Here is a 72,089-nt window from a genome sequence, read left to right as displayed (position 1 = left end):
TCCTTAATCCTATTGGTAGTGAGTAGACCGGTATACAGGGGTTAACCGGCTAAGCAATGACTAGACCGCTATACAGCGGTTAACTAGCTAAGCAGTGAGTAGATCGGTATATAGGAGGTAAATGGCTAAGAAGTGAGTAGACAGGTATATAGGAGGTAACCAGTTAGGTAGAATTGGATCGGTACATAGGCGACAACCAATAGATTTAGAAACATCCAGATAACATCTAGTTGAACCAGCAATCTTCCCTTTTCAATCGGCGAGCTTATCGGCATTAACGGTTGTCTTGACCAATATTCTCGGAATGATTTTTGGAGAGTAATTTGAGGCACAATAATAGATTTTTGAATCTAATTTTTGGAGGGAAAGTTGGTGCCAGAACTAAAGGCTAATATATTCGCATCCTTCATTCTGATTGTGAGCGTTGTCAATGAGAAAAATATATGTGTGAATGTTAACAGGGGAGAAAAATAGAGTGCAACAGATAGAGGTATGATTCAGTGGAGCCGACATCGATCAGAAGAACAGAGCTTGCAAAGTGGATCTATGAGATAGAGGTAGTTTCATCAGACAGGTAAATCATCTTTATTGCCTTCTAACAATTGCAGCATTATAAATCCTTTAATAGGGTGAACCTTAACTGATTCTTTATGTAAAATATATTAACAGAGTCACTTCTAATATGAAGTTGTGGAATCCTCTAGCAAGGTGAACTTTAATAGGTTCTAAGGTATTCTTAATCAGATACCAGTCACTCCTAACAGGGTGATGTTCTCAGAAAGAATTGGTTGTAAGCTCTTAACAGGGCACTCTTTTTCACTATAGTAAAAGATATTGTGGGTTATCCCCATCATGGTTTTCTCCCTCTAATCGAGGGTTTCCACATATAATTGCTAGTGTTATGTGATGCTTATTTGTGCATGCAAATTTCTTTTCTTTGATGTTCTCTAATTTCATGATTAATGCAATGCTTAAGTTAATTTGGAAGGCTAGCTGCAGACCGGTTAGTTTGAAAGTTTAAATTGTGTATAAATAGTTTTGACTGATTCACCCCCCCCCTCCTCTCAGTCACAGGTTAATACTAACAATTGGTATCAAAGCCTAGGTCCTCTGAAGAAAATTTTGATAGCTTGAGGAAAAAAATCATGGAGGAATACCGGTATCAAAAGCAGATTGATGAAGCTAATGAAATGATTGCTTAGCTAAAGGAGAGATTGAGAAAATCACTTGCTTAAAGAAAGGAAATAGCTCATTAACTAAATGAGAGTTGGGATATCATAGATCAACTCTTTGAATAGAGTGGATCTGAAGAAGTAGAAGACGCAATCTTAGAACTGATTGAAAAGAAGAAGAAGTTGATTGAAGAAATCACATATCTAAAAAGAGAGCATGAAATTCAGACCCTGAGAGTGATTGAAATACTAGAAGCCAATAGGATAGCGGAAGAAGTTTTGTCAAAAGATGAAAAATCCAAAAGGCTTGTTGAAGAAGCCCTAAGAGAAAATGATGCAATCATCATTGAAAAAGATGAAGAAATTTGAATTCTCACTTAGGAGAATGAATACATGCATGAGCATCTTCATGACAAAGCAGAGGAAAAGGAGAAGATGATGAAAGAGATTGAACAACTCAAAAATGAGTTGAAAGTTGCAAATGAGAGAAATGAAAAGCTTAGGAAATTTAATGAAAGATCTGAGAAGATAGATGAACAATTAAAAGCTCAGAGGAGAACATAGGAGACAAACGGTCCTGGTTACTCTGGTACAAGTCCTATGGAAACTGGAGAATCGTCTAAATCCAAAAGGATGAAGGATGATAAAAGGAACAATTCATGAATGAAAGGTATAAAGTTTTCTAGTTCTTCTTTCAATCATTGTCGTAAACTAGATCAAAAGTCTAATGTTTGTAGAAATCAACCAGGTAGTCAAAAGAAGTCTTTCACCTTTGATGGTTATTTCTATAATTGTCACAAGTATGGTCACACTGCTTATCTGTGTAGATCTCGATCTAGCAGCATGTCTAATAGAAGAAGCTTTAATGGATATTGCTTTACATGCAATAAGTAGGGACACAAATTTGAAGAATGCATGTTCAATTCAAATGCATCAAGATCACCATTCAAGCCGGTTAGACCTAATAAAAGGAGTAATCGGTCCAATGCCACTAGTTCCACTTGTTGTAATTTTGGTCATGGTGTAGCTTATTGTAGAATGAGAATTGGATAGATAAATAATGCAGGACCATGGAGGACAACTGGTATGGAATGTTTCAATTGCCATAAGATTGGTCACTTATCCAAAGAATGCAGGAATCGATCCTATAACCGGTCTGAAGACAGGAACCAGTTTGGCAAAAAGAAAGGGCAAAATGACTTGAAAGGAAAGAAGACAATTGAAGAAGTGTGGAATGAAATGAAAAAGACATGGATTAAGAAGGAAGAAAGAAAAGAAGGAGAGAATCTTTCTAAAACTAATTCATCATCCACCAGTAATGACAGTTCCTCCTCAAACTAGGTATATCGATGCTCAGGGGGAGCACATATGGTAAGATCATTATTGAATCCCCTCAACCGATATGAGGTTACATCTATCTGCATAGTTTATATGCATGCAATTTGTTTAAAGCTCTTATTTGGTAAATGTTTTGAGGGTTAGTGTAAATATTGTTTGTGTATCGCTATCGATAACAAGCAACCAGTAAGAAGTTAATCGGTATACCTTAAGTTGTAAATAGTCAAAATTGTTCTAACTAGTCATTGTATTGAAGCATTGATAAGCCTTAACAGATAAATAAAAAAATGACAATACATTTCATTTACCTTGCTTTCTTAAGAACATTCTTGAGCTCTCATGTGACCTAAGGTGATCAAAATCTTGCTAGCATTATTTGTGCGAAGTAATCAAGCAATGTGATAGTGGTGATTGGCAACCCTAGAGGAGAAGGTATTCTAAGTATTAAAACCCTGTTTTGAATAATTTGTTTGAAGTTCATCATGGAAACTTTTGTATCGACTCCTGTGTTGGTTGAAGCAATTAAGGAACCACAACCCAAGTTTAAAATACATCCTATGAAGGCTGGAGATATTGACATGATCGGTGCCCTATCATCTATGCCCTCTAGTGTGTTACTGGTTCAATATATTCGCTCCTTCATTTATTGCAAGCTTGAAGAACTTGGAGACAAATTTATTTGAAATGAATTCAAAGGGTTTTATAATCATGATCTGTTGAAGGCATAATATTTGCATCTAAAGCCCAAGGGTTTGTTGAATGTTATTGATTTTCCCAATCAATTTCATGTCAATCAGGTTAGGTATGTATTAAGAAGAGTGCATGATCAATTTCTATGGCTGGAAGCTGAAGCGCCAATCAAGATCACAAAAAATGTGATTCAAAGAGTAATAGCATTTAGTGCAATCGGTGAAGCATTAACCCTTAAAACAATATCATCCACTGAAGCCATCCAGTTGACTCAATCTCGATGTGATAGGAGAGAAATGACAATCACTCATATTCAAGATGCAAAAGTGAGGTTTTCTTCTGCAGTGTTGGGTTACAGGGTCTATCAATCAAGCCACATGAACAGTGTACCAAGAAGTGCTATACATGCAACCTATCAAATAATCAAGGAGGATGCAACATATGATATTTGTGAGATGATCAGAAGTTTAAGAAGGACAAGAAACAACCATTCAAGTATGGCTCATTATTGGTATGTATATTCTTCTATGTGCAGAATTTCTTTCCCGGTAAGGGCAATGTTTTGTGGTATGAGGATAAACCTATCATGGTTCAGATAGGTGAAATAATTAGGGATTTAGGTGATAATTTTGGGGAAACGGTGTGGGGATATTTTAAATAGTTCCAAATCCAAATGCACAAAAGAGAGAGAATCCCAACCAATATAGTTTAGAAGTACAAGGACAACATTTGTTTTCTTGTTGGCACTAATTGTTGTATCATTCAAGTGGTTCAACCTAGAACCTTTTGGGTACCTACTGTATGCAGGAAAAGTGGGGCTATAAAGCTTAAAATGTGAAAAATGAAGCTCCAAGAGGCTTGTCCACACAGCCATAGGACTTCTTGGTGCAAGTTATGGAGTCATGAGGAATGACTCAACTTCCCAAGGATGGTTCCATGGTTCTCCATCTCATAAGGTCCCTCAAACAAATGCCTTTGCTCTCAGATCACTGAGCAAAGTGACTTAGGGATGACTAATGCAAGAACGAGGGATGCTTATGATTGATTTAGTCATGAAAATGCATCCTATCTATTCATGATTCTACAAATGAGTTAAACTAGATTATAAGATGACAAGATTAGTAGCAATACTATCCTAACATGATATACTAGTTTATGAGTTAAGCTAATGATAAAGGAAATAGTCTAAAATGCTTATTAGATTAATTCCTATTGCAAAGAGAGACTTAGATGTGCTAAAATTCAGCATAAATGAGATACTAAAGCTTACATGGATTTTAGATAATAGATTTCTTAGATTCATGGATCCTCAAAATGGAGGAAGGAGAGCTCTATTTATAGCAAAAATAGGGCAATGGATGGCCAGGATTGAAAGAGTTAATCAAGGGTCAAGATTGAAAGCTATCAATCCATGTTTTCAATTTTCACCAATGAAATGGTGACAATTGTCAACATAAGGTTGGTTGAGAGGAGATGTAAGAAGCATTAAATGCTTGAGAAGACCTCATGGTTACCCTAGGGGTAAGGGTTAAGGTTAGGTTAGGGTTACCCATTGGATAAAGCTTTTATCCAAGGGGTAAACTCTTGTGCAAAGGTTAAAGGAATAACTATGGTCAAACCAATAAATGCTTGATGATACCCTTGGGTTAGATGAAGGTTAAGTTAGGCAAAAAGTCTCTAACAGTGCCACTAAGGGTTAGTTAACCATTAATGGTTTGAAGACTTTGGGGACAAATTTGTAAGAGTCCTTCCAAATTTGGGAGCATTCAACAAGTTATCTTGTTGAATGGATAAAGGATTTAATGCATTTTGAAGACTTTACTCCAAATTTGAGAAGTGAACTCCTCAAATTTAGGGAAAGGGGATAATGGATGGGTTTAGGTTAATTGATTAGGATTAGATGGATTCTAGGAGATGTAAGAAGCATTAAATGCTTGAGAAGACCTCATGGTTACCCTAGGGGGTAAGGGTTAAGGTTAGGTTAGGGTTATCCATTGGATAAAGCTTTTATCCAAGGGGTAAACTCTTGTGCAAAGGTTAAAGGAATAACTATGGTCAAAGCAATAAATGCTTGATGAGACCCTTGGGTTAGATGGAGGTTAAGTTAGGCAAAAAGTCTCTAACCATGCCAGTAAGGGTTAGTTAACCATTAATGGTTTGAAGACTTTGGGGACAAATTTTTAAGAGTCCTTCCAAATTTGGGGGCATTCAACAAGTTATCTTGTTGAATGGATAAAGGCTTTAATGCATTTTGAAGACCTTACTCCAAATTTGAGAAGTGACCTCCTCAAATTTAGGGAAAGGGGATAATGGATGGGTTTAGGTCAATTGATTAGGATTAGATGGATTCTAGAAGAATTTAGGAATAGGGTTTAGGATGCAAGTGGGAGATGTAGGAAAGTGCAAGTGGGTGAGGGATAATAGGATTTAATTAAAATAAAATTAATTTATTTCAATTGTGGTTGCAACTTGCATTTGTAGGATTTTGCAAGTGGGGGTTTAATTAAATGTAAATTTAATTAAATGGGCTAGAAGGGGGATTTAATTAAATGTGAATTTAATTAATGGGCTTAGATAAAAGAATGGTATATTAATTAAATCTTAATTTAATTAATAGGAAGATTTAAGAATAATTAAATGAATAAATTCACTTAATTCATTGTGCAACTTTTATTTGTCTACATTTTGCCCCTCTTTGAGTCGATATGTGAGCACATGTTGATTCAAAGAAAATTTGTCGGATATGATGTCGTGGATATGAAAAATTGATTTGATATGAAAAGTCGATATGATGCCCCAGATTTGATGAACGATATTGATGATGTCCCAGATATGAAGAATTTATTTGATATGAAACTGATATGAAATTGATGTTGATATGATATGATAATGCCCCCTCGAGAGATCATTCATGCATAAAAGGCATGAATGATCTCTCAAAAGAAGAAGAATGCTATTTGAAAGATAGAAGAGTGGATAGTGATTACATGCATGAGTTTGATAAGATTGATTAGATTGATTGGATTGAGATTAAGATTGATCAGATTAAGATCAAGTCTGGTTTTAGATATGACACCTCCTGTATAAGACATGGATGATCGAGCGTGTGGTTTCGAGAATGATACTAGTTGTATAAGACATGGATGATCAAGCATCTAGTTTCAGGAATGATATCACCTGTATAAGACATGGATGATAGAGCATCTGGTTTCAGGAACGATATATCCTGTATAAGACCGATCAAAATGCTTGTTTTTAGGAATGATATATCCTGTATAAGAGCTGATCAAAAAATCTAGTTTCAGGAATGATATATCCTGTATAAGAGTTGATCAAAACAACTAGTTTCAGGAAAGATACATCCTGTATAAGACATGATAGAAGATAGTTTGGAAGAATGATAAAGATAGTTTGGAAGAATGATGAAGATATGAAAGTGAAGAAAGATTCCATGATGATACAATAGATATGCATGTGATGGATGCAATGATGAATGATATGCATTATGTCTCGATATGAGATTCTATGAGGATGATGTGATGCTTAGATAAATGCTATTGATTTTGATTATGACGTGAATGTATGATTCATGATGAGATGAATGAAAATGGGATGTATGATATGATATGTTGTGAGATGTATCTTGAAAATGAGATGTATGATAATGATATACAACTAATTGTAAAATGATATGCAACTAATTATTTTTTAGCATCCTCATTCTGTATTTGTCATCCTTGTATAGCCACATGTTGTTTTATTTCTTTGTATGTATCATCATTGAGCATTGATTTGTTGTGGGATATGTTGAAAATTTATACAAGCATAATGGTATATTTGAACCATAATGACTTGAGAAAAATTTAACTGATTTTTAATTTTGCAAGATAGCACAAGCATCAAGGTATAATTGAACCAGGATGACCTGAGTGCGGATTGCGTATAAACAAACAAGATTAAATCATTTGTATGCGTAAAGTGGAATCATGTCTTCAGTGATATGCTGTGAATCATGTCTTGAGACAAGTATTTACACAATACAGATGATCGCCTCATAGACAGAAAACTAAGAAAAATATTGGAGTTCCTATGATGTTCTCTAGCTTTGAAGCATTGTTGAGAAAATGTAGAGGATCCAACAATTCAAAAAGTTAAAGTGCAAAATAGTCAAAAATTTATGCAAGATGCAACATTTGATATTTCAGAAAATCATCCATCATATTTTTTGAATCCTGTTAAGCGATCAATGTTTTGCTTTGTGATTGTACAAGTGTTGTTTTGCTAGATATGAAGTTTTGAGTTTGCGACAAGTTTTGACATTTCAAATGTGTTGCAAGTTTTGATTACTACCCCTAGTCAAGTGTACTTCTTAATATGGATATGTACAGTGATCACCAAGCCATGGTGGGATGTGGTGAAAGGAACGCGGATAAACCAAGATAGTGACTACGCTAAGTATGGCCTGGATGGATATTTTGCTAAAAATGTCGGGCAATGGCCGATAGTGCCTTACTGTGGAGATAATGGTATGGATATAGATAGAGGAGTTGTCCTCTCACAAGAGCGCCTGTTGCCAGGTTTTCACCAATTGGTTTTATTGTACCTTTTTAGTTACCTTTTTCTTGATTTTTTGGTTTTTATTTTTATTTTTTGACTTTTCCATGCATTAGATTACTCAAGTGTAGTATTTCTTTAGATGAATGTTGTTAGTTGGCTCATCGAGCACATCTCCTTCTAAAGTTGTTAGCTGATAGGAACCTAATCCATAGGCTGATATGATGACATAGGGACCTAACCAATTAGGTTCAAATTTCCCTTTCTTTTCTCGATCTTGTTGATTCTTAGGATTTTCTTTGAGTACTAGGTCACCAATTTTAAAAATTCTGGGAATGACCTTGTGGTTGTAGCTCCTGCACATACATTGTTGATATGCTTTGAGATGAGTGTAGGCACATTAATGTCTTTCATCTAGAAGCTCAAGCTCTTGCAGTCGGTTAACTCAATACTCTTCATCTGGGATTAAGCCTTTGAAAGAGACTCTGAGAGATGGAATTTCTACCTCCAAGGGTAAAATTGCTTCTGATCCATATACCAATGAATATGGTGTAGCTCTTGTATGTGTGCAAATGCTAGTTCTGTAGGCCCAAAGTACTGGATTGAGTTGTATATGCCAATCTTTGCCTGCATCATTCACTATTTTCTTTAGGATTTTCAATATTGTTTTGTTGGATGCTTCCGCCTGACCATTCCCCTATGGGTAGTAAGGTGTAGAGAAATGATATTGTATTTTGAATTTTTCACATTGTTCTTGCACATCTTGGTTCTTGAAAGGTCATCCATTATCTGTGATGATGGAGCTTGGAATTCCATATCTACAGATCAGTTAATTAAGGATAAAAGAAGCAATTTGTTTTCCAGTCATTGTGGTCATGGGGACTGCTTCTATCCATTTTGTAAAGTATTTTGTTGCCGTTATAATGAACTTGTGTCCATTTGAAGATGAAGGATGAATTTTGCCAACCAAGTCTAGTCCCCACTGATAGAAGGGCCAGGATGTTGTGAATGGTTGCAGTTCCTATGCTGGTGCATGTATAAGATTGCCATGGATTTTGCATTTAGGACACTTCTTTGCAAAGTGATAAGAGTCTTTTTCCATTGTTGGGTAGTAATATCCCATTCTTAGAAGCTTTTTAGCAAGAGTAGTACCACTTGAATGTGTGCTAGAGATACCTTCATGAAGCTCATGTAAAGCGGAGTCAAATTCATTACGATCAAGACAATGAAGAAGAGTACCATCTAGACCTCAACGGTACAAAGTATCAACAGTAAGAGTATAACGGGCAGCTTGCCGGATAAATTTGCACTTTTGGTTTCGGGATAGGTCAATGGTTAGGATATTGTTCTTAAGATAGTCATAGATGGGTCCATATAATGGAGAGTCAGAACCAGTCAAGGCATAGATAACATGGGATTCTAGATGGTCATAGGCAGGGGAGAACAGTTGCTCTACTAGGAACTCATAATGATTCTGTTGCTCTGGAATTTGCAGTAGTGAAGAGATAGTAGCCATGGCATTAGCTACTTTGTTATCCAACCTTGGTATTTGCTTGAAGGTGATGTGTACAAAATATTGTTTGAAATCATCCACCATTCGCTTGTAGGGTAGTAGCTTGTCGTCCTTTGTCTGATAGTCATTGTTGATTTGATTGATGACTAGTTGTGAATCTCCATAGACTTTTAATTCTATGATCCGCCATTCTACGACCATTTTGATGCCTATAACCAATGCCTCATATTCAACAATGTTGTTGGTGCATGGAAACATAAGCCTATATGATTTTGGTATAGTGTGTCCTTCAAGAGTGATGAACAGAATGCCAGCACCTGAGCCATGTTGCGTGTAGGATCCATCAAAATATAAGGTTCATTGTTTGGTGGAGATAGCAAGAACGTCTCTGTCTAGAAATTTGATCTCCATAGTTTGTTTTCCAGGTAGTGGTGCTTCAACCAGTTGATCTGCGATTGCTTGTCCTTTGATAGCTCTTTGTTCTGTGTAGTGAATATCAAATTCAATGAGAATCATGACCCATTTAGCCAATCTACCTGTAAGAGCTACTTTACTGAGTAAATATTTGAGAGGATCAATTTTTGCAACTAGCTTAATTGTGTGAGCTAGCATGTAGTGTCAGAATTTTTGAGCAGCAAATACCACTGTTAGACAAGCTTTCTCAATGAATGTATAGTTGAGTTCATATCCGTTCATTGTCCTACTGATATAATAGATAGCTCGCTCTTTGCCTTGTTGATCTTCTTGTGCTAATAATGCCCCCAGTGATATATCTATTGTTGAAATGTAGACAATGAGTGGCTTCCCTGTTATTGGTGGTACTAGAACTGATGGGTTCATTAGATACTGCTTGATTTGATAGAAGGATTCTACACATTTGGCTTCCCATCTGAATAGTATAGTTTTATGTAGCAAATGATTGAATGGTAGACTTTTATCTGCTAGTTGAGTGATGAATCACCTGATTGATTGGAGTCATCCTTGTAGAGATCTAAGTTGGCTGATGGTCTTTGGTGGTGGCATTTCCATAATGGCTTGTACCTTTGTTGGATCCACTTCAATACCTTTAGCTGAAACTATCTAGCCTAGTAACTTTCCTGATGTAACCCCAAAGACACACTTCTTAGGGTTGAGCCTAACTTGGAATTTCTCCAATCGATCAAAAATATTTTCTAAGATGCTTAGATGTTCTTCTCTAGTGAAGGATTTAGCTAGTAAATCATCTACATAGTCTTCCATGAAGGTATGCATCATGTCATGAAAGATTGTTGTCATTGCTCATTGATAAGTTGCTCCCGCATTCTTTAAGCCAAAAGGCATGACATTCCAACAGTACATTCCCCATGGACAGGTAAATGTTGTTCTATCTTGATCCTCTGGGGCTATCTTGATTTGATTATAGCCTGAAAAACCATCCATTAGTGATAGCATTTCATGGCCTACTGTGAGGTCTACAATTATATCAATACTGGGTAAATGAAAGTAGTCCTTTGGATAGGCTTTGTTGACATCTCTGAAATCAGTGTAGATTCTGATGCTGCCATCTGGTTTTGATACTGGTACAATGTTGGAAATCCATTCAGCATAGTCAATGGGTCGAATAAATCTGACATCTAATAGATTTTTCAATTCAGCTTTAACCATGAGTGCTACATGTGGATTCATCTTTCGTAGCTTTTGCTTGATTGGCTTAGCTCCTGGAGCAATGGACAAGTGATGCATGATTAATTATGGATCAATCCCAGGCATATCTATAAATGACCAAGCAAATTTGATTTGCTTTTCTTTAAAAAATTTGATAAATTCTGATCTTTCTGCTTCCATCAGAGATTCTGCAAGGTGTATAGTTTTGGCTGCTACTGTAGTACCAATGTTGATTGATTGAGTGGGCTCAATCAATATGGGTGATGGCTTGTGATAATGCTCAGGAAGAGTGTCAAGTCTCCCATCCTTAGGTGCCTTAAAAAGGTTTTCACCCTCAGATGTGTCCTTTATTTTTACTTTTGTGTGATCTATTGCTGCCATTGACTGGTTTTCAGCAGTAGATCTTTTATTTTGTTCATTTTTGCGACTAAGAGACTTGGCACTCCCCTGATTGCAGACATTGTTACTTTTTTCACTAGTAGAGTCTATTTCTAGGTTAACGGTACATAAGTAATGGATAATGGGTTCGTCATTTGGGAAAATTGGTATATCATGAGTTTTAGGTTCGTCCCAGTCTATGAGGTCAGGAAAGACAAGTGGTAAATAATCATTAGGTGGATCAAGCTTGATTGTTGTAAGTGTCAGGATGGAAGTATCATCATGATTGGCTAGGGTGTTAAAGAAGTTAAGGATTTCGTCGAGGTCTTCGATGGTATCATCTTCCATATAGACTTGTGCATAATGTTGCTGCTCATTTTCCTTAGCGTCATAGATATTTTGTGGACCAAATTCAAGTGGTCTAGATTCTGTGTCACGTTCTTCTTGAGAGATGGGTGTATTACTATCATTTGCACAAAAATCTTTAGTAATATTAGAACAGCTACCCCATTCATATTCATTGGAATCAGTCTCAGAGGTATTATCCCAGATTCTAGCAGTGCTGTGAACTAGTATGTTGTAGGGTGAGAACATGTCTTTGATAATTGAGACAAGTTTGATAGTTTTCTCTGATTTTGTGTTAGATCTTGCTTCCACTCTTTGCATTTGTTCATATACTATCTCTCCTTGGGAAGGAACGATGTAATCCGGAGGGGAGTCTTCTTTGTTGGATGTTGGTTCTTGAATACGATGTACCTCTGCACAAGGTGTTGCTTTCTTTGGAATAATGGGCTTCTCTTGATGGTTCTTTTGTTCTTGATGTTCACGTTCCTTACATATGTTCTTTTCTAACTCAAATAATTCTTCCTACTAGGAGTCTTCCTTGTACTTCTTCTTTACTTTCCACTAGGGTTTTTGATATTTGTGTGGTGCCCTCTTTGGTGGTAGAGTGAGTTCAAAGCCCAATCCTTTTATGTCTTTACTGAATTGTGAAGGAGGATCCAATGGTTCTATGACGCCTTCCTGACACTTACCAATAGGTCCTTTTCCATTGTATCCCATTTGTTGCATGATTAAGTAACCTTTTCCATACAGGTGTGTTGGTATAGCTACTTCCACAGTAGCTACTTGGTCTTCTTCCTCATCTTTGTATAGCCAACTAAGGATATCCTTTTCCTCGAATTCATGTGCTAGAGTGCTAAGTTGAATGAATGTGCCATCAAACTTGGTGATGGGATGAGTTGCTTGATGTGTTGATGCTATAGGTAATCCATGAGATCTAGGTGATGTTGGTAAGTTGGCCAAACACATGGGTTCCAAAGAGTATTCTCCCATGCCTTGTTCTTTGATCTTCATTTTCTGCTTGAAATTTCTAGGTAATGATTTAGACTTATCTTGTTGAATATCTTGTGCTGATGAATTTTGTTTCTCTCTATTATGTGGAACCAAGCTGTCTTGGGCGGCCCCCATAGCATTACAATGTTGAAATGGATTATGATCAGCTGATATAGAAACCTCCTATCCATTATAGGGAAATTTGACACACTGGTGATATGTAGAAGGCACTGCTTGCATTTCATGTATCCAAGGTCAACCTAATAAGAAATTGTATGTGAGATCTATGTCTAAGACCTGGCACATAGTATCCTTTTGTATCGGTCCTACCTGAATTGACAACACCACTATTCCTTTAGATGATCTTTCTTCATCATCATATGCCTTTATGGTGATCTTCTTGCATGGATCAATAGACTCTTCAAAAAAGCCTAATGCATGGATAAGCTTTAAGGTACAAATATTAAGTCCAGCTCCTCCATCTATTAATACTCATTTAACTCAGTTTTTATAGGCCATGACTTCAATATGAAGGGGAGTATTATGTGGATGGCTCAATGAGATATTATCATGCTTAGAAAAACTAAGGTTATGAGGTCCTGTCATATGAGCCACCATGGCTTGGAATTTGTCAGTATCCGGATCTTGAGGTACATTTGTTTCCAATAAGGCTTGCTCCAATATCTCTTTGTGTTTTGGCGAAAGTTTCAGCAACTCAAGTATAGATATTTGAGCAGGAGTTTTACATAGTTGACTGACTAGATCATATTGAATTCTGGGTACGGTGTTTTTTGTTGGCATATGTCCCTTCAAGACATATTTTTGAGCTCTAGTTGTTACATTGATGGATTCATGTTCATGCCTGTCTTTGATTGTCTACAGCTGATATATGATTGATGGTATTATTGTAGATGTGATTGATACAAGCTCCATGTGTATCGTTTGAGATTGAAGCTCCATCTTTGTTGTAGTTTGGAAGAGGATTCTTAAAGGATCCATGGTCACCATTTGTCTTGAGACCATCCACCATTAAATCACCTCTATCAATGATGTCCTGAACAATGTCTTTCAGTCTCATGCAATCATTTGTTTGATGACCTTTGTTGCGATGAAAATCACAAAAGTGTGTCATTCCACCAGGGTGGTTTGATTTGTGGTTCATAGTTGTTGATTGCTAGTAAAGAGATAATTTTGTTTGCTAGGAGTTCTCTAAATGCAAACTCTAGTGATTTTCCCAATGGTGTGTAGATACATTTTTGAAAATTATTGGTGTTACCTCATGAATTGTTATTAGGCCCTTGATTTGTGTGATTGTTTTGGGTATTATTGGTATTGTTTGTGTTGAGTTGATCTTGACTGGTATTTGGTGCATAAGTGTTAGTGCCTGGGTTAGCACCTTTGGGATTTTTTGTAGCTTGTGGGTTACCTAATAATGAAAGAATAGGTTATTTTGATTTTGGATCATTTGATTCAGTTCCTCCTTCATTTCCATTGTTTTTATTTCTGGTCCAGAATCTAGATTTGTCCAAATTGTTGTTGTTTTGGTTATTGTAGTTTGGTGAACTTGTTCCTTCTTTGAATAATTTCAATGTTCGTTTCTTGACACATGCCTCATCTACTTGGATGTCATTCTCAATCAATTTAGCAAAAGATGGTATGCATTGGAGTTTGAGTCTATAACTCATCTCACTATTCAAGTTGTCGATGAAAATTTCCATCTTTTCTTTTTCGGGTACATCACGAGGATATCTTGAAACCATACGCCACCATTGTTGAAGGAAGACCATGAATCTTTCATTGTTTTTCTGTTTGGTATTACAAACGTCTAACATGGTGATAGCATGTTGAATATTATAGGAATATTGAGTTATGAATTTGTTGACTAGTTCATCAAATGATCTGATGGGAGGTGTGATTTTGGATAACCATTCCATTGTTTGCCCTCCCAAGATTCTTGGGAATAACCTCATCAAATAAGTATCATCATGAGCAAATTCAAGAATCATTATGCAGAATTCTTGAACATGATCACGGGGATCACTTTTCCCATCGTACTTGTCAAATTTGGGAACATCTGAGTTTGGAGGAAAAGGTATCATGTTCAACCTTCTGTCAAACGGATAAGGACAAATTTCAGTTAAGGAGTACCGTATTGTTGTACCTTGTTGCATGTCTTGCATTTGCCTTTGTAATATTTGCATTTATTGAGTAAGAGAAATCAAAGGTGCATTGTTTTGCTGAGGGAAGAATTCTTCTCTTGCATTAATTCTAGGCTGAAATGGGGTATGGAACGGTATGTTTTGTTCGGGGATGTTTTTTTCTGGTAGATTTTGCTCAGGAATATCTTGCTCAGGTTCATGTGCATCTTCTTCTCTTTATCATTCTTGATCTTCATAATGTTGAGATCTTGTTCAAAAAATGTCTGTATCAAAGTCCTCCAGAAGTTTAACTCCTTTGCTTGTGAGCAAGAGTAGGTATTTTTCTTTGTCATTTTCCATGAGTCTTTCCACAAGCTTTTGAAATGAAGCACTTTCTTGACATTCTTGAAGAAGTTCTTCAGAAATTTCAATGTCCTCTAGATGTGGACCTTCAAAAGGATTAGATAACCTTCGATTCATGCTTGATTCTGGTGGTGTTTTGCTTTGTTTGTTTCATTGAGAGCGAGTAACAATAGGCATATAGTAGAAACTTTCTGTGATAAAGGGGATAAAATCCTCTTCATGTGTTTCTCAGGGGTTGGTGGTTCAAATCGGGGTATGTTGTAAGTGATGCACTCATCGGGAAAGAATGCAGGATTGATCTTTCCTCCATGATTGATTTGTTGATTGAATGTGGATTTTTGATAGAATGCTCTACTGTTCAAAGGTTCCTTGTCAAATTCGTTTGATTTGTTTTGAATATATAATCATACATGATGAAGGAATGTTTAATGAGATTTGAATATTTGACGATTGATGTATAGAAATTTATTTCTTTTGGCAAGTTTCGAAGAACTTGGTTGTTGTTTCTTCAACTTAGTGTTATGATAAATATTCTTTCTTCTCAGAATATGAGGATTAGTCATGCACAAGCGATCAATGGTTTCCTTTTGAGTTTTTTTTGAATTCAATTTATCTTTTTTTGGAAACTCAAGTTTTACTTTATCAAAGTGAAGGTTTAGATGCCCCCTCACAACAAAGTGCATCAAATGATATGGAGTACGAGCTTTCCCGATATGGAAACTCGATTTGACAACTTAGAGTTTTTAAACAAGTGTGTTTTGGGATAAAAATCCATTTGATTTAAAGGACCTGTTTGCTACTTGTGATGATATTTCCCAATTTTGATAGGATAGATATGTTTATCTTGTGACTAGTTTCAGTTTTTGGACAACTTTTGTTTGATGAGAAACTTGCTTTGGAAATAGCTTTTGATACTCTGTTTTGGTATTCTAATTTGACAAAGTTAAGGCTGATGAAAGGAGGTTTCCGAAAATGTTTTCAAAATTTTCCAATTTGACCTCTATTTTGCCCCCTATTTTTTTGGTTTTGACCATGCGCTGAAACAGAGATGCTATACACTATAGAATGTTCTCAAAGTGCTAAGGAAAAGACCCTACACGCTATGCTTTCCCGTGCTACGCGCTAACTGGTTTTACTAGTTAAATTTGTTTCAACTTTGGTTTCAAAAGATCATGCACTAATATGAGCCATTGATGTGCTACTATTTATACTCTACACGCTAAATGTTGACTTCCACGCATTAAGCTGATGCTTCAACGTGCCAAACTATTTTCAAAATGCGCTAACGGCTACTGCTGATTTTAGATTTTGGTGAAGCGCTACTGTTAAGACTTTACATGCTAAAGATAAGGTTTGATATGCTAAAGTATGGTTCCCACGTGCTAAGATGTTTCTCTTACGCTCTAAACTGCCCTGACTTGATTTTTTTTCTTCAATTTTGGAGTTTTGCCTTGAGTTTTCAGTGATGATAGATGATTTTTTGAAGTAACAAATGAAGACACAACACCAAAGAGACAACCATTTTTGCTTAATTTGAACAACAAGTGTATGTTCTGTGAGGATGTGTTCAAATCCCTAATGTTTTAATAGGTTTGGATACAAAGAATACACTTCAAAAAGACTCTTTATTCAAGGATCATAAGTAATACCATAGCCCACTAGTCTCGATACTCCGTCAGCTCAAACAGCTGTGTCACCCCCTAGAGGGCGCCCATTTTTTCGCCTTTTGCTAGAAATTAACTCAAAGTGAATTGCTTCAGAATTGAGTAGTTATCTTGGGAGATATATGGTGATCTTGGGGGTGGATTCTTCCCCACCCTTGCACTATGATATTAAAAATGTCTGGTTACTAACTCGGCTCAAAGTTTCTATGCTAAGGTTCGTAATCAAGCTTCCTGTTTGGCCATCAGTGATAAAATCCCTCAGGAGGCTTCCTAACCTTTAGAACAAAGGCTTTACGTATCTCAAGGATACTGGGGAAAGGCTAATCGCTATGCGCCACCGTTGAAAAGGACTTTCGTTGCTTTCCACTTTTGATTATAGTGGGTTGGAACACTTGGCTTCAAAGTTGTTTCCCACTTAGGTTGTTTCCTTCACACTGGCCAAAAATGGCTTTAAGGTTTTTTCAACCCCTCGGGAAGGCAGGCCTACTAAAGGATTTTATTAGCAATAAACACTGAAAGTGTAAGAGTAGTCTGGATTTTTGATCACCCAGTTAAGGGGAGAGCATATTCCTTCTACTTTCGTAGCAAAGAAAACAAGTGTTCTTTTTAACTCTTCATTGCAATGATTTGTTAAAATCTATATGGAGATGTTACTCCACAAAAACATGGAGTTTATTTTATCCCTTTAAAGCAATGATTTTCTAATCTAGGAAAAGAACCTGGTCAACAAAGCAAAACTTTGATCTTGGTGGTCAACAAAAGAAATTGATAAAAGGGGAAGGACTTCCCTCTTTAACTTTGAAAACAAAAATTTGACAAATGAGGTTTCTTTTACTTTGCAAAAATTTGAAGTTGATCCTTTTAAACACCAAAGGATGGTGAGGTTTGTTTTTAAAGATTTTTGCAAAATGAAAGATTGTCTTGTTCTTTTTAATAACCCATAAAGGAATTTTTTTCTCCTATGAAAGCAAGAAAGATTTTGATTGTGGTTCTTTTTAGGTACCCAACCAAAATGTGAGTTCAGTTTTAAGAAAAATTAAAAGAGGTTCAAATTTTAACTAACTTATCTAGGTTAGTAAAAACTCTAAACTATGTTAATGATCCTAAAAATGGAGTTCCTATCTGCAAGAAAATTGTTAGAACCCTGTGAAATAACAAGAAAAATCGTTAAACTAATGTGGACTTCAACAAGTCTAATTTCACACTCGGTTACAGCTTTTATTTTTTTGCCTCAGGTTATGATGCACTATAGAACAAACTGCACATGCTACAATGTAATTCAGATGCGCTATCGGATAGGCCCGACATGCTAAACTATTTTTTAGATGCGCTACTCTGTTTATCTCCCGCATCGAGACCTACAGGAAAAGATTAATGGAGACTATGCACTAAGTTAAGGACTTAACACGCTAGAGTATAGACCCCATGCACTAAACAGTGTGTTGGATGCATTGAAAGATTCACCAAATGTGCTAAGGGATGTTCTCGATGCACTAATTCTTGTTTCCCACGTACCTGCAAAAGTGCTTATTTTTTAAAACCAATTTGATTAATGGGGTAGGGCCTCATGGTGGGTGCCAGAAATGTATGCGGGAAAAGCGGGGCTATAAAGGTTAAAATGTGAAAAATGAAGCTCCAAGAGGCTTGTCCACACACCCACAGGTCTTCTTGGTGCAAGTTATGGAGTCATGAGGAATGACTCAACTTCCCAAGGATGGTTCCATGGATCTCTATCTCACAAGGTCCCTTAAACCAATGCCTTTGCTCTTAGATCACTGAGAAAAGTGACTTAAGGATGACTAATGCAAGAACGAGGGATGCTTATGATTGATTTAGTCATGAAAATGCATCCTATCTATGCATGATTCTACAAATGAGTTAAACTATATTATAAGATTACAAGATTAGTAGCAATACTATCCTAACATGATATACTAGTTTATGAGTTAAGCTAATGATAAAGGAAATAGTCTAAAATGCTTATTAGATTAGTTCCTATTGCAAAGAGAGACTTAGATGTGCTAAAATTCAGCATAAATGAGATACTAAAGCTTACATGGATTTTAGATAATGGACTTTTTAGATTCATGGATCCTCAAAATTGAGGAAGGAGAGCTCTATTTATAGCAAAAATAGGGCAATGGATGGCCAAGATTGAAAGAGTTAATCAATGGTCAAGATTGAAAGCTATCAATCCATGTTTTCAATTTTCACCAATGAAATGGTGACAATTGTCAACATAAGGTTGGTTGAGAGGAGATGTAAGAATCATTAAATGCTTGAGAAGACCTCATGGTTACCCTAGGGGGTAAGGGTTAAGGTTAGGTTATAGTCATCCATTGGATAAAGCTTTTATCCAAGGGGTAAACTCTTGTGCAAAGGTTAAAGGAATAACTATGGTCAAAGCAATAAATGCTTGATGAGACGCTTGGTTTAGATGGAGGTTAAGTTAGGCAAAAAGTCTCTAACCATGCCACTAAGGGTTAGTTAACCATTAATGGTTTGAAGAATTTGGGGACAAAATTGTAAGAGTCCTTCCAAATTTGGGGGCATTCAACAAGTTATGGATAAAGGCTTTAATGCATTTTGAAGACTTTACTACAAATTTGAGAAGTGACCTCCTCAAATTTAGGGAAAGGGAATAATGAATGGGTTTAGGTTAATTGATTAGGATTAGATGGATTCTAGAAGAATTTAGGAATAGGGTTTAGGATGCAAGTGGGAGATGTAGGAAAGTGCAAGTGGGTGAGGGATAATAGGATTTAATTAAAATAAAATTAATTTATTTCAATTGTGGTTGCAACTTGCATTTGTAGGATTTTGCAAGTGGTGATTTAATTAAATGGGCTAGAAGGGGGATTTAATTAAATGTGAATTTAATTAATGGGCTTAGATAGAAGAATGGTATATTAATTAAATCTTAATTAATTAATAGGAAGATTTAAGAATAATTAAATGAATAAAATTCACTTAATTCATTGTGCAACTTTTATGTGTCTACACCTACTATGGGTTATGAGGTCGGGGCAGACATTACTAAAGTATATGCAAACATACTGTCTAAACCAGTAGATCGAAAAGCAAAAAAATATGGAACTTATGAGGAGGCAAGCTCCAAAATAAAATAGGAACTTAACGAGCCAATCATACAAAGGAGAGTAAGGAAAATGATTGATACCCTAGACAAAAAGTATGGAGGTGAAGCATCTGGAGCCACTTCTTCCACCGGTACTAGTGAACAAATAGGGGCCAAATCAAACAAAGGTAAAGAAAAAATAGGAGAAAAGAAGAAAATGTTGAAGGCAAAACCCAAGGGTACCACATCTAGCAAGCCGATAGCATACACAAAAGAAAAGGACTCAGATACTCCTTCATCTTCCCCAGGTAAAGATAGAGTGGTAGGAGTGACATATGCAAGAAAGAAAGAGTGAAGGGATAGTTGACACAAAGGCTAATAAGAACCACAAGGAGGATGAAAAGGAGGGTGATAACACTGACACCTAGTTTGGTGTGGAAATAAAAGAAGTTAGAAGAAGTGGTAGAAATGTAGTTACAATTGTTGATGAATTGGTACATGGGATCAAAGTGTATGGAGGTCTATCTGGTGTCGGGAGAAAATATCCCCTTTGCAATGAGGAGGACAAAATAAAAATTGAAGAAGAACTTATCTGGAACTTGCATAAATTTTGCAAAACTCCCAGTGAACTATGTGGAATAATTCCATCAAACTTACAAAATCAAATTGAAGGGAGATGAAAACAACTTTAGCTATTGAGAAAGAGCATAGGATAAAAGAACTCATGGAAGTGAAACATGAGCTTGATTATAATCAAGCATCTATACTGGAAGAAGCATGTATTCAACACTTTAAAATAAGGAACAAGACAGGGAGAGTGGCCATAGGAGATGTCCAAGGTGTGCATGATGAGGGTGTTGCATTATGGAAAACAATATTGAGCCAGCAAAAGGAAGCTGAAGAAGAAATAGCAAAGGGAACAAATCAAGACCAAGGTGCAATTGCCCTTAACAAAGGGAAAGGTAAAGACAAAGACTCTACTTAAGGTTTTGATGTTTTCTTAGTTGATGATATCATCAGTAATTTTGTGTCAGATATTCCTAATTTGACAAAGGATTTAGAGCAATCGGTTGAACACAAATCAACCATTGAAAGTATTGATATTGGTGTTTCACCGGTAAAGGGAACCGCACAAACTAAGCATCTCGGTGAAGATGAAGTCATATTTAAAGATGTAACTTATGAAGATAAACCTCATAGATTTTTGGTAAAAATAAATCCTACTAACAATGAACCTCTTTTGTTAGAAAAAGGTGCAAAGGAAGGAAATCCAAAGGTGATAAATTCATCAATACAACCTGTTGAAGAATCAAAGAAGAAGGAAACCAAGGACAAGGAAGAAAAATAGAAGGAAGCAAAAAAGAAGGAAGAAGAAATGAAGGAAATAGAGGAGATCAAGGAATCAAAACAACACAAGAAGAAGGAGGATTCTTCATCCAGTCAACCTAAAGATGGTAAGAAAATAGTGGTGGACACTCCTCCGATAAAGAGGAAGTTAGATTTAGAAAAGATGAGTGAAAAGAAGAAATCTAAACTCACCACCATAGCCATCTCTGAGGTTGAGGCTGGAGAAAAGGAAGAACAAATAGAGGAGGAATAAGAAGAAGACTCAGTAATAGATATTAAGAAGATGACCCCCAAACAATTAATGAAAGTTTCAAAAAAATTAAAACTTCAAGCTGAAAAGTTAAAACTTAGAGAAAAGAAAAAGAAGACCAAAATTCTTCATACTACAAAGACCATTCTGTCTAATCTCATTCCTGACAATATTGTTGATGACAATGCACCCATCATTGATCAGTTGGGCACTCTTGTCAAAGCAATCGTTTCAGAGGTAACTGATTTGGAGAAGGTTGCAATTAGACGGTATGAAACAAGGAGAGGTGAAAAATTGATGGAACACATATCAATTGGCAAATTTTCTCTCTCCACCAGCACTGAAGAGGTCAAATATATACTACAAGAAGTTGGCCAATTATTGGTCAATTCATCAAGCTTCACTAATTTAATCAAATATCTTGAAGATAAAAAAGCTCAGACTCAAAGGAAAATCCAAGATCTAGTAGGTTCTTTTGATCCTCTTACAAGCTCTGCAATGACCTTTAGTGGAAAGGTCAAATAGTTAACTCATCAAATCAAAAATTTAAAAGAGGAAGAGGATAAATGAGCTCTTAATCTGTTAGAGCTATAGTGCTACCTTGCACCAATCATTGATTTCATGCAAACGAATGACAAAGAAGCAGAAAACCTCATAAGTGCACCCAACTGTAAGACAATAGATGATATGGAGGATTTTGTTATAGTTTTGCATTGACACTTCAACACTATGAAATGGGTGAAGTCTTCATGGGAATCCTCTTTGCAAGCTGCTAAGGAAAATTTCAAAGACATTTTTTCTTTCTTCTCATGAATTCTCTTGTATATTCTTTGTCTTTGATGTCAAAAGCCAGAGTTTGTATATAGACTAAGGTAGATGAAATAGGGATCAGAACCGGCACATACATGACTATTTTGCAGCAAAGTCATTGAACCTTTTCTATAGCGTTTGCCACCAATGCCAAAGGGGGAGTTTGTTGGCATTATGATGCATTTTGTATGAACGGTGAAATGGTTGTCATTATTGGCAACATCAGCTTTTAAGTCTCTACAGTCTATCAATAAAGGAGTAAAGAGTAACTGGTGAAGAACAAGAGTCCTTATTCCTATCGGCAGTGAGTAGATCAGTATACAAGGGTTAACTGGCTAAGCATTAACTAGACCGGTATACAGGGGTTAATCAGCTAAGCAGTGAGTAGACCGGTATATAGGAGGTAATTGGCTAAGAAGTGAGTAGACCGGTATACAGGAGGTAACCGATTAGGTAGAATTGGACCAGTACATAGGCGAAAACTAGCAATATAGGAGTCTCAACTGATAGACTTAGAAACATCCAGATAACATCCAATTGAACCAACAGTCTTCCCTTTTCAACTGGCAAGCTTATTGACATGAATGGCTATCTCAATCGATAATCCGAAAATGATTTTTGGAGAGTAATTTGAGGTGCGATAAAAGATTTTTAAATTTGATTTTTGGAGGGAAAGTTAGTGTTAGAACTAAAGGCTAATATATTCACATCCTTCATTATGATTGTGATTGTTGTCAATGAGAAAAAGATCTATGTGAATGTTAACAGGGGAGCAAAATAGAGTGCAGCAGATAGAGGTATGAATCAATCAAGCCGACACCAATCAGAAGAATAGAGCTTGCAAAGTGGATCTATGAGATAGAGGTAGTGTCATCAGACAAATCAATCATCTTCATTGCCTTCTAACAATTGCAACATTGTAAATCCTTTAACAGGGTGAACCTTAACCGGTTCTAGCAAGGTGAACTTTAACAGGTTCTAAGGTACTCTTAACTAGATACCAATCACTCCTAAAATGGTGATGTTCTCAAAAAGAACTAGTTGTAAGCTCTTAATAGGGCACTCTTTTTCACTGTAGTATAAAGAGATTATGGGTTATCACCACTTTAGTTTTCTCCCTCTAACCAAGGGTTTCCATGTATAATTTATAGTGTTATGTGATACTTATTTGTGCATGCAAATTTATTTTCTTTGATGTTCTCTGCTTTCATGATTAATAAAATGCTTGAATTAATTTGGAAGGATAGTTGCAGACCGGTTAGTTTGGAAGTTTGAATTGTGTATAAATAGTTTTGACTGATTCACCCCCCCTCTTAGTCACCGGTTAATACTAATAGTGACATGATTGGATAATATTATTAAGCAGGGAGCCATGCTATTACCCAAGAGGTAAACTCTTGTGCAACATGGGCAAATGGTTAAGGGACAACTATCATGGCTAAGGGGTGTGGGATTGTAAGAGGCATTAAATGCCTTAAAAGACTTTTGGGACTAATTTGTAAGAGCCTTGTAGATTTGGGGAACTCAACAAGTTAGCTTGTTGAATAAGGTAGAGTCTTCAACACATTTTGAAGACTTTCCCCAGATTTAGAGAAGTGACTCCCCCAAATTTAAGGATGGGACATGATTAGGAGAATAGGACATGATTAGGATAGGATTAGAAGTCTACTAGAAGAATGATTAGGGGAATGTAGGATTTTGCAAGTGGGTAAATAAAAGATTTATTTTAGCCAAAATAAGGGATGCAACTTGCATATGTAGGATTTTGCAAGTGGGGAGGATTTACAAATAAATATTTATTTATTTAAATGCAAAGGGGATTTTAATTAAATGTAGATTTAATTAAAATGGGAAAGGGGATAAATGGAGATCAAAAAAAGGGGGAAAAGGGATTTTAATTAAATAAATCAGATTTATTCAATTAAATGGATAAGGGTGTTTAATCAAACCTTAGTTTAATTAATGGATTAGGCTTTAGAAGAAAGGGGTTTAATCAAATCTTTAATTTGATTAATAGGCTATTTAGAAGAATGGGGATATTAATTAAATCTTAATTTAATTAATTGGAAGAATTAGGGATAATTGAATTAATAAAATTCACTTAATTCATTGTGCAACTTTTAGGTGTCTACATTTTGCTTGTCTTTGAGTGAACATGTGCCCACATGTTGATTCAAAGAAAATCCTCAATTTGTCGCCAATTTTTTTCGATATGATGTTGTCACCAAGTTGTCAATATGATTCCCTAGATATGAAAAATTGATTTTTGATATGATATGTTGATGTGATACTACCGTCGATATGAAGATGATATGGAAATTTGATATGATAATGATGATATGACCCCCTTAGGTGATAAATTGAGAAAAAAAATATGATTTTCGAGGGAGCAGCGTGAAGTACGACGATTTTTGGATTTTTGTGATTTTTTAATTTTTTGTGATATTTGAAAATTTTTAATTTCTTTTGGATTTTTAAAATTTTGGATGTTTGTGGATTTTTTGTTTTTAAAAAAAAAAATTGGATTTTTTTAAATTTATCGCCCAATAGATTTTATTAAAAATGATATCTAAAAATGGGGTTAGGACTATTGTGGGAATAGTGCATACGTGCCCCACACGTCCACTGAGGCATCATAACCGCCTACATCATCACGGGCTATATAAGCCTCCAAGGGGCCCATTTCCACCTCATTTGTACACTTGTCAGTTGAAGATTGGAGCTCTAGAGTGGAGAGGGGAAATGGAACCCCCCTACCATCATCATTGATTCAAGCGAGTTCGATGATTCTAGAGGCCCACGGATTACGACCCACTCGTAAGTTCAATTTTCTAACCCTTCTCATGAATTTTTGAGTTAGATTTGGCTAGTTTTTGCTAGATTTTTGAGTTTTTAGCGCTAGGGTTTTATTTTTCTGCCATTTTAATTTTTTAATTTTTTAGCGCATTTGATGTATCTTTTAGCACATTCAAATTGTCTTTTTGCACATATGATAAATATCATAGCACATATGATTAGTTGTGTAGCGCATATGAGTAGGATTTTAGCGCATAGGAGAAATAATTTAGCATATATGATTTATTTTTGAGCACATATGATGATTTTTTTAGTGCATATGATTAATTAAATAGCGCATTTGAAACAACTCATTTAATTACTGTTTTAGCGCATATGAAATAGCATGCCATTTTTTGAATTTTGAGATATTTTTGACATGTATAATTTTGATTTTTAGGTTCGTTATGAGTTTCTGCACCTTGTCGATGTGTCAGTTTGGTTTGATTTTGTTGATTTAGTATCAATTGGTCATTGTTCATCATTATGGGTCCTTTGTGTTGATATGAGTCAATTTGAGATGGTTCAAATTTTGGTTTGGATCAAGTCAGTCAAAGTTGATATGGTTCAAGATTGATATGGGTCACTTATCGATATGGGTCAATTTCTGATATGGGTCTTGATGTCGATATGGGTCAATTTTTGAAATAGGTTTGTCTGTCAATATGGGTCAAGTTTTTGATATGAGTCTATTTTTTATATGGATTTATTTGTCGATATGGGTCTTGATTTTGATATGGGTCAAAGTCGATATGGGTCCTAATTTCGATATGGGTCAATGTCGATATGGGTCCTGATTTCAATATGGATCAAAGTCGATATGGGTCATGATTTCGATATGAGTCTTGGTTTCATTTTTTATATGGGACTGATTGATTAATTCTTGATATGAAGCTTGGTTTCGATATGGTTCTTGCTATTGATATGAATCATGATTGATTGGTTTTCAATATATGGAACTTGGTTGTTGATATGGTACTTGACTTTTGATATGAGTCTTGATATGATGTTGTTGATTCTCAATATGATGCTTGAGTGATTGATTGATTGATTGATTGATTAGATATTCCTCATGTGATGTTATGATTGTCATCTCTTGGTAGATGCCCTTGTTTGATTGATTTGTCTATTACTTGATTGCTTATGATAGATAAACTGATATAATACCCTTTTTTGATATAGGTCCATCGAGTTGTTCTCTAGCTTCAAGAGAAATACTCGAAGACCTTAGCTATGAGAGCTCACCTGATTGTTGATTATTTGGCAGTGATAGAGACTTATGGGTTGATTCACCTGTTAAAGATGCCTTCCTATTGAAATAATAGGGCTCTACTCACTGTGGTGGCTGAGAGATGGCATAGCGAGCATAACACCTTCTATTTATTGATGGGCGAGATCATAGTGATGCCCAAGGATGTCTATTGGATTCTATGGATTTTGATTGTAGGAGAGTTGGTCAAGTATGATGTGGAGGATGCCGATGGGACATATGCTTTGCGAGAGGTGTTTGTCGATCCACAAATTGCAGGTTACTCAGTGGCATGTAAAGACATGATAGATAGTTGTAGTGTCATAAAATTGCAACCCTGGCAATTTTAACCACATTTGAAGTCCTCACCTTGGTAACAACACCCTCCTTCCTAACTAAGACCCCTTTCCTACATTTTTATCCTTGAAACCCTCCTTGTCTAGGCTTTGTTTCTACTTTAGACCCTATCTGAACCCTAAAATAGGGAAAGACCGAGGTGTGGTGCCCCTATCCCCTAGGACATGGGCATGCCACCCCTGTCACCACCTCTTAGGGTGGCCCTATGTTGGGTTTGCTTGGATTCCTATGCACAATCTGACTTTGGGGTTTACAATTCTTCTTTGTCAGCCTTCGGTGGTTGAAAATTAATCCTTTAGGAATGTATAAAAGGGATTTGGTTTTCTCATTTGCATATAAGGACAATATACATGAAATACACAATAGGTGAAGTGAAAGCTAGGCAGCCTTCATTATCATTATCAAGCATTCAAGCATTCAAGTCTTCTTCATTCATCAATTGGAGAAACATTACAACATTAATTTGCAAGTATGTGTGTGTGTTAGAGTTTCATCATGTTACATGCCATTTCATGCGACACTTGTGATTACATTCAAGAAGCAAAGCAACCATCATCAACAAATTGCAGATCTACAAGGTATACATTTCCATTATTTACATTTCAGCATTTGCAAATACTTTCTTTCAAGGTTGATTCCTCAACTAGGGTTTGACTGAGGCAAACCACTATCCACAACCCTTCTTCCCTTCTTTTTGTGTGTAGGTTGCAAGTGCAAAACTATATCTTTAGATTTGGACTCCATTTACAGAGGCAGAAGAACCCTTTCGTTTCACGGATTTTTTGGAGGACCATGTACACTTTCACCATGGTTCTGATGAATTTTCTCCATATTTGCAGTGTAGATTTGTATCAGTCTAATTAGCTCAGATCCGAAGTTACAGGGCAATCCTAAACCAGTAGCTCCTTATTTTATTCATTTTCTCTCTCTTTTCCAAATAGTCAACAAATCAACTTTCCTATTTACAAAAGAGGTAAAATCACACTTCAACCCTTGCAATCCACTTTGAATTTGCATCCTTGTCTCTCTTGGATTTGGATCTAGTGGATATAAGCCCTTCTTTTGAATGTAAAGTAGAAAAATCATCCTAGTGACTTCTTTTCTCTCTCCTAGGTGGGGAGTCACTAGGGCCCAATTTTTCCACTATACATTTTGGTGAACCCGACGTCTTACACATTAATTCTTATTTCTTATCTAGATCTGATTAATTACAATTTAAATTCCAAATTTTCATTTCCAAGTTTGATCAATTCACAAATTTTAGAGGTTAATTACATAGAAACCCTACTTTTTCATTTTGAGAAAATTAAGCTTGTGGAGTGCAAAATTTTAATTCCTTTTCAGATCTGATTTTTATTTCAAAATTGCAATTGAAAATCTACCTCTTTATTCTAAAAATTCAGTGGTTAAATAATAAAACCCTAATTTTGAAAAAAATTCTATTTTTGACATTTGACTGCAAATTTGACCAATCTAGACATCTCCAAATTATATGTTTTTTTAGATTCCGCAATAATATCATAATACCTATCATCCCTAAAAATTTCAAAAAATGTTGGTCGAACCATGTGCACTTTCACCAAGGTCCTCACTTTTTTCCCAAAATTTTGGGAAACTGAATTGACTCCATTTTTCTACTTAAATCCAGAAAATTGGCATACTATATCAATTCTAACACCTTCTAAGGTCAAATGCAAATTCAAATTTCATCAAATTCAAATTTAAATTAATTTTCATAAAAAGGTCCTAATTTTAGATCTTCTTTTCCAACATATTCAAATTTTAATTAAGAGACTTTCAATGGCAATTAAAAAATTGGATTTACTTGCTCTTTCACATATGATTATATTAATGTTCACATATATTTACTACAATAATATTGTGTTGTTAGGATTTACAAATTATTCTCTTTTCAATTTGATCTCAAAGCTTTCATGTATCATTTATGTTGCATTATGGTGATTTTGTTAACAAAATGCATTTCCTATGTTAATCACCTTAAAGATTTTGTAGATCCTAAACCTAAACATCCTAACCCTTGTACCTCTCCTAGGGTATCTTGTGTGGATGAGATGAGACCTAATGCTTTAACCAATGATCTTTCTAAAAAAGAGAAATCATTAGAAAGTAATATGGACGCATCTTCTCCTCATACACATACCTTTGAGCAAGGTGGGCAAAATCAAAACATCAACATTCTTACATCTTTAGATCCTCCTTATTTCTCCTAAGACCTATTTCCAACATCAAAGTATATTTATGGAAGATGAAGTAATTCATTTTATTCATGATCTTTCCCCTCATATATAAATAACTAAAAATGAGCTTTAGATGATGAAGATGTCCATCCCCAATCTCCTACAAAGGATACACTTGATAAAGGAAAGGAGATTGTCATTTCACATGATACATCTTCTTCATCTACAAATACTTTTCATCCTCCTTATAGATTGGGTTTCAAGGAAATTCATGGTATTGTTCATCCATCTAGTCAATTGCAACATTCTTATAGTCCTGGCTTTCATATAATGACAAAAAAGGTTTTAAAGGACAAGGAATTAGGAAATTTGAGCATGGAATTCGTGTCCCTATAGATCCTCCTACACAAACTACTACAAGAGGCCTAGGAAATGGTACTCCTCTTTCTATGGATTAATTCCTTAGGCTCCAAAACTTTAAAAACCATCTTCAAAGACAACAAATCAAAAGAGCCCGTAAGAATGCTTCTTCTTCAAAACATCATTTTTGTTCATTTCACCAAACCCATGATCACAATGCTAATGATTGCCCTGATTTTCAAAAATCTATTCAAGATGTCATAGATAGTGGCAAAATTAGAATTGTGGATAATCAACCTTCTTATTCTAACAATCCTTCTCCTTCATGTCAAGAAGATATTTACTATCATAAAATATTAGCTGCAACAATCTATTGGAGATTGAAATATGATAAGAACATTTATTTTCCTCCTCAAAATAAAAACAAAAATCCTAAGCAGGAGAAGGGTATTGAATATTATATTTTTCATGATTTGTATTCACATTCTCTTGTAAAATGTTATGCATTTAAGAAATTTGTTCAAAAGCAATATGATCTTGCACACATTTGTCTTACAATAGATCTAGTTGTATTTCTTGGCAAAAACATAGTACCTTAGCACTTCTTTTCCCTTCATGTTTCTCTTCACCCTATGACATAACTAGCCAACTTAACTGAGGGCTCTTTATCATTTGTGGTGGTATTTTTTCAATTTCCCATACTTTGAGGCAACAACATGAAGTCCACTTTTCCTTCCTCTTTCTATACATTTATCATTCATTATTAGATCTCTTTTCTTGCATAGGGTTATTCTTATTTGAGCATATAATTGTTCTTTGGTTTTCCTCTTTTCTTGGAGAGGGGCATCTTTAATGAGTTGTACACTTTTTCTCTTTCCTTCATTCTATTGGAAAATTTACCTCTTCTATGGTTTTGATTATTTGGAAGTATGATATGCCCTTTAGCATGGAATGATCTCTTGAGAAGTATGTATCCCTTCCTTGAGAGGATTTTCTCCAGTAGAAAGAAATATCACTTGAAAATAATCACCATTAGAAGATGTGTAATGTTTCTCCTTGTTCTCCTCACTTGGGGGGCATGGATTTTCACTCCTTTCTCTTTGTTTTTAATCTCATATATCACTATTTCCTTTAGGGGTTTCATTTTTCATATGTGACTATCATTTCTTACAATGGTATGCTTTTATGATTAATCCCCCTTTTGGAATATGTGATGCCTTTTCTCTCTTCCTTTCAAAGATTACCACTTCTTGAGACATGTATTTTACATATACTAATGTCTTTCCTTCCATGCATTCATGAAAGTACATTGTGGACTTTTTTATGTGTAATCTATCTCTAGAAGATTGTGTAAGTTATTCTCATTGTCCCTACACTTGGGGGGAAATGATCCCTCTCTCTTTCTCTAAGGATCCACTTTTCCCTATTATGTGGGTGGTGTAAGTTATATTACTTAATGTCATTCCTTGTGCAAAATTGTTGGTGGTTTGCTCAAAGGTTCTCTCTTATACAAGAGGTGTAAGCCCTTGACTACAACCTCTTTCACACTTGGTAATGTACATCTATGATAAATTCACCCATCCATCTTGGGGGTAAAAGTGAGCCATACCTCATCAAGAATCCCTTTCACCTAGGAATAGGAGGAAGGATTGCACTCTTGTTCTCTCCTTTGCTTTGTTCTAGAAAATGTTATATTTGTCTAAGACAACTACTCTTGGAGGAAGATGTCTTTTGAACAAAGATCTCTTCTCCTCCAAGGATCTCCTTTACACTTATAGCAAGACATCTCTTTCTAACTACCTTATCCTTTCTTGAAGAGTATTCCCTCTCTTGCTTGGATTTATGACATTGTTGCCTAACGGATATCTTCTTTGTGATGAAGGTAGGTATCCTTTTTCTACTTTCCTTAAGATATCAACATCAACCTATGTTGACATCTTAAGGGGGGGAACCCACACTTCTCCTTTGTATTATACTTCTCTTGTGCATTGTACGGTGTGACATTCTTGGAACTAGAGGGCAGCCTCTTAGAGAAAGATGTCATCACTTTTCTGGTACAGTGGAACATTCTTGGAACCAGAGTGCAACCTCATAGAGAAAGATGCATTACTTTTCTTTTGTACATTGGGTCATTCTCAGAACCAGAGAAAAAACTCTTAGAGCAAGATGACGTTGCTTTTCTCTTGTATAGTGGATTATTCTCGGAACTAGAGCAAAAAATCTTAGAGCGATATGACATCACTTTTATCTTATGCAAGATGATTATTCTTGGAACCAAAGCACATACTCTTAGAGTGGGATGTCACACCTTTCTTGACACTTGTACTATACATTCTATACAGGTTGTAGCATACTCGAGAATAGACTCCTATGAGGCACTTCGAACCTCACTTGCACACATGCACATGAGGGTGGGTGGAACTAAAGGTGTTCTCACTCTCCTCCCTTATATGGATCACCTAGATAGACTCTAGGGGCTAGTTTTCCATATCCTTCTCTCCATGGATCACCAAGTTTTAGGGGTGAGACATCCAAGGTTTCTCTCATTTTTGCCTTTCTTCTCATGGATTGCGAAAGTGCGTATTCATGTCCTCTCTCTCCTTCATGTCATGAACCCATAATTTTTCTATTGATGATTCATGGATGATGTCATCTTTTCTCTTTTATATGATCACTTGTGTTTATATGATGGTGTGTGTCCTTGTGTTTCAATTAGTTGCTGGGACATTGGAGTATTGAGGTCTCTTCAGCTAGTCAATGTGTGGTCTTGGGTGTTTTCTTTTTTCGTATGTCTTTTGTACTTTGTCTTGTTTGTTTTGTCCTTTTTGTTTTGTGTGCTCTTTCATATGTTGGCATGAGTTGAGACCCTAAGATTGGGGGATTTTGTCCCTTAAGGTTAGTGATGTCTTATACTCATTGTATTATTGCTCCACATCTCATATTCATCTCCTTCTTTCTTCTACTTTACCAAAAGTATTGGCATAATCCATACTCCTGCTAAAGTGGGGGCTAAATGTAGTGTCATAAAATTGTAACCCTATAAAATTTAACAACATTTGAAGTCCTCACCTTGGCGATGACACCCTCCTTCCTGACTGAGATCCCTTTCTTGCATTTTCATCCTTGAAACCCTCCTTGTCTAGGCTTTGTTTCTGCCTTAGACCCTTTCTGGGCCCCAAAATAGGGTAGGATAGGGGCATGGTGCCCCTGTCCCCACCTCTTAGGGGCCCTATGTTGGGTTTGCCTAAATTCCTATGCATAATTTGACTTTGGGGTTTAAAATTATTCTTTGTTGGCCTTCGGTGGTTGAAAATTAATCCTTTAAGCATGTATAAAAGGGAGTTAGTTTTCTCATTTCTATATAAGGATTATATACATGACACAGACAATAGGTGAAGTGAAAGCTAGGCAACCTTCATTATCATTATCAAGCATTCAAGCATTCAAGCATTCAAGTCTTCTTCATTCATCCATTGAAGCAACATTACAACATTCATTTGCAAGTATGTGTGTGTGTTAGGGTTTTGTCATTTTACATTTCATTTCATGCGACACTTGTGATTACATTCAAGAAGTAAAGCAACAATCATCAACAAATTGCAGATATACAAGGTATACATTTCCACTATTTACATTTCAGCATTTGCAATTACTTTCTTTCAAGGTTAATTCTACAACCGGAGTTTGCCTAAGGAAAAACTATCCACAACCCTTCTTCCCTTATTTTTTGTGTGTAGGTTGTAGGTGCGCAACTGTATCTTTATATTTGGACTCCATTTATAGAGGCAAAAAACCCCTTTTCATTTCGCGGATTTTTCAAAGGACCATGTACACTTTCGCCATGATCCCAATGAATTTTCTCCAAATTTATAGGGAAGATCTGTATCAGTCTAATTAGCTTAGATCCGAAGTTATAGTGTGATCCCAAACAAGTAGCTCCTCATTTCACTCATTTTCTCTCTTTTCCAAATAGTCAACAAATCAACTTTCCTATTTACAAAAGAGAGCAAATCACACTTCAACCCTTGCAATTCACTTGTAATTCACATCCTTGTCTCTCTTGGATTTGGACCTAGTGGATTCAAGCCCCTCTTTTGAATGTAAAGTTGGAAAATCATCCTACTGACTTCCTTTCTCTCTCCTAGGTGGGGAGTCACTAGGGCCCATTTTTTCCACTTTACAACTATTTATGGTGAAAGTGAAAACAACAATATTGAAAGACTAAATGGATTCAACCACAAAAACCCTAGCCTAACAACAACAAAGATCCACCATAACATATGAAGATTACCTAAGACAATGCAAATCAAATGAAATCACAAAGATTATACCATCACATGTCCAATAGGGTTTGGATCTCCATTCTTCCTATCTCCATTGATCTTGCTTGATATATTTGCTCTCAGATTTTATGTGTTCACAAGAGCTCAACAAAGAACGAAATGTGGTTGCAAGTAGGATCGCCTATGTTCAAAAGTGTAGTGTAGTCAAGTAGTCAATGGGGGGGTTTGCATAGATTGATTAGAATGATTGATTAGGGTTGATAATGAAGGAAGCATCTTCTTATATAGAAGATACTATAAGAAATGGAGGGATAAGATTGAGAGGTGTAAAAGAGGTCGGCTATGATTAGAGGGTAGGTAAAAGAAATAATAAAATAATGAAAGGGGTAGGTAGTGTATGAATTAAGAGATGAATGACATGTGTCATGGGTAGAAAAGGTTAATGAATTAATTAAATAAATAAATATTTATTTAATTAATAGAAGGAGTGAGATCAATTAAATAAATAAGATATTTATTTAATTTAGGAAAAGGATAATTTAAATAAATAAATGTATTTATTTAAATGAGAAATAAGGCTAGAAGAGGATAAATGAATTAATTAAATAAATAAAGATTTATTTAATTAATAGAAGAATTAAGCTTAGATAATTAAATAAATAAAATATTTATTTAATTAGACTGGACAATTTTGGGTGTCTATAACAACAGTTATGCCCCACTCCCTTTGGTATTGGCAGGCTTGATTGGTGGTTTCCTTATTCCTGATAGGAGATCACATGGATTATCAGTTGGATGGGGTAGGGTGCTTTGATGGATGGTACATTTGTGGACATGATATGCTTGGGGGATATGTGATGTAGAGAGGATGCTCACTCCTTCAAGGTTTTCTTGTTCTTGGTGTCTCTCTAGGCTACCTCTTGAACCATCCAATGGTTCCCACTAACTCAATCTTCCAAAGGTTTTAGGGCTCACCCTTACTAACCTTCCTAAGGTCCAGAGACTAAGGTGACCACCTCTTGACTTGTGAGTGTCCAACACTCCTTAATTGAGACTCTTCAACCCAACACCTCCTCACACCTTCACCATGAGCCAACCCCCTCTACCTTAGGATCTTTGTAAACTCATTCCCAACACACCTAGGGTTTATTTTTATTTTTGTTCAAACCCTGTCCCTTCAACTAGGTCTTTTGATATTACCGAGTCTAAGCCTGAGGACCAATTTGCATTTTTAGGCCTACTAGGAGAGCTAGTCCAATTAGCCCTACCTATGAGGTATTTTGCACTTATCTTCCAAAAGTCTATAACACCCCTATGAAATCTTTGGCTTTTCAGACACCCTTTTGGGAGTTTCAAACAATATCTTAGAATTGGAAATGGGTTTGGTCTCTAACCCTTCTAACCCTTTTTTAAGACCTAATTTCCTCCTTTTAAGCCTACAAACTAGGGTTTTTCTCAAATGTCTTCACTAGTCCAAAAGTCCAAGAAATATGATGATTTTCTTAGGTCTGTACACCCATAATTATATCCAATACAACATGGTATCAAATCCACCCAATGGATTTACCCATCTAGGGCATGTTGTCCATGTTCCCCATTGCTTGCTAACTCAACATGCCAAGCTTAGGGTATGGTGGCAAAACTGGAGATCAGCCTTCCTTGTCTTAAAAACAAAATGAAAACATACTTTAAAAATCCTCCTATAATTCCACAAGGTTTCAGTATGAGGTTCCACCATGGAATGCTAGGATTGAGCCATAGAGTCTTCAAAACCCTTGTTTCGACGTCTTTAGGACCTGCCTGCAACAAAAATGCCAAAAAAATTGCAAACAAGAACACTTCAAAACCTCAAATCACTATGAAATGGAATATAAGTCTCTTTTCTAATATTTCATGTCTTGGTCTAGGCTTGGAAGTCCGTACAGACCATACAATACCAATGAAACTCAATGTAATTCACTGAAAACACAAAAATTTTGAAGGCTAATCTTGCTCTCCTTACTTCAATTGTTCAAACAAAATTCTCATCAATTATCCCAAGCCTTATATTGGCCTTCGGTTGGTTACAAGTCTCTTTAACTAAAAGAGACAACCAACTAGCCATTGGTGTTTGGAAAATGCAAAAGTTGCAAAGTTGCTATGAGCAACTTTTTGCAACTTTTTACAGCTTTTACATAGTTGAGCAAATTTGGCCCAAATCAAACCTAGGTCACTTCTAAAGGTTCAAATGACCTTAAAACCCACTAAACAACATCAAAAAACCTATTCTAACATAAAATCAACTTATTCTACCAAGTACTCTACTTGGTACCTTTAAGAGCCCATAGGCCAAAATTGGCCAATCAATGACTCCTAGGGTCCTTACAAACATCTAAGTACTTTTTCACAAACCAAATGACCTTATTACAAACCAAGATAACATGATTCCGAACTCCTAGAACCTACACAACAAAATTGCTCAAGTGCTCCTGCACCATGCTTCGGGGGTTAAGAAGAACTCAAGTCTCTTGAGTGGATAAAGCTTGTACAATGGTACCATGTTGTATTATATCTCTCTCTGACATCCATGTAGCCTCTGACTCTATTAACCCTTAGCATTTGATCAGATAGTCTCTATAGACTCCTTTCCTAATCTTTTTCACAACTTTAGAATACAAAATGCATTCCAAAGTGATTGGTTGGCTTGGAGGTAAATCTTGTAACCAGTCTACATCTTCCACATTAGTAGGTTCTTCTTGATTTATTGTTGTCTGAGACCCTTTGTATGGATACAAATCACGTACATTGAAGATTAGGGATATGCCCAAGTTTGGAGGTAACTCTAACTCATAGGCATTATTGTCAAATTTATGCATCACCTTAAGAGGTCCAATCTTCTTCATGAATAGCTTACTAGGTTGTCCCTTGGGTAGCCTCTCCTTCCTCAAGTAGGCCAACACTAGATCACCAACTTTAAAGTGTAGCTATCTTCTTTTCTTATCTGTTAAGGCCTTGTACTTGTCATTGTGTTGTTGCAATGTCTTCTTGACCTACTCATGCATCTCTTTAATATTCTCTACAAAGTTTTCCCCTTGTGCACTCGTATGGTCCATAGGACTGAGGTCTCTAAGCTCCAAGATGCCCCTAGGATGACATCCATAAACAATTTCAAAGGGACTCAGCCTATGCTCCTATTAACTGATTCATTGTTGGCATACTCTGCTTGAACCAATAGTAGATCCCAATCTTGTCCATGTTGTTTGGTGAGACATCTTGACAAGTTACCTAAGGATCTATTAACTACTTCAGTTTGACCATCTGATTGTGGATGGTATGTTGATGAAAAGGAAATTTTTGTGCCTAGTTTCTTCCATAAGGTTTGCCAAAATTGACTTACAAATTTAGTGTCTCTATCACTCACAATGCTAATTGGTAAGCCATGAATCCTCATAACTTCCTTGAATAATAACCCTTCTATGTAGGAGACATCATTAGTGAATTTGCAAGGCACAAAGTGTGTCATCTTGTTGAATCTGTCTACTATGACAAAAATATTGTCATACCCTCTTGGAGTCCTAGGCAAGCCAAGAACAAAGTCCATGCTCAAACATTCCCTAGGTTTAGTTGGTATGGACAATGACTAATATAAACTGCATTGTTGGAGGTTCCCTTAGCTCTCTGACATATGGGACATTGCTCCACAAACCTCTTAACATCTAACTAAAGTTTAGGCCAATGATAAAACTGTCCAACCTACTCTAGGGTCTTGTCAAGACCAAAATGTCCTCCTAAGTTTCCTGGATGCTTTTTCTTGATGATATTGTCTCTCATAGAGCACTGAGGTATAAAAATTAAGTGTCCTTTAAACAAAAGGCCTTCCTACAACATGAAATCAGAATAGGAAACATGACAAACATTAGTAAACTTGGTGCAAACATCATATGCTTCACCAAAATCCTTCTCACCTTGGTATAGGTCTTTGAGATCATTTAACCCCACACTTTGGAGCTGCACTTCTTGGATGGTGAGAACTCTTCTACTTTAGAAATCTACTACCTTATTGGTGATTCCTTTATTTTGTTTGATGGAAAAGGTATAGGCCTACAAGTGCTCAACCCATTTGATGTGTCTTTGATGAAACTTCTCCAGTCCATTCAAGAAGATAAGTGCATGGTTGTCAGTATAAACTATGAATTCTTTAGGAAGTAGATAATGTTGCCATTTTTTAAGGGCTTGCACCATGGCATACAACTCTCGGTCATAGGTAGAATACTTTTTCTTTGCTTCATTGAGATTCTCAAAGAAAAATGCTACTGGATGACCTTCTTGGCTCAAAATTGCCCCTATTTCCAACTTGCTAGCATCACACTCCATAGTAAAGAGCTGATTGAAATCAGGGAGCATAAGGTAGGGTAGTTTTGCTACTTTTTGTTTCAACAACTCAAACCCCTTGGCTGCTGCACTAGTCTGCTTAAACTGACATTTCATTCCTCCTTTGATGGTATTCAATATGGTTGCACATACATGACTAAACCCTCTAGTAAAATTCCTATAAAATGAAGCTAATCCATGAAAACTTCTCACATCTCCTATTGACTTAGGAGTAGGCCAATTGACCATTGCATCTACCTTTGTTGGATCCATTTTCAAACATCCTTGAGAAACTACAAAATAAAGATATATTAGTTCATTTTTGGAGAGCTCACACTTGTCCAAGTTGATCATTCACTTTTATCGATGTAGCTTCCTCAAGACCTAATCCAAATGTTTGATATGTTCCTCCCTTAACCTGCTAAAAATTAGAATGTCATCAAGATAAACAATCACAAATTTTCCAATAAGCTATGCAAGCACTTCATTCATGAGTCTCATGAAGGTGCTAGGTGCATTTGTGAGTCCAAAGGGCATCACCAACCATTCATAGAGCCCCTCATTGGTCTTAAAGGTTGTTTTCCACTAATCTTCAGGTCTGATCCTTATTTGATGATAGCCTAATTTCAAATGCACCTTTGAAAAGTACCAAGCTCCTCCTAGGTAGTCCATTAGGTCCTCAATTCTTGGTATTGGAAACCGGTATCTGGTGGTAATCTTGTTGATGGCTCTTGAGTCAGTGCACATTCTCCATTTTCCATCTTTCTTAGGTACCAAGATAGTACATACTACACATGGGCTTAAACTCTTCTTTATCAAGCCCTTATCTAACAATTATTGCACTTGTCTTTCTATTTCTTCATTTTGAGTAGGTGTCATTTTGTAACCAGCTTTGTTTGGCAAGGTAGCTCCAGGTATGAGGTCTATTTGGTGGTTCACATCTTTGTATGGGGGTAAAGCATCTGGTATCTCATTCACCACAATGTCCTTGTACCGATCCAACAAGGTCTTCACTTCTTGAGGTACTACCAATTTGGGTTCAGTTTTTGCCTCTTCTTTTGGTTTCACTATGATGGCATATCCTTGGTTCCCTTCATGCTTCAACTCATTTAGGAACTCTTTCCCACTAAGAAAGATAACACTTGAACCTACATGTCTTTCTTCTCCCTGAACAACCAAATGATCCATTTGGAACTTCCTACCTTCCTTGGTGATAACATAAGAATTATTCTCCCCATCATGTATGGCTTTGACATCATATTGCCAAGGGCGTCCAAGCAACAAATGGCATGCATCCATACGTAGTATATCACATAGTACCTTGTCCTTACACTCCCCAATTTCAAAATCTACCCAATCTTACTCATCAACTAACACATGTTGTCCTTTACTCAATCATGATACCTTATAATGATTAGCATGTGATAACCTTTTCAACTTGAGTTTATCTACCATTTCAACTACTACAATGTTCTCAGTCGATCATGAATCCACTATGACCCTACAAATCTTACCATATGATCTGTAAGTGGTTTTAAAGAGTGTTTTCTTTGAATAGGCTCTTTGGCCTACGGTACCTTAAACAAGGTTCTTCTTACATCAAGTTTTCTCCATCAAGAACTGGTCCAACTTTGTTGATTAGTGAGGTAACACTTTGATTGTCTTTCTCCTACACCAATTATGTTCTTCTTTCACCTACATAAGAACTTGAAGTCTTTTTAGGACACCGGTTCATTGTGTGGCCCTCTTGATGAAAATGAAAGCATTTACCGATGAAGATTGTGGGTCCTCTTCCTTGAGTACCAAATTTGTCCCTAAAGTTGCTTCTTCCTCTAGAGTTGCCTCTAAAAAGACCAGTCTTGCTAAATTTATCCCCACTATGTTCAGATTGATTTATTTCTTCATTCTTTCCAGAGTTATGACCCCTTCCAAAATCACCTCTTCCTTTAAATCCTCTACCACCTTTGCCTCTTTGATTTAACTCAGTTTTCCTCTTGATCTTGTCCTCTGCCCTCAAGGCCAACTGAAAACTCTTATGAACTGTCTCAGGTGCCATCACGCTAATTTCATCTTGAATGTTTTGTCTTAGACCATTTAGGTATCTTGCTACCTTCTCCACTTCTTCCTCTTGTTTCCTTGCTCTTAGAGTTAGTTTATTGAACTCCTTTGTGTAAGCACTCACATCCATTTCCCTTTTCCTCAAACTCATCAACTTCTTGTGTATCTACACCTCATAATCTAGAGGAAGGAATTGAGTTTTGATTCAGATCTTCATTCTCTCCCAAGAGTTGATCTTCTTTCTCCCATTTTGTTCCCTCTCTTCTTGCATCATGTTCCACCACACTAGAGTTGATCTTTTCAAATTGGTCTTAGCCATATTAACCCTCTTCTCTTCTGCAACCTCCTTGTATTCAAAATAGTTGTTCAAAGATTATATCCAATCCAATAGCTCTTCTCCATTTAGGCTTCTACTATAGATCGGTAAACCATCTAGGCTATCTTTGTTGAGTTATTTAAGGGCATCTAAAAAGATTTGTTGATCTTTCTCCAACTCTTTCTTTTCTACTACCACTCCTATCACATCTACATCTTCACCATCAGTTTCATCACCCCACTCTGTGATCTTGCCCTTACCTTTCTTGGAGTTTTTCTTCCGGGCTTCATTAAGAATGTCTTGGACCAAATTTCTAATGGCCTCTTGACTCATTTCCTTAGGTAGCATGTTGTTGGCTTCTAATTCTACCTCTTGGTCTGACATACACCACTTTTTTGAATTAAGTGGATCTAATACCAATCTGATGTAGAGAGGATGATCACTCCTTCAGGGTTTGCTTGTTCTTGGTGTCTCTCTAGGTTGCCTCTTGAACCATCCAATGGTTCCCACTAACTCAACCTTCCAAAGGTTTTAGGGCTCACCCTTACTAACCTTCCCAAGTCCTAGAGACTAAGGTGACCACCTCTTGACTTGTGAGTGTCCAACACTCCTTAATTGAGACTCTTCAACCCAACACCTCCTCACACCTTCACCATGAGCCAACCCCCTCTACCTTAGGATCTTCATACACTCATTCCCAACACACCTATGGTTGATTTTATTTTGTTTTCCAACCATATCCATTTAACTAGGTCTTTGGAGATTACCAATTCTAAGCTTGAGGACCAATTTGCTTTTTTAGGCCTACTAGGAGACCTAGTCCAATTAGCCCTACCTACGAGGTATTTTGCACTTATCTTCTAGAAGTCTAGAACACCCCTATGAACTCTTTGGCTTTTCAGACAACCTTTTGGGAGTTTCAAATAATATCTCATAATTGGAAATGGGTTTGGTCTCTAACCCTTCTAACCCTTTTTTTAGACCTAATTTCCTCCTTTTAAGCCTACAAACTAGGGTTTTTCTCAAATGTCTTCACCAGTCCAAAAGTCCAAGAAATATGATGATTTTCTTAGGTCTATACACCCATAATGATATCCAATACAACATGGTATCAAATCCACCCAATGGATTTACCCATCTAGGGCATGTTGTCCATGTTCCCCATTGCTTGCCAATTCAACATGCCAAGCTTAGGGTATGGTGGCAAAACTAGAGATCAGCCTTCCTTGTCTTAAAAACAAAATGAAAACATACTTTAAAAATCCTCCTATAATTCCACAAGGTTTCAGTATGAGGTTCCACCATGGAATGCTAGGATTGAGCCAAAGAGTCTTCAAAACCCTTGTTTCAAGGTCTTTAGGACATGCCTGCAACAAAAATGCCAAAAAATTGCAAACAAGAACACTTCAAAACCTCAAATCACCATGAAATGGAAGATAAGTCTATTTTATAATAGTTTATGTCTTGTTCTATGCTTGGAAGTCCGTACAGACTGTACAATACCAATGAAACTCAATATAATTTGCTGAAAACACAAAAAAATTGAAGGCTAATATTGCTCTCCTTACTTCAATTATTCAACCCATTCTCATTAGTTTCCCCAAGCCTTATATCAACCTTGGGTTGGTTACAAGTCTCTTTAACTGAAAGAGACAACCAACTAGCTGTTGGTGTTTGGAAAATGCAAAAGTTGCAAAGTTGCTATGAGCAACTTTTTACAACTTTTACATAATTGAGCAACTTTTACCCAAATCAAACATAGGTCACTTCTAAAGGTTCAAATGACCTTAAAAACAACTAAACAATATCAAACAACCTATTCTAACATAAAATCAACTTATTCTACCAAGTACTCTACCTAGCACCCTTAAGAGCCCATAGGCCAACATTGGCCAATCAGTGACTCCTAGGGTCCTTACAAACATCTGAGTACTTATTCACAAACCAAATGACCTTATTAAAAACCAAGATCACATGATTCCAAACTCTCAAAACCTACACAACAAAATTTCTAAAGTGCTCCTGCACCAATATGTCTGCTTGCCCACTTATATCACGAGCTCCATCAAGTGGTCTATGATAATGTGGCCAGTTTAGCTTCTGTGTGCACATTTCTTCATATATGGGCATGGGAGCATATAGAAATGACTCACCTGATTGCATATAGGTTCAGGCCACTAGGAGTCCCATGTGTGATGATGTATAGCTAGACCACTTCCTAGTCGATGCTCATGAAGTTAGAGTATTAGAGGTGAGCCCTCGATGATATGGATACAGTGGTATGGAGGCTATATCAGCTTTGTGAGCCTTGGCCTGAGGATGGATTGGAGGTCCCATATTTATTTTTGAGAGGTTTTTTGTTAGGGAGGACCCCTTATGTGGTAGAGTGGTTTATTATTTCTTGGGTATATCGACAGTTTGGTCATGTGCAACCTATGTCGTTGGGGATGGTTGTGTAAGCTAGGGTACACAAGGAGAGGACAGATTGGGGGCTGACACTGGATTTTGTGACAACTCAAGCTGAGTTCTATTCCTTGCCATATGTTGTTTGGGACATGCAATTAGGTATTGTAGATGTGGGCATGACAGATGAGTATGCTCACTATTTTATGACGCATAGGCTCCCATGATTGGCAAGGCTAGGAGAGCCTATTTCTATATTGTAGGAGGTGGATGATGATGATTATTATCAAGGCAAAGGTAGAGGTCACTAAGGTGGCAGGTGAGGATGAGGGAAAGGCGGGAGAGGTGGGAGGGGTCTTGTGATTGGTCATGGTTGGTGATCAGGTGGTGATGGGGGTGGAGGAGGAGATGAGGGAGGAGGAGGGAGGGTTGGTGGGTAGGGTATTATCGGGAGAGGATGTGGGTGGAGAGGGTAGGTGGGATGAGGAGGGCCAGTATAGGCTATAGATGTTGTTGCAGTGGAGGCCGAGGAGAGTTTAGGTGATGACAAATCTGAGGGGGAGACTGATGATACTTCTAATGAGGAGACCGAGTTTGAGGAGGTTGGTGGAGGAGGAGGGTTGATTGGATTGGATGGGATGTTAGTGGATGAGGAGGAGGAGGAGGAGGATGTTAAGCTACTTGCACACTAGTGGAGGATAGATATACCCCCACCTACCCCTCGACAAGTTGGTGCTCAAGATCCATAGCCTTCGCAGCCACCGATTGTAAAGATTAGAGTGCCTCTGCATTAGCACTAAGAATAGTTGATAGGATTATAGGCCTTGGGGCTGAGGATACAAGGTCAACTTACATAGGCCCAAGCACAGGTTGCACAGTTTTAGAGACAGGTGACCATGATGTCACTAGAGTGAAACTAGACTAGAGCTGAGAGGGATAGTGCCATGGCCAAGAGGGATAGTGCTTGATAGGATTTGCAAGCAGCACATGCATACATTTCTCAACTCACAGCTAAGCAAGATACTAAGAGGGATCATTAAGGTTGAGCAGAGGAGTTAGTGCATTCCTTTTGATAGGTCACCACACAGGGAGTGATAGGTGAGACTATCCAGAGTCTTGTTTATCAGTTTGAGTGGGATACTTATTCAGGGATTTTTACTTTGCGATAGTGTCGGTAGCTCAACGTGCTCCTATCTTTGTAGCTAGTTCTCAATGGGGTAGATCTCATAGACATGGAGGCAGTGAGGGGGTCGTGGGACCTAGGAAGGATGATCCTAGCAGAAGCACAAGTACAGGTAGCTTGAGCTCTCAGCCGACAAGTTTTGGTGGTGGTCATGTTGATCCTACACATTGATCATGATCACAGATGTTGTATTTTTTATGTATTTTATTGATATATACACACATCATTGTATTTTGATTCTCCCTCTTGATATGGTACATTGTTTTATTTTGATCTCGTTGATATGGTACTTTGATGCTCTTATTGATATGATACTCATTGATGCTTTGATATGATGCTCAGATGATCTCATTGATTATTGATGTTGATTGATTTCTCTGATACTGATATTGCTTGATTTGATGGACATTATTATTGATATGATATCCAGGGACTTTGGACATTTTATTGTTTCATTGATGATTGGCTCTGACTTGTATCGTTGATTTTCCTTTGGGTCAGCATGTGGTAACACATATGCATGATGATATGATAGTAGATATGCTTATAAATGTTATGGATGTAACTACTTTGATTTCAATGAGCTATATGATATGCCTTTGATCTATATGACTTTTTTCTTGGATGATGATGCAGATGATATGACATTTTTTTTTTCATGATCTACATGCTTCTTGGAATGTATGTCTAATGGATGCTATATGTTTGGAAGGTGATATTCCTATGATGGTTGGATTTGATGATTATGATTCTGCAAATGTTTCTAACATGTACTTTTATGTGTTTTGGATAATACGATCTAGAATTCCAAATGTTCTTGATATGATATGCATTATGATAGTGATGTAAAATGCGATAATGATTTGAAATATGAAATATATCTTGAAAATGAGATGTATGATGTGAGATGTATCTTGAAAATGATATGTATGATATGACAATGATAATGATAATGATACGCAACCTAATGCAATTTTAAGATGACAATGATAATTAAATGATACTAATGCAATATTAAAATGAAATGCAACCTAATGCAAGATTAATGCAATATTAAAATGATATGCAACTTAATGCAAGATTAAAATGAAATGATATTGATCCAAGATTAAAATGAAATGATACTAATGCACTATTAAAATTAAATGATACTAATGCATTCTTGTTTCTAAATGTTTCCATCTGTTTTGATCAAAGTGTTAGTGCTTCCCTTGTTTTCATCATCGGGCCTTGATTTGTTGAAAGTTGATACAAGCATCATGGTATAATTAAACCATAATGACATGAGTATAACTTACATGGATTTTGATATTGCAAGATGACACAAGCGTCAAGGTATAATGGAACCAAGACAACTTGAGCGTTGCTTGTGTAAAACAAACAAGAGTTAACCTTTGTCCTATACAAATCCAAAATGTCTTTAGTAATATGTTGTCTGATCACATCTTAAGAAAAATCGGTATAGTAAAAGGCTTCACTCCAAAACAGTAGACAAAAAAAATATCACATTCCTTCCTTGCTTCTCTAGTTGTACGACATCCTTGAGTCACTTAGGAGATATGGTAAGAAAAAATTGACAACCATAAGTAAGCATGCATGCTACCTAAAAAGTATTCTTGTCAAATAAAACATCTTGCAAATAGATCTTTTGTTCAGTTAAAATCAGTTCAATTCCTTGATGTCTAGCCTTCTTTCTTTGTTGTGGTCATTGTTGATTGTTCTAATCTTTGTTATCTTGTTAAGTGTTTGGTTTATGTCTAAAAACCTCAAGGAAAAATTCCCCCAGCGAGGTCGGGATTTTGCCCCTTGTTGTCAATACTACTTTGATATGGATGTGTACACTGATCACCAAGCCATGGTGGGATATGAGTCAGATAACTAATTTGGATAATCGAGGATAGTGACTATGCTAAGTATGTCTAGGATAATGCTGCATGTATAAGTGTTCTACGATGGCTATGGGTTGAGATCAAATGGAGCCAAAGATATGATGTGAGTATCGATAGATAGAGGATATGTTCTCTCACAAATGGCGCATGTTGCCAAGTTTTCACCACTTGTTTTTATTGCACTTTTTGATTTGTTTTTCATTTTTTTTTTGTATTTTCTGATTTATTTTTTTGGGTCACAGGGTGCCTGTTTGCCAAGTTTTCACCCTAGTGAGGATTTTTGATACCTTTTTTTATTTTTTTTGCTTGATCCATGCATTGGATGACTCAAGTGTAAAACTTGTTCATATGGATGTTGTTGATTGGTTCATTAAGAATGTCCTCTTCTAAAGTCGATAACTAATATGGTCTTGATCCATACGGTGATATGATGACAAAGGGCCCTAATCAGTTATATTCAAATTTCTTCTTTTCTCGATCTTGATTTCTAGGATTTTCTTTTAGGACTAGATCACCAATTTTGAAGGCCCTTCGGATGATCTTGTGATTATAGCTTGTGCACATTCTTGTTAGAGTTATCTTGTATTAGTTAATAATCATTTATTTAATGATTAGTCTATTAAACTCTATGCTTAAGCTAAACTTAGGCATTTAATAAATATTGTAGGCATTTAATAATTATTCTCTAATTATTAAATACGCATTATCCCTTTAGGGTTTCTTTAGGGTTGCAAATCTTTAGGGTTTCTATTATCCTTTTATAAAGATTGTATTGTACTTGTTCATTAAATTGATTCCCTTTCTGAATGATAATCTTCTTCTTCAGAGCATTTATGCATTTTTTTTATGTGTCTTCATTCTTCTCTTGTGATAGGTATTTGCATGCAGGTGTTCTTGGGATCTCAAAAGTTATATTTCCTCAACTTCTTCATGGTATCAGAGCCTACATCTGTTGTTGTGTGTTCCTGATTTTTCGGAAGATTTTTTGGAGGAGGGTTTCAAGTTTTTTGAGAGTTTTTTATTGGATCTGGGGTAGCTATTTTGTTTCTGATCATTTTGGGCTCAAACAGACCTCACCATTGAGCTCATAACACCCCAAAACCCCCATTTCCATATATAAATTTCACAAATTTGGGTTCTAAAATTTTTTCTTTGGTTTTGCCTTTTTTGGCACGAATTTTGAGAAATTTGTCAAAAAAATCATTAAAAAAAAAATTTAGAGCAGGTTGGGGAAAAAAAGACCTCATTGTTGGCTTTCGAAGGGCATTTCCAATCATTTTGATAAATAATTCGACCTATTTTGGTGACAAGTGCATCTGGGCCATGATTTTTTCATTGGCACACTTTACGAGGCACAAAAATCTGTATGGCTGTACATGCAAATGCGTCAGAAAATTTTTGTCAAAAAAAATAAATAAATAAAATTATTATTTTTTTTATTTTATTTTTTAACACCCTTTTTATGCCCTAAAAGAGGGGTTTTTTCTTTTGGCCATAACTTGGTCATACGGAGGCGCTTTTTCAAAAACCTTATATTGTCGGAAAGATCTTTTCAAGCTCTCTTCAGATCTGGAGGTTTTAACTTTTAATTTTGCTATTTTGATGGCATTTTTTATTGTCAATTATGTCTCTTCTTATCATTGTAGCATTTCATTTATGCAAACACACTGAGATAAAGTGCCATCATGCATTGTTTACTTAGGAACTTGCACATCTTGTGTCTTATTGTACATGCACTACTTATAAAGTGCCATGAGGGGGTTGATGTTTGCCTTTTGTTTGCCATCTACCTTTTTCCAGTGAGTGTTCTTTCCATGACATTATCCTCATGATGTGTGTCAAGTGAGTGTTCCTTCCACGACACTATGTACTTTCTCTGCACCTTCGATGTTCTTGGTTCTTCGTCATGCAATTCTTGTTGGCCGTTCTTTTCAATGTACCTGTCCCTCTCCTTTTCAGCATTATGGGGAGGTTTGTCCTGTTGGTTATAATGCTTTCATGGTTTGATTCATCAGCTCTTCAGGCTTTGGTGTCTCATGCCATCTGTATCTCTAAGTTTAGTTGTTTGCCCTTGTTTGCCATCTGATTCGAGTAGTGTCATTTGAGGGCACTCATGCAAATTACAGTCTTCTCTACCTGGTCATATTCTATTTCAATGGAGGTTCTTTAGATCAGCAGCTACTCTTCGACAGTGTTTGCATCTATTTCATGCTTCGGTGGTGTTATTCTTGCTTTTCCATCTCTTTTTGGAGTAGAGTTTTTTTCCCACGTGGTTTTCTCTATTTCTCTGGTTCATAGAGATTTGGTTGTGATTGGGTACCTCATCAGGCCTTGTTGTCAGGACCCAAATTTGCCTTCATCATGTAGTTGCATTTTTTGCTTCATGCATTTAGTTTTTTAGCTACTCCCTAAGTTCATCTTAAGGGGGGTGTTAGAGTTATCTTGTATTAGTTAATAATCATTTATTTAATTATTAGTCTATTAAACTCTACGCTTAAGCTAAACTTAGGCATTTAATAAATATTGTAGGCATTTAATAATTATTCTCTAATTATTAAATACACATTATCCCTTTAGGGTTTCTTTAGGGTTGCAAATCTTTAGGGTTTCTATTATCCTTTTATAAGGATTGTATTGTACTTGCTCATTAAATTGATTCCCTTTCTGAATGATAATTTTCTTCTTCAGAGCATTTATGCTTTTTTGCTTTATGTGCCTCCATTCTTCTCGTGTGATAGGTATTTGCATGTAGGTGTTCTTGGGATCTCTGAAGTTGTATTTCCTCAACTTCTTCAATTCTTTGTTGATATGGCTTGAGATGATCAAAGGCACGTTGGTGACATTCATCGAGCAACTCTAGCTCTTGTAACCTATTGACTTCATATTCCTCATTTGGAATGAGGCCTTTCAAGGATACCCAGAGTGATGGAATATCTACCTCAATAGGTAGGATAGCTTCTGATCCATACACCAATGAGTATGGTTTAGCTCCTATAGGTGTGTGGATACTCGTTCTGTAGGCCCAAAGTGTAGGGTTGAGCTGGACATGTTAGCCTTTACCAGCATCATTCACTCTTTTTGAGGATTTTCAAGATTGTCTTATTTGAGGCCTATGCTTGGTCATTCCCTTGTGGATAATAAGGTGTCAAAAAGTGATGTTGGATATGGAATCGCTCACAAATCTCTTAGACATCTTGATTTTTGAAAGGTCTTCCATTATCTATGATAATGGAGCTAGGGATGTTGTACCGACAGATGAGGTAATTCAGAATGAAGGAAGCTATCTATTTTTCAGTCATTGTAGCCAATGGAACTACCTCAATTCATTTGGTGAAGTACTTGGTGGCCGTGATGATGAATTTATGTCCATTCGATGAGGAAGGATGAATATTTCCCACTTGGTTGCATCCCCATTGATAGAAAGGCCAAGATGTAGTGAATTGTTGCAACTCTTATGTCGGTGCATGTATGAGGTTACCATGAATTTGGCACTTAGGACATTTCCTAGCAAACTAATAAGATTCTTTCTCCATTGTCGACCAGTAATATCCCATCCTTGGAAGTTTCTTAGCAAGAGTAGGACCACTTTAATGCATACCACAAATACCTTCGTGAAGCTCATGTAAGGCAAAGTCAGATTCATTACATTCGAGGCATCAAAGAAGAGTACCATCAAGACCTCAATGATAAAGCATGTCAGTGGTTAAGGTGTAGAGGGTTTCTTGTTGGATAAAGCTTCATTTTTTGTTATGAGATAGGTCTAGTGCGAGGTTATTGTCTCTGAGATAGGCAAAAACCTTCCTGTATAGGGGTGAATCAGAACCGTTAAGGGTACAGATAATTTCGTGTTCTGAATTGTTATAGGCCAGGAAAAACAATTTCTCCACTAGGAATTCATAGCAATTCCTTTTATCTGGAATTTGTAGCAGTGAGGCAATGGTGGCCATCACATCAGCAACTCTATTATCGAGTCTTAGAATCTGCTCAAAGGTGATGTGTACAAAGTACTTTTTGAAATCATCCACCATGCACTTGTAGGGCATCAGCTTGTCCTATTTCATTTGGTAGTCATCATTGATATAATTGATGACTAACTAAGAGTCCCCATATACTTTCAACTCTGTGATTCTCCATGCCATGACTACTTTTATACCTATCACTAGGACTTCATACTCAGCAATGTTATTGGTGCATGGAAACATTGACTTGTAGAATCTTGGAATAGTGTGTCCTTCCAGAGTGACAAACAATATGCCAACACCCGATCCATATTGTGTATAGGATCCATTGCTTGGGTGTGATAGTGAGCACATCTGTGTCTGGAAATTCCACCAGTAGTGGGTGTTTGTCTGGTAGAGATGCTTCTGCCAATTGATCTGCAATTGCTTGTCCTTTGATGGCCTTCTATTTTGTGTATTGAATGTCAAACTCACTTAGGATCATAACCCATTTAGCTAGCCTCCCTATAAGAGTAGCTTTGCTAAGTAGATATTTTAGTGGGTTGATCTTTGCTACTAGCTTGATTATGTGGGCTAGCATGTAGTGGTGAAACTTTTGAGAAGCAAACTCCACTGCCAAACAAGCCTTTCCAATGAATGTATAGTTGAGTTCATATCCATTCAAAGTCCCACTGATGTAATCAATTTCCCTTTCTTTGCCTATCAAATCTTCTTGTGCTAGTAATGCTCCCAGTGATACTTTAGTTGTTGATATGTATAGGATGAGTGGCTTGCTAGCTATTAGTGGCACCAAAATAGGTGGATTCATGAGATATTATTTGAACTAGTGAAATGATTTTTCACATGTGTCTTCCCATCCAAAAGGTACATTCTTATGAAGCAGATGGTTGAATGGGAGACATTTGTCAGCTAATTGAGCAATGAATCATATGATGGATTGTAGCCTGCCTTGAAGAGATCATAGCTAGCTATTATTTTTAGCAGGTGGAATCTCCATAATAGATTGAACCTTTGTTGGATCCACCTCAATGCCTTTTTCTGATACAATGTATCCTAAAAAATTTATGGATGTGACTCCAAAAACATACTTTTTAGGATTCAATCTAACATTGAATTGTTCCAATCTTTGAAAGATTTTATCTAGGATGTATAGGTGTTCTAGTCTTGTGAATGATTTGGCTAGAAGATCATCCACATAATCTTCCATAAAAGTATGCATCATGTTAGGATTCCCAAAGATACTGAGAGGGGGGGTGAATTAGTATCTAACTGGTATGAAGATTTTCTGAACTTATTCTATGAAAAGCAATTTAAAACTGTGTACCGGTAAACAAAAAATAATGCAATAAATAAGAACAACAACCATAACATGAAAGACACACCATAACATAATATTTTAATGAAGAAACCCAGTGTGGGAAAAACCTCAATGGGATTTGTGACCCACAATAATAAGAGAATATTACTGTTACAATAGGGGCCTGTACATGCAGGAAGGCCAAGTGCCTAGAGCTCACTGCTTAGTTACAAAAGAAGTCTCACTGACTTACAAAAATGGATTATAAAAATCCAATGTCATGTACTGCTTCAAATCAGCATTTGCTATGCCAGGTTCAGTACTGGTTTAAGCTATGCAATATTCTTAAACCCTTATTCCAAATCTGCCTTATAATTCACATATTAGGTCTGGAATAATCTTTCCATATTCACATTCTATATCCCATAAACATATTCTCTAATATCTCATACTTATATGAGTCTTATTACAATCCACCAAGTTGGCTTACAAAAAGATTTAACAATTAAATACAAAATATAATTAAACAAAATTCCTATCGGCTAGGGTGTCGGTAATCTTCTTTTTCGATGCTGGTAAACTATATGCTGGTGTAGAATCTGTTGGTGTCTGTGCCTGCCGGTATCACATGATTGTAAGGTTGCCATCAATGACAATACCTTCAATCACCTACAATTTCTCATTGGAGTGTGCATTTGCCAACAATCTCCCCCTTTGGCATTGATGGCAACACTCATGAGAAAAATCCAAAAAATGTTATCCAAAAAGATTTTGCCAAAATTGTCTTACCAAAAAGATGTGTGCTCCCCCTGAGCTGATTGATCATTTTTCTTAGTTCCACTACTCCCCCTTTGACATCAATGACAAAGGTTGTCAAAATGTCAACTGAGTACAGTTTCAGTTTTAACCTTGTAACCGGTTGGTTAAAATTTGGAAAAGGTCTTCCAATACAAAATTCAGGCTCTCAGTGAACCTGTCGTTGTCCTTCAATGTTGCCTCTGTTCTTTGGATTGTACCGGTGAGTATGTGCATTTTCTCTTCCGGTGTCTTCAGTCCTTGAACAAGTGCCTCTGAGATCTCTTTTCTCAAAGAGATGAGGTAGTCCAATTTGGGACTGAGTCTGCATTTAAGATCTTTTGCCTTTCCTTTTATTCTTTCCTTCTCTTTTTCTAATTTTTCAAGTTTCTCCTTGAGAACTGCAATATTCTTTTCAATTTCTAGAAATGAATTTTATGTTCCTATTAAGTTGTTAGCAATTTTGTTGATTTCTTTTTGTGCTTTTCTGATCTCTGAATCTATATCTACTGTCAAGGTATTAGTCTTACATGTGTCTCTATACAACTCCTTAAACTCCTTTATTGTTTTGTTTAGTGTCGATAAAAGGGTATCAATGTGTCCCATGCACTTCTTTATTTTCTCATCAAAGAATTTATGTTTTTCTTTATCCATCTTCTCTTTAACTATCTCCTTATTAATCTGATCAACTGTCAAAATGTTATTGGTGATATACCTAGACAATGTGTCTAGTTGATTTAAAGAATCTTTATTTTCCACATTGCACTTGGGTGCTATCAATTTTAGAATAGGAATTGTATCATCAATAGCCTTAAATGTTTGTGCATTGCACTTTGTGATTTTCTTAATGGAATCCAATAATACCTCTGTCACATTTGTTGGTCTGAATTCTGTCATGGAAGAACTAGATGATTGTCCAACAATCTGCATTCCGCCGGTGGCTATGATAGCTTTGCTTTCCTCTTTCTCTGGAGGGTCAGTTTGTGTTTGCATTTCAGCTACCAAAGGCTTAGGCTTATCAGATGTAGCCAGTGGCACTGTCTCTGTATGAACCTGTATCTCAACCTTTTTTTGTTCATGTTTCTCAATCTGTGCCTCAATGGGTTTCACTATGCTCTCTACTACCAGTTTCTCAGATGAAGTCTCAATGTTCACTGTTGGTTGCTCAATATGCACCTCTGTACTGTCCACTGCCGATATCTCAACTAGTTTCTCTGTGTTGTCAACAGATTGCTCTAGCTCAGTGGGTTTAGCAATGTTTGTATCAGTCACCATTCCAATAGATAGGGGATCAACTAATTGTTCAGTTTGTGTCTCAATATCAATCTCAATATCTGTAGCCGATGGCTCGGTTTCCATATCTTTCTTGTTATCTGCAATGGTCTCTTTATCAACAACAATATTTACCTCTTGGGTGCCAATGTTCATAATGTACAAAATTTTAGACTCAGGATTTATATCCGCATGAGGAGTCTCCATACTCTCTGTTGTCAATTTTTTGTCAATAGTATGTACCGGTGGAGTATCAGAGGTTGGTGGGGGTAAGTTATCTATGATTTTTAGGCTTGGAGGACCACCTACCTTACCTTTCCCCTTATCCTTGTCATTTTGGTAAACTTTGATGGTCTTAGGTCTTTTAAGTTCTTGTTTCTCCTTTTCAACAAAGAATATATCCCATTGCTCTACAGTTTCTTCAAAAATTTCATTCACTCTGCCTGCCATTAGTGCTACATGCCTTTGACCAGTTGAAAATACTATCTAGTTGGCCTCACTGATTAATTCATCTATCTCTGCAGTGGAGTTCACTGGGTGAACTGCAAGTAGCTTTTCTATTTTTATCTTTTTATCTAACTCAATAATAGCTACCCTTCTAGCTTCTAGTCTTCTGTATAAATCATTGGGTATATCATCAACAATCTCCATCAAAAATTTCTTGTAGATGTCTAAGTGTTAAATTACACTATTCTCTATGCTCTCTTTATCATCATTGGAAAGTGTGTTATACAGCTTGCTAATATTTTTCAATTTTCCATCCCCAATTATCATTTAGAAGTTTGTCCAATGGAGCAATAGCCTATTTTTCCTTCCTTTTCTTTGGGGTCAATTTCTTAGCTGGAGGCCTAACTTCCTGTTGCTTTTGTCTTGTTCTTCTAGGTGTAGGTGATGGTACTAGTGAGGGTTTTCTTTTCCTTTCTACCCTTTTGAATTCAATTGGTATATCACTGTCAGAAGTAGTTGCAACCGGTGAAAGATGAGCTTCCGATTGAAGTCCTTCTAACTCACTCTCCTTAATACTAGTTTTATTCAAAACATCTTCCTTAATTGCTTTTGCCTATCTTGAACCTCTCCTAGCTATCTATTCAATTTTCTTGACTCTTTTCTGAGATTGAATGTCACTCTCAATTGTTTCAGCATTGCCAAATACTTTTTCTTTCGGTTCCTTTGGTTCTTCAAGGAGGGATTTTGCATAGGTCTCAATTATGTTATCATCTATCTCATATCCCATCTTGGTTACCCAAAGAGTTCTAGGGACAACTGCCTCCATCCAGATTTCATCTTTCTTAATTACAAAGCATATCTCTTTTTGATATTTATCAACAATTTCTTGAGATAGTCTTATTCTTGTTTTCATTCGAGCCTTCAGTGCTTGAAAATGTTCATTTATGTTTTTCTATCTGTCATCTCCCATGTTGTTCAATATGTCCAATAGTTATTTTCCTACCAGTATATCAAAGCCAAAGTCTTTCCTACCAATACTGGGTACTTCCTTGGTAATGTATAGCATTAAACATACAAGTAGATTTCCAAATTTGAAAGTTCCCTTCTTATCACCTTTGATTTTCTTAAGGTTGTTTATCAATTCATCTTTAAGTTGTTCACACACATCTATTCTTTTATTTTCATTCACCATGTCATATGCACTTTTAATACATAGGTTGGATACAGAGTTTAACCTATTTACATGTGTAGCCTTATAGCCAAGAATCATACTGACAAATTGAACATTGATGCCCTTCACATCATTGACTCTTAGGGATCTTTTGTCAAATGTTGCATTGGTTAAGGTCATCACAATGTCATTTGGTACTTTCTTAGTTCTATCAGGCCTGCTACCAGTGGAAGGTAACCCTGTTACTACCCTAACTGCTTCTTTAGTGATCTTATGGATGGAATCCAACCAAAATAATTCACCATGGACTCTACTTAGGATTATTCTTATCACATCGTCAAGAAAATTAGGAATGCTAAGAATATCCACAAAACCTAGGGTTTCCACTACCTTGTGTTCCGGTTTAATATTACCATTTTCATCACAAATCACAGTCCTATACATGTTCTTGATTTCATCATCTCCTAATTCCTCAATATGACACTGTATATGCATTCTAGGATCCTCTGCATAAACTACTCCCTTAGGTATTTTCGAAAATGCTCCTAGGGTATCATCTTTCTTCACAATTTTGGGAACGAGTTTGAAAACAGGTCTAGGGCGCTTAATAACCTCAATCACAGTAGGGTTTGCAATAAATTTAGGTGCAAATGAAGAACCCATAGTTATAAATACCTCAATCTACCTTTAGGATGTGTTCTTGGATGAACTGATTCTCTTTTCTCTAAGGATGCCTTTGCTTGAGATTTTCACGCTCGTTGAAGATTTGAATGCTCGGTGAATGAAAAAGAAGCCAAAACACTTACTTTATAATGCTATTTTCTTCAACTACCACATTTAATGCCTGTCGGTTAAGTCAAAACTTAACATATCTATCGGTAAAGAAGTAATTCAACTTCTCACCATCAACCGAGGGTATATTAGCATGTTTTTCAACTTGTTGCCAAACCCCCAAAGGATTTTCCTTCAGTTAGACAAAGAGTCTCCTGCTAGTGGAGTGCTACCTTGTTCTGCCAATGGAGGAGTATTCCTATCAACATTTTGATCTAATTTTCTGATCCATCATTTTGAGAATTCTTGCTTTACCCCTTCAACCTTTTCTTTTCCTTTCAAGCTGGGTCCTTTGTTGTTTATCGGTGATGTCTTACTTCTACAAAATTTTGCAATATGTCCAATCTTGTTACAAGCATAACAAGTCACATTGTTTATCTGAATAGCTTTCCCATATCCTATGCCAATATGTGTTCTGCATTGGTTAGATAGATGTCAAAATCTTCCACAAACATAACATCTTACATTCATTCTACAATTTTCTGAATTGTGACCAACTTTGATGCATTTAGAACATTGACCGATGGGTGTATTAGTGTTCTGATAATTTCTAGATCTATATTGATTTTCTCTATAACCATACTTGTTACAGTTAAAGCATTTCCCATGAAATTTGTAAGCATTAGGTTGTCTTACCACTTTTCTATGATCATGATTGTTTGTAGTACCGAATCTTTCATCAACTTCAAAGCCAAGGCCATTTGTATCAACATTAGGTTTTTGATTCTTCAACATGCCTCAAGTTCTTTTGAGCTTTTCTTGAATTTCTCCTTGTGTTTATTTGCAGTAGCCAATTCATTTTCCAAGAAATCTTTCCGTCTCATGAGTTCAGTTCTATCACGTTCTAAGTGAATTAGATCTGTCTTTAGCATATCATTCTCATGACTGAGTCTTAGATTTTCATTTGCAGCATCATTGATTCTTCTAGTCAAATCATCTTCATTGTTTTTCCGATTTTCAGTTTCTTTACAAAATCTCATAGTCATATCCTGCATCTCATTCTTCATTGTATTATTTTCTAGTCTCAGTTTGTTTAGCAGATCATTAAGAGTTTCCTTTTCATCATCTTCATTCTGCATATTTTCACAATGTTCTCTTCTTTTGTTTCTTGCAATAGTGAGATTCTCTTGAAGTTCTTGAATGATATCCTGTGCAACCTTTAGATCATCTTCAAGTTTGATATTCTTCACTTTTTCTACATCATAGTCTGAAAGAGTTGTTTCCAATTGCTTTCTCAAGTTTTCCATCTCTACCTATGTCAGAATCTTCCTCAATCTATTAGGCTTTTGAAAATAGAGGACCAGGTTCTGATACCAATTGTTAGGGTTCCCAAAGATACTAAGAGGGGGGGGGGGGGGCGGGTGAATCAGTATCTAACCGGTATGAAGATTTTCTGAACTTATTATATGAAAAGCAATTTAAAACTGTGTACCAGTAAACCAAAAATAATGCAGTAAATAAGAACAACAACCACAACATGAAAGACACACCATAACACAATATTTTAACGAGGAAACCCAATGTGGGAAAAACCTCGGTGGGATTTGTGACCCACAATATTCGCTTACTGGCCAATAAGAGAATATTACTGTTACAATAGGGACCTGCACGTGCAGGAAGGCCAAGTGCCTAGAGCTCGCTGCTCAATTACAAAAGAAGTCTCACTCAATTACAAAAATGGAGTATACAAATCCAATGTCATGTACTTTTTCAGATCAACATCTGCTATGCCAGGTTCAGTAGCGGTTTAAGCTCTACAATATTCATAAACCCTTATTCCAAATCTGCCTTATAATTCACATATTAGGTCTGCAATAATCTTTCCATATTCGCATTCTATATCCTATACAAATGTTCTCTAAGATCTCATACTTATATGAGTCTTATTACAATCTGCCAAGTCGGATTACAAAAAGATTTTACAATTAAATACAAAATATAATTAAACAAAATTCCTGTCGGCCAGGGTGTCAGTAATCTTCTTTTTCGGTGCCGGTGAACTGTATGTCGGTGTAAAATCTTCTGGTGTCGGTGCCTATCAGTATCACATGATTGTAAGGTTGCCATCAATGATAATACCTTCAATCACCTACAATTTCTCATTGGAGTGTGCATTTGCCAACACATCATGTCATGGAAGATTGTTTTCATCACCCTCTAATAGGTTGCACTAGCATTTTTCAAACCAAATGGTATGACGTTTCAATAGTGTGTACCCCATGGACATGTGAATGCCATTTTATCTTGATCTTCTAGAGCTACCTTGATTTGGTTGTAGCCAGAAAATCCATCCATGAGGGATAACATAGCATGTCCTACGATTAGATTGACAATGGTGTTGATGCTTGGCAAAGGAAACTCATCCTTCGAACAAGCTTTGTTGAGATTTCTGAAGTATGTATAGATTCTAATGCTTTTATCTAGTTTAGATACTAGCACAATGTTATAGATCCATTCCACATAATCAATGGGTTGGATGAATCCTACATCAAGTAACTTCTCCAACTCTACTTTTACCAATATGTCTACATGTGGGTTCATCTTCCTTAATTTATGTTTGATGGGTTTAGCTCCAAGATAAATGGACAAGTGATGGATGGTGAGATTTGGATCTACCCCTGGCATGTCTGCATAAGACCAAGCAAAATTTATTTGCTTCTCCTTGAAGAATTTAACAAAGTGGTTTTTCATTTTATGTTAGTGATTCTGCCAGATGTATGGTTTCAGTTGCTACTCCAGCGCCGATATTTATTGATTGAGTTGGCTCAATCAAGATTGGTGACCTCTCTTGGTAATGTGTAGGAAGAGTGTCAAGTCTCCCATTTTCAGTACCTCAAAGAGGTTTTCACCATTAGATGCGTCCTTTGTTTTTACTTGTTTTTTGATCTAATACTACCAAGTTAGATGATTTTCACCATTAGATCAATTTGTGATTTTGTTCATTTTACAACTATGAGACTTGGCACTCCCCTAATTGCAAATATCATTATGTGATTCGTTGGTGGATCATGTTTCTAGGTTAATGGAGTGAAGGTATTAAACAATGGCCTCATCATTTTGGAATATGGGTATATTGTGCTCAAGTTCTTCCCAGTCTATAAGGTCAGGGTATATGAGAGGTAGGGAGTCATTTGGCAGGTCAAGATTAGTCGTTGTGAGGGTCATGATAGAGATATTGTCATACTTGTTTGTAGCATGGGTGAGGTCCAATGGTGGGCGCCAAATATGTATGTTGTAAATGTGGGATCAACCTGCATTGCAAGGAAAACAACTCAAACACACACACATTGAACATTGCATTAGAAGGTATAAATCAATAAAACAAGTTAGTGAATCTAAACTCACAAAATCATTCCATGCTCCTCTATCTCTAAAGATCATTAAGATTCAAGTTGGCCCTTACTTGGAAGAGAACTTGATATCTTGGATGAAAACCTAGAGAAAGAGATTTAAATGATTTTAGGATCAAAATGAATGCAACTAAAATCCTACTAAATGGTGAGATGATGGATGAGAGCTAGGATGCAAGATACAAGACTAAATGCTCAAGATGATGAAGATGATATGAAACTAGGTTGATTCCAAATTGAAGATTAAATGATGTAGTTAACCTAGATGAAGATAAGATGCTATGAAAATATCTGCAATGAAGTTAGATGATATCCTAAAACATGCTAAAATAAAGCTAAAATGCTATGAGATGGATGCTTGATGCTTGAAGGTGAAAAGATGAGCTTCTTAACCTGCAAAATGACTATAATTTGGATGAACAAAAGGATTGGATTAATTGAAGAAGGAATGGGCTCTATTTATATGTAAAATAGAGAAATGGATGGTTGAGATTGAGTAATCTCAACAAGGGCTAGGATTGAAAGTTATCAATCCATGGGATGGATTCAATCCAATCCCAAGTTGACAAATTTCACCTTGAGAAGAATTGAGAGGAATTGAGAGGGTGATAAACAAGAATTAGATGCTAATCAAGCAATCAGGGATAACCTCAAGGAGTGACATCATTGGATAATGTCATTAACCAAGGAAGCATGCTATTACCCAAGAGGTAAACTCTTGTGCAACATGGGAAAATGGTTAAGGGACAACCATCATGGCTAAGGGGTGTGGGCTTGTAAGAGGCATTAAATGTCTTAGAAGGATTTTGGGGCTGATTTGTAAGAGCCTTACAAATTTGGGGAGCTCAACAAGTTGGCTTGTTGAATAAGGTAGAGCCTTCAACACATTTTGGAGACTTTCCCCAAATTTAGAGAAGTGACTCCCCAAAATTTAGGGATGGGACATTATTTAGGAGAATAGGACATGATTAGAATAGGACATGATTAGGATAGGATTAGAAGCATTCTAGAAGAATGATTAGGGGAATGTAAGATTTTGCATGTGGGTAAATAAAATATTTATTTTAGCCAAAATAGGGGATGCAACTTGCATTTGTAGGATTTGGCAAGTGGGGAAGATTTACAAATAAATAATGATTTATTTAAATGCAAAGGGAATTTTAATTAAATGTAGATTTAATTAAAATTGGAAAGGGGATAAATGGAAATCAAAAAAAGGGGAAAAAGGGATTTTAATTAAATAAATAAGATTTATTCAATTAAATGGCTAAGGGTATTTAATCAAACCTTAGTTTAATTAATGGATTGGGCTTTATAAGAAAGGGGTTTAATAAAAGCTTTAATTTGGTTAATAGGATAATTAGAAGAATATGGATATTAATTAAATGTTAATTTAATTAATTGGAATAATTAGGGATAATTAAATGAATAAAATTCACTTAATTCATTGTACAACTTTTAGGTGTCTATAGGAATTTTATCCAAACATTGTAACATTACAGTGCATGGGTGGGGAAGAATCCACTAGCAAGACACTCACCATAAGACTCCTAAGAAAAAAATCCAATTGAGAAGAAATTCTCTTTGGTTCAAATTCTAGATAAAAGGCAAAAAAGCAAGCACACCCTTAGGTGTGACAAGGCTATTTGAGCTTAAAAAGATTCCAAGATGTGGGTTGTGATATTATTAATGACCCTTGACAATAGAAGAGTATGACTGATGTGCTTCTATATTGTTCAAAACTTGTGGAAATCAAAGGAATTTGAAAAGATCCTAGAACATATACTTAATATTTAGATCATAGGGCAAATAACTGTTTGATTAATTGTTAATGTGTGTTACAATCACTGTTCAGAAAATCATCCATTGAAAAACTCAAATTTTGATTCAAAACAAGTCAAATTGTCGACACATTGTTAAAAGGTTAGCACATTAATTCAACAATTCAACACCTAGACTAAGCTTAATAGTGCATAAAACTCTTAGAATAGTGCATAACATGACATAATAGGACATTCAAATTACACAGTAGTGCGTAGAAAGATAGAATTTTCAACTTACCATAATCTATAAAAAACATTCAACATTAGAGCAGCGTAGCACATACAAAAAGTATGTTAGCGCATCAAGAGTGCAACCTAGCGCATAAAAATCTCAGAGTAGTGCATAGAGATGATAGTGTAGTGCATTTGCAATCTGATTTAGCGCATAGACCTATTAATTTTGGAATTTGTCAGACAAAGAATAGAATTTACCTTTTGTTAGAAAACAAAAGTCATATTCAGATACCCTTTTTAGAGTTAAGGTTATTTCCAATAGAACATCTATTTAAAACTTGAAGAAATATGGTTTTCCAAGTGCAACCATTTTAATAAAGCTTAGATCAAAACACCTTAAGTGTACAATTATCATTTTGATCTCTGATTTTCAACAGTGTTTCATTATCAAGATCTATCATCCTTAATCATGAAACAAAGCCTATAAATTAGATTAAACTAGTCTCATCAATGGGATCTCTCATGTTTGACTTGGTTATCTCACATCAAATTGACACTCAAAAAAAAGATCAAAATCTTAAGAAAATTAATCACTTCTATGCCCATTTTGCCAAGAGCTCATAAATAGAAACTTAAAGAAAAGGAAATAGAAAGTCAACCTATCATGGCAGAAAGAGAAGAAAATCCTTTTTATAAATATCAAGATATGAAGATAGAAGAGATAACTAATGAATTAATTCAAGAGGCTCAAAAAGATCCCAAGTTTCATAAATTTATGGAAAAGGTCCTAGAAATTGATAGAGACAAATACTTTCTTATGTTGGCACATCAAATGTGCTAAATTACCTGTTGATTTTGATATAAACAACTTGAAAGAAGATCCAAGGAAAACAAAAGTTGATGCAAGGACTAATGATAACAATCCATTGAATGCTTTAACTCAACAAATTCAAGTCATTCAACGACAAATTAAATATATAAAAAGGGGAACAACCAAGAGATATTCATTGGAAGATATTTGCTCCTCTTTGTTTAACCATCCAATTTGAACATTGTATTGTTTCCACCAAATTGTGAAGTTCCCAAATATGATAAATATAATGGAAAAACTAATTTGGAGGATCATGTGAGAGAATTTTGCACAATCAGTATGGAATTTGCAAATAATGAGACATATCTAATAAGGTTATTTCCAAGAAGCTTGGGTGGACAAACCATGGAATGGTTTTCAAAACTTTCGTGCTAGGTATCAGAACATTTAAAGAGCTAGTAGACAAGTTTGTATCTCAATATTCATACAATATTCAACACGAGATGAATATGCTTGACCTCTGCAACACAACACAAAAAAATGGTAATCATTCCTTACATTATTGCAAAGATGGAGGCAATTGTTTTCCAAGTATTCTTATCTTGTACCTGAGAGAGAAAAGATGGATATTTTCATCTATACTCTGAACAATGAAATGAGTTATGGACTTCAATTACAACATCCACCAAGTTTCAAAATCTATCTAAAAATGGACTCAATATTTAGGAAGCTTTGGTTAAAAGAAGAGTATTGAATCTCTATAAAGAGGGAACAAGTCCTTCCAACAATAATATAAACAATGATAAGCCAAAGTTTTGGACAAGAAATATAAACATTGTCAATGACGGGGTGGTTGATGCTAACAACCTAAAGCCAAAATAACCCATCTTCAATCTATCCAATCATAGAATAATGGTTAATCAAGAGAATAGCAAACCAAAGGTGCCTTCCACCAACTATCAGAGAAAATTTACACCTATTGGTGAACCACTTGAATCAGCTTTAAAAAACTTCTTGCAAATAAATTGATCACATTACCAGAAACAAGAGATTTCAAGCCTAAAGTCAAACCAACATGATGAAATGGAAATCATTATTGTGATTATCATAGAAGTAAAGGACATAAGATGAATGATTGTCAAAGGTTAAAACATGTTATACAATACTTGATTGATAATGAGGTGATAACTATGGATGGACACAAAACAAATGAATCACATATGGAATTTAAAACTCCACTTCCAAATTATGAAAAGGGTGAAGCATCAACGACAAAAGATAAAAAAAGGAAAAGAAAAAGTTAATTATGCTCACACTTATGACAATGTGGTCAATGTCATTGTGGTTAAGGAGAAACAACCATTTGAACCTATGAATGCAATCACAAGAAGTAAGGCTAAGGTGACATTATAGGGTCCAACAATGGATGTAGTATCCACTTCTAAACAATACAACACAAAGGATAAATTACAAAAGACATCTGCGCAAATATCCATATTGGATATTTTAAAACTTTTACCAATGCATAAAGAAATTATGGAAACAAATCTACTAGATACCATAGTCCTTAATGATTTGGGTGTTGATCAATTCCAAGCCATGGTGGGGAATTTAATAGCACCTCATTGTTTATCCTTTACCAAAAATAATGACATGTCTCTACAACATCCACATAACTCTCCCCTTCATATTCAAGTCCTCATCCATAAAACATGAGTTAAACATGTCCTAATAGATGGAGGAGCTGGTTTAAACATTTGTTCTTTAATTCTTATATGTGCTTTGGGATTTTCTAAGAATATGGTCGATCCTTGGAAAAATATCACAATAAAGGCCTATGATGAAGAAGAATGCTTCTAAAGTAATAGTAGTGTTACCAATCAAAGTGGGGCCTGTACAAAAGGATACACCATGTCGTAGACTTAGATCTATCTTACAACATACTTTTGTGTAGGCCATGTTATGCAAATGGTTCCATCAACTTATCATCAATGTTTGAAGCTTCCTTTCAATGGTCAAGAGTTCACAATTCCTACAAATTCAAACCCTTTCCAGTATCGTAATAATTTCAAACCAGTTCAAGATGTCATTGTCCCAAACAACAGAGAGGCATCTTCTTCTAGTCCACCACCTAAGGAGAATTCACTTACATCTATTTTGGCATTTTTTAAGAAAAATGTACAGTTGAAGGATAAAGGAATAGGGAAATATTCCCTATCAGATTTGTTGTTTTTTCCTAGATCATATGGAAAACCATCAACATCAAAACAACAATCAGCTTCAAAACCACTCAAAATATTTGATGGATCATTTGTCAATGAAGGGATTCTATCTGAATAAACTGAAGATGAAGACATTCTACAGTGGCTATGCAAAGATGAAGAATCCCAACAAGAAGTAGACAATGTTAGAATACCATCAAAATAATATAGAAAAGGATTTCATATCCTATAGAAAATGGACTATGGCAGAAATAGTCTTGTAGGAAAAAGAGAGATAAAAGGTATTCTAGAACATGTACAACTTTCCTCTCAAAATGCCAAAGACAAGATGAGACTAGGATTTGGATAGGACAAACTAGCTCAGAAACAAGAAAGGAAAAAGATATCTAAGCAGCAACAAGAAGAGGAAGTTGTCTGCAAACAATAAGAGGAGAATAATAGTCAAGAACAAGAATAACTTGTTCACAAGAAAGAAGAAGATACCCATACTCTCTATGGACAAATCCTCAGGTTACAAGCTTCTAGTGAGACAGACTCCAATGAGTGGGAATGGGACTCATGTCAGTTTAAAGAATCCTCTGAAGGATCTTGTTATGCAAAAGGCGTCAATGTCGATATAGTTCACTTGTATGTAGGACAAACGTCAAAGGATAGACCACTTGAATAAGAATCACAACTCATCAATTATGACTATATCTAGTACAATTAGGGACTAATCGTGAGAGGTCACTCCGAGGAGAGTAACATCATAGAACTAGAAGTAACTATTAAAAACTTTGATGTTTCCATTATGACCTTTACCACTTTTGAAACTCACTAATCAAATGACCCTTTACCTTTGATACATCCAGAGCTTATTTATTAGGAGAAAAATGAATCCATTGAGATAAATACCTTCCCTAATGACTATGTCATTTCTCTATATCTCAATGTCGTAGAACCGAAAACATATTCCACTAGTGAATCTAATAATGTGTCTTCTAGTCAAGGGAGTGCCAAGTCTCTTAGTCACAAAAGTGAAATAAATAAATCAAATATCAAGTCTAATGCTAAAAACCATTTCATGGAAACATTATATCAAGAAACAGTAAAAATAAAGGACATATCTGATGGTGAAAACCTCCTTGAGGCACCAAAGGATGGGAGACTTGACACTCTTCTTGAATATTATCAAGAGAGGTCTTCAATATTGATCAAGCCAAAAAAATCAGTCAACATTGGTACACAATAAAGTCCAAATGTCATTCACCCAACAACATAACTATCAGAACAAGAGAAGAAGGATTTCATCGAATTTTTTAGAAAAAGACAAATCAACTTTGCTTGGTCATATGCAAATATACTAGGGTTAGATCTTGATTTAATAATGCACCATTTAAATGTCTCTCTTGGAGGTAAACCAATGAAGCAAAAATTGAGGAAAATGCATCCCAACATAGCTCTACTTGTGAAAGGAAAATTAAAAAATTGTTAGATGTGGGATTCATAAGATCAATTGAATATGCAGAGTGGATATCAAACCTTGTACTTGTGTCCAAAACAAATAAAATTTTAGGTTATGCACAGATTTTAGGGACCTCAACAAATTGTGTCCAAAGAATGACTTTCCCTTACTAAATATAGAGATGATTGTGGATCTAACAGCTGGACACACCATGTTTTCTTTAATGAATGGTTTTTTGGGATATAATCAAATCAAGATAGCACCTGAAGATCAAGAGAATAAAACTTTCACATGTCCTTGGGGCACATTTTTCTAGAATGTCATGCCTTTTGCACTAAAGAATGCAGGTGCAACATATCAAAGGGCAACGATAACAATTTTCCATGACATGATGCATACATTCATGAAAGACTACATTGATGATGTGTTACCAAAATCACTCACCAAAGAAGAACATCTTGAGATCTTGGATAAGATCTTTCAACATTTCAAAAAATTCAAGATGTGCCTCAATCCAAAGAAACGTTCTTTTGGAGTCACATTTGGAAAGCTTTTAGGATACATTGTTTCAACTTGAGGCATAGAAGTGGATCTAGCAAAGGTAAAAGTAATCATGGAGATGAAACCACCCAAGAATATCAATAAACTAAGGTCACTACAAGGAAGGCTACAGTCTATCAAAAGATTCATCTCTCAATTGGCAGATAAATGTCATCCATTTAATCATCTACTACACAAGAATGTTCCATTCAGATCGAATGACAAGTGCGAAGAAGATTTCAACACATTGAAAGAATATTTGTTGAATCCATCAGTTTTAATGTCACCAATAGAAGGCAAACCACTGTTGCTCTACATATCAGCCTTGAAGGTATCATTGGGAGCCCTTTTAGTACAATAAGATCATGAAGGAAAAGAAAGAGGTATATATTACATCAATAGAACCTTAGTGGGGTATGAGCTTAACTACACATGATCTATTAAAAAAACATGTTTATCTATAGTGTTCACTTCTAAAAAATTATGACACTATATGCTCACATTCGGTCAAGCTCATAGCTAAAATAGATCCATTGAAGTATCTTCTCAGCAAAGCAACACTAATAGGGAGAATAGCTAAGTGGGTTATGATCTTGGGTGAATTTGATATTGATTATATAGACATGAAAGCTATCAAAGGTTAGGTAATAGAAAATCAACTAGCTAAAACACCATTGTGTGCCAATAATCCTTTGCACATTGAATTTCTAGACGTAGATGTCCTCACAGTTACATACCAAACATGAAAATTATATTTTGATGGCTCTTATACTCAACATGGATCAGGAGTTGGCATATGGTTCATAACACCTCAAGGACATACAATCCCAAAGTCATACAGATTGAAGTTCCCTTGTACCAACAAAACATGGTAAAATATGAGGCATTAGTCACTAGGATCAAAATGGCTATTCAATGGAATATCATAGAGTTGGATGCTTATGGAGATTCTCAACTAGTAATTAATCAAGTCAATAATAATTATCAAAAAAAAGATGATAAACTGATGCCTTACAAGAAGATGATTGCTGATTTCAAGCACTACTTTGTGGTAATCACATTTGAACAAATTCTAATGTCTGATAAAAAAAATTTTGATGCTATGGCAACACTTGCTTCTCTTATATAGATTTAGGAACACCAAGATCATTATGAATTCTTTGTGGAAGAACTGTTTCATCCTGTGTATGATACCCCTGATACCCATAATATTTTCCACCTAGTGGGACATGATTTCTCTCATTGCAACCAAATTTATACTTACTTGAAAGACAATACCCTTCCCCAGGACCTATCAAGAAACCATAAATGAAACTTTATTCGACAATCTTCTCATTAAACCATCATTGTAGATACCCTTTATTGAAGAGGTCTGTATAGTACTCTCCTTAGGTGTGTCAAAAGTGAAGAATCTGAGAAGGCCTTGAAAGAAGTTCATGAAGGTATTTGTGGTACTCATTCAAGTGGTCTTAGTCTTACAAATAAACACATGAGATTGGGCTATTATTGGCCAACTATGGAGAAAGAATCTTTTTCAGTTTGCTAAGAAATGCAAACAATGCCAAATTCATAGTAATCTCATACATGCACCATCTCAGGAGCTGCACACTCTTGCAAATTCTTGGCCTTTCGGCTGGTAGGGTCTTGATCTCGTGGGAAAAATTCATCCTTCTTCTACAAATGGTTGCAAGTTCATAACCACATCCATATAATATTTCACAAAATGGATCGAAGTTGTTCCTCAACTATGGTCACAGGAATTTTTTTTGCTTCATTTATCTTGAATTACCTCATTTGTCTCTATGGCATATTCCTATTTCTATCATAACAAATAATGAAAGGCCTTTCAAGAATCAAGATGTAAAAGAACTTTGTGACATATTTCATATCTAGCATATATTCTCCACACAATACTATCCCCAAGGGAATGGTCAAGCTGAAGCATCTAACAAAACTATATTGAAAATCCTGAAAAAGACAGTCAATGACATTGGTAGAGACTGGCATGTTCAGTTAAATCCTACTTTGTGGGCATACCATACCAGTATCCATACACCTACTAGAGCCATGCCATATTCTCTTGTCTATGGATCTAAAGTGATCTTTCCTACCAAAGTTGAGATACCTTTCTTGAGAGTACCACTAAAAGGTCTAATTCTAGATGAAGAACATAGAGTATCCAAGTTCCAGGAGTTGGAATTGTTGCAAGAACATTATCAAAATGATTTTCACCATAAAAAATAATATCAGTAGAGGATGGCAAGAAACTATAATCACAAGGTCAAGCTTAGGGTAATTCAGGTTGGAGATCTATTGTTGAAGGAAAATCCACGTAATCAACAAGATTGTGAGAAGAAAGGAAAGTTTGAACCAAATTGGTTGGGTACATTTGCCAATGTAGCTGTATATGGTTTCAGGGCCTACTAGTTATCAACATCAGAAGGAGATTTGCTTTAAGAGCCTATCAACAACATGCATCTCAAAAAAAATTATGTTTCAAAAAAAAATAAAAATAAAAAAAAAACTGAAAAAAAAAAAGAAGAAAAAAGTCACCCAAAAGTGAAAAAGTAAAAAACCCCGAAAAAGGTGAAAAAGCAAAAAAATAAAAAAAGGTGGAAAAGTAGAAAAATACAAAATAAAAATAAAATATGAAAAAAATGCAATAAAAGTAAGAGGTGAAAACCTGGAAATAGGCACCATTTGTGATAGATCGGCTCTTCCATCTATTGGTGCATATGCCATGCATTTGCATTCCCCCATCATTATACAAATCCATAATAAAGCCTTGTGTGAATAATCAGGCATTCCAATAGAGTCTCACCATGGCTTGGTGATCATTTTTTTTACTAGTAATGGGCCAAAGTGGATAAGGTGTACATACCCTACCCTCTTGTGGGATTTGAACTTGTGACCTCTCCTTCAAGAGAAAAATTTCTCCACCGCTAGGCCAAATCAAGTTGTACTATGGCTTGGTGATCATTGTACATATCCATAATAAAAGTTTGTTTCTAGATTGGGGGAAAAATCTTGAACTCAAAGGGGCAATCCATTTTGAGTTTAAAATGATAGACAAGAAGCAGTAAGACAACAATCATAGAGTAATGGTCATGAAATTCAACATTAAGCATTGATCAAATTTCATAAAACAACTATCGAACTCAACATCAAGATCGTTAAAACAACAAAAATCAATGTATGATTGCTTTTGAAACATGATTTCATCACTTTAGCATGAATGATTAATTGTTGTAACTTGATTTTTGTTATCATGCCTTCTAAGTGACTCAAGGATGTCTTGAACTAGATAAGCAATGATAGAGAATGGTATTATTCTTTATCTATTGTTTGTGAGTTAATCATTAGTACTATGCAAATTTATCAGTAGACATAATCAACAAACTATCATCAAGGAGATTTCAAATTTTCATAAGAAAAAGATTAAATCTTGTCTGTTCTATGCAAGCAATACTCAAGTCATCTTGGTTCAATTATACTGCGATGCTTGTATCACCTTGCATGATAAAAATCCATGTAAGTATTACTCAGGTCATCTTGGTTCAATTATACCCCGATACTTGTATCACCTTGCAAAATTAAAATCCATGTAAGTAATACTCAGGTCATCATGGTTCAATTATACCATTGGTGTTTGTACTAACTTACAACATTTTTAAGGCTCAATGATGATAAAAAGCATAAAAATTCGATCAACAAGATGACAACTTTGCACTAATTAGGTTTTCATGGTTAAGATAGATTGCATTCATATTAGGTCTTGCATAAGCACTTTTTAGTCATCTCCATTGTATGGCTTTTCCAAGGCTAGCAATTTTTAAATGATTTTATTTCTCTTATTAAGGGATTGAGTACATTTGACATTAACAAAATAGATCATCATTAATATCATTGCATTTAGTTGTATTAATTATCACTCCATCTAATTGCATTTCAATTAAGTACATTAAGTCCATTTGCATTCACTATCATTTCATTTAGTGGCATTGGTATTCATTATCATCCATATCATTTAGGTGCATTTTTCACATCATTCATAACATTTAGGTACATTTTTACAACATTACATTCATACATAAGCTCATTGCATTATTGCATACATCAAATTAAAAAAAAATCATGCATCATCATATAGGCATAGTGCATCATCATATAAGCATAGACATATAGCATCATACAAATCATCATGATCCCGTGAAGCATAAAAATGGAACCAAGTAGTTAAGACCAAATCCCACTTTCATATACACATTGGAATATGAAAGATCCTAAGAGATAATTTTCTTTGACCACTTATTGTAAGAGAGAGAGGGTCAAGGAATGTCTTTAGGGTTTCTATTCCTTTTCTTCTATGAAGAGGAAATGTGCAAAATGCAATGTAATTATCAACTATACTAGGAAATGAACAAAGACGTAAACATAAACTAAAAAATGTAAAAACTTGTAGATCTGAAACCAAGACATAAAAAGAACTAGAAAATGGACTTAGAGGTGCACCTTCCACATAAATATGGTGCATATTGGGCAGGGCCAGGGTGTTGAGTGCCCTAGTCCATGTCAAAACAAAGAGCGAAAACTATTGGATCTAGGATTTTGAAGACCTGAAATGAAGAACTGCCAAAACATGTAGAAAAAATCAGAGGACCAAGGTGCCATGCCCTAGTCCTGGGAGGACCTAGGAACCATTCCCTATTCCTTGAAGACTGAAGTCAAATTATGAGATTGGATCTTTATCTATGTGCTCTATCGATTCTAAAAATCATGCATACACTAGATTCCTATACCTACACCTGCAACTTGAAAAATGGTGTCTAGGTGGATATATTGGGTTTTTCCTTAGTTAAACCCCTTATTTTGGTGGTTTCCACCTCCACAAATAGTCGATAATGTATTGAAAATGTGTGAGTAAGAATCTTGTGTGTATGCAAGATCCTCAATGAACAAGAAAGTAAATCTAGAGTTCTATCCTACGCTTTGGAGAGTAAACCCTAAATGAATGTAAATGTAAATGTAAATGCTTCAAATAAAAAATGCAATAATGGATCTAAAGCATGAATTTAAATCTGAAAATGAATGTTATGAATCTCATGCAAAGACATGAAAATAACATGAAACCATACCAAACCCTAAGGGAGAGGTACAAGGCAATCAACAATCGGTGATCTCTTATTATTCTTCAATGTCTTCAAAGCTCCTAATTGGTGTTGAAAATGCTTTATGTAGGCTTGATGAATGCTTGATTTGTTGTTGTAGACTTCACATAACATGTACTTTCACTTCATAAGAGGCTCCTTCAATCGCTTGTCTTGGATCCTTCAAATGAGAAAGAAAGGTTATATGTAGGAGACCCTAACTTTGTTTTGAGTCATAGGCTGACCTAGAATTAATTTTTTTTGTCAATCTCTTCTATTTGAATATTAAAATACCACCAAAACATGCTCCTAAAATTTGGGGAGAAAAATTCAAGACCAGGTAGTATGCTACCTCGTCCGAACAAACAATCCGACCAAATTTTCGCCAAATTTTTGGGGAAGCAAGATATTGTGATTTTAGAGAAAATTCCAAGAGTATGTGGGAACTTGTGACATTTAAATATGCAAAATCAGGCCTTGAAGGTTGAAATAGGACATAATTATGGTATTTGATGAAATTATTTATTGGGAGAATAAAATAAAAAGGGGCACACTTAGGGTAAAGGGCCCAATTTTATGATGTTTAAAGGGATGAAAGAAGACTTTAGATTAAATTAAATTCTTAAAGGAAATTTAAAATGCAAGATGCAAACCCACTAAGATAGATGCTAACCTAAGTGTGGAATTGTACCAACCAATTAAGGGTGTACAATTTATGACACTACATTTAGCCCTCACTTTCGCAGTCATATGAGACTAAATGCACATGCAAGATAACGTATAGAAAACTAAACATTTCATGAAAAAGGATATATCCATAAGGTGTCAGATGAATCCCCCAACGATATTTGTAGTACACTTGTTAAGAATCGCATCTTACAAAACTACATGTGAGATAAAATCACAAAATCACGTAAATGCTTACAAGGGAAGTGATGAAATTCATGGATAGCTATATGCCCCCCTATTTTGGCTTGCTAATTTAGTGAGGCAAAACAAGGTATCATGTTTACCACATCGAATTGTTATGGAAAATTGATGACAAATGCTCAT

The sequence above is a fragment of the Cryptomeria japonica genome, chromosome 1, assembly GCF_030272615.1.
Source record: "Cryptomeria japonica chromosome 1, Sugi_1.0, whole genome shotgun sequence".
NCBI classification, from domain to species: Eukaryota; Viridiplantae; Streptophyta; class Pinopsida; order Cupressales; family Cupressaceae; genus Cryptomeria; species Cryptomeria japonica.
This window is presented reverse-complemented; position numbering follows the sequence as displayed.